Source organism: Marmota marmota, unplaced genomic scaffold (assembly GCF_001458135.2).
Source record: "Marmota marmota marmota unplaced genomic scaffold, marMar, whole genome shotgun sequence".
Classification (NCBI taxonomy): Eukaryota; Metazoa; Chordata; class Mammalia; order Rodentia; family Sciuridae; genus Marmota; species Marmota marmota.
In genome coordinates, this window is record NW_026000068.1 from 25506704 (window position 1) to 25578792 (window position 72089).

Below are 72089 nucleotides of genomic sequence, written 5' to 3' on the forward strand. Positions count from 1 at the left end.
AAAACATTCACTTCTTTGGCCATGTCTAAGTAACAGTTTATTTTACAAGTTATGATTATATCAATTTTAAAAATCTCAATATCTACCACAGGGGAAAACTGCAGCCATTTTTTTCCTACAGTTAATGGCTAACTTATTTGACCTCACTTTTGCATTTTATGATCCTTTCCAATTTCCAGGAATTCAGAGGCTCCTTCTGATTCCAGAATAGAGAGCAATGGCATTTATTCCCATGTGGCACCGGTTTTTCGCTTAGGTGGTGGCGACATTTTACTAAAGTAAAAAGAACAAAAGTCTCATAGATTCACCTAAGCTTTAAGCTGGAAAAAAAAAATGAGACAGTTAATAGATATATAGACAATGTGATATAATCAAAAGAAATAATCATTGTTAATGAAATATGAATATTTATTATAAACTGACCTCCACAAAATTTGTTAGATGTACATCTTTTTTGGGGGGTATACCTATCACTAGGAATTCTCTCACCAGTGGGTTTTAATAATCACTGAAGGTCACTCACCCATTTCCCTTCTCATTCCTTAGACAGCAGGAAAAACGTCCAGTACTCTGACTGGGGTACACTCTAGGGCTGTGCCTTCATTTACAACACGTGACTGGAATACCTGTTTTTCACTGCCCCGGGGAGATCTAATGCAATATTCTCCCGCAAACACGCAGTCTCTTTCTAACCACTCTCTTTAACCTTTTCGGGCTGGATTTGAAAGGAGTTCGTCTGCAAGCTGCATCTGACAGCCCGACAGACAGACTCTATCTAGACTTCCCTCAGCTCTCAGATTCTTCTCTTGAATCCTCAGAAATGGCCCCTTTATTTTGAAAATGAGTTTAAAATAAAACTTTCGGTAGCTAGTCCAGCGGCTGAGAGGGCAGCTCTGCTGCAGATGGGGTGGCCTTAGCATCTGAGCGCGCTGCCCTAGTCTCTCCCTGTCCCTCTTCGGTGGAAAAGGGGGCGGAGAAGAGAGAGAAGAAGGGGCGGAGGTCACCCGCGCCTTCCATCCTGCCCTGGCTTCCAGCATCGCTAGGTGCTCGGGATCAGAGGGGCTGAGCGCAGCCAGCAAATCTCCGGCGAGAGGATCCACCGCGCAGAAGGTACGAGCGGCGGGACTCAAGTGGGTGCTGGAGCAGGAGCGCCGCGCTGTGCTCTTGGAACCTGCGGCGGCGGTGGCTGTGAGAGGCTGAACTCACCATGGTGCACCGAGCTAAGCGCTCTGGGGCTCCCGCGATAGCCCTGCTGGCCGCCCAGAATACCGAGGTAACCATCTTTCCCACGCATCTGCCTCTGGATGTTCAATACGCCTGGGTTTAACCCACCCTCTCCCTGAGATGCAGGAGATAGATGCAGGCGGCTGCGCTGGAAGGCGCCTTAGGCTGCTCTTGGCAACAAGTTTGGACCAGATTCCCCAAACTGCGGAGACTAAGAAAGAAGGGTATTCGGACTGACCGGTCCGATTGTGAGCTGGGCGGATGGGGACTAGGTAGAAGGGGTCTCAGAGGCGGGAAATAGGGAACGGGGAAGATCCCCTTCTCTCCCTGTGGTTCCTTGCGGGCGACAGTTCTTATCCTTACCCGGGCTGGCTCAGAAGTTTGGTAAGCTTTTGGCGCCCCCCAGGGTAGAAGGGAAAACAATCTTCTGGCGTTTGAGCAACTGCAGAAAGTTTCAGCAACTTGGTAGGTTTAGAGAAGATGTTGCAAGCAAAAGCCTAGGGGCTGCGGGGTTAGTGACCGGCGAAAGTAGAACTGTGAGTAAGATCTAGAGGAGGCAGCCGCCCTCTGGGTAGCCCAGCCGTCTCCACTGGGGCTGTTTCGGTCCCAGGAAAGGCTGGCCTCCTAATTCCCAGCCTCCCGGAAAGCAACTTGGGAAACGCCGATGGAATCAACTCCAGGCAGGGTGGTTGTGGTAGTGTGTATCTAGTGTTTGTGACTCAGGACTCAACCCCTTGGGGAAAGAGCAACAAAGAAATAATTCGCATTGGATGTTGCTCCTCTGAAGCTGTAACTTAACAGCAGTTAGGCAGCTATGCCCAGAGCAAACACGGACCTTCCCTTTCATCATCAGGAACCAGGATTTCTGCACAGGTGGTAACTAGATCAGAAAAACCTTCCCAGAGATTCACCGCTCAGACTTCCAAGAGTCAATGCGTGTGTAGTTTGGTGTTATGTGCTTTAGGTTTTAGAAACATTGAGAAGCGCTCCATTTAACATGAGCTTGTTGGTCTCCCTCCCAAACTTTAGAGAAGATTGATATGTCTGCCTGACAAACAAGGTGGTTCACCTAGGTGATAACCTGCAGTTTGGGGACAAAGTCCTTCAGAGAAAGGAGCAGGAATTTAAAAATGATTTATTTATATAGATTGTTATGCTTTAAAAAAATTATTGGCTTTAAATCTACTCTTGTTAGTATTTTGCACACCTTTAAAATTTTAAGGTATTAGTGAAGCACCAGGAGGATATTTAACCAAGAGCTCTCAATTTTGGCGTTATTATTATTATTTTTTTTAATCTTGAAAAGAAAAAAGAAACAGATGGATGCTACTTTCAGTATGATGCAATCTTGCTTATGATAGGCCAGACAAATCCAATCCCACCACAGGGTGCTGGGATACTTTGGTTTTAAGGGTCACATGATCAGCAATTTGGTATTTATAATCTCTCTCTCTTATGCTACAGATGTCTGGACTGCAAACCTGCACAGTTTTGAGAGAGAGATGACTTGAGGAGCCAGCTGTTATCTCCACAACAATGTCCATGAACAATTCAAAACAACCAGTGTCTCCTGCAGCTGGGCTCCTTTCAAATACAACCTGCCAGACAGAAAACCGGCTTTCAGTGTTTTTTTCAATAATCTTCATGACAGTGGGAATCTTGTCAAACAGCCTTGCCATTGCCATTCTCATGAAGGCATATCAGAGGTTTAGACAGAAGTCCAAGGCATCATTTCTGCTTTTGGCTAGTGGCCTGGTAATCACAGACTTCTTTGGTCATCTCATCAATGGAACTATAGCAGTATTTGTATATGCATCTGATAAAGACTGGATCCGCTTTGATCAATCAAATGTTCTTTGCAGTGTTTTTGGTATCTCCATGGTATTCTCTGGTTTGTGCCCACTTTTTCTAGGCAGTGTGATGGCGATTGAGAGGTGTATCGGAGTCACCAAACCAATATTTCATTCTACAAAAATTACATCCAAACATGTGAAAATGATGTTGAGTGGCGTGTGCTTGTTCGCTGTTTTTATAGCTTTGCTGCCTATTCTTGGGCATCGAGACTATAAAATTCAAGCATCAAGGACTTGGTGTTTCTACAATACTGAACACATCGAAGACTGGGAAGATAGATTTTATCTTCTACTTTTTTCTTTTCTGGGGCTCTTGGCCCTTGGTGTTTCCTTCTTGTGCAATGCCATTACAGGAATTACACTTTTAAGAGTTAAATTTAAAAGTCAACAGCACAGACAAGGCAGGTCTCATCATTTTGAAATGGTCATCCAGCTCCTGGCTATAATGTGTGTCTCCTGTATTTGCTGGAGTCCATTTCTGGTAAGACCCTCAAGTTTTGAAAGTTTGTGTTTTCCTTGTTTGATATAAAGTTTGTTGTCTTTATTAAAGTTGCTAGTCTGGAACTTCAACCTTTTAAATGCCAGCATTTCCTTGTACTCAAAACTGATTTCATCACTCAAGCTCTGGCTTAGAATTAAGCTATCATTTACATACTTGGTTCTATTTTCATAGGCTTTGATTTCAAAGAAATGTGTTGCTAAACAATTCTAACCATGGTGTTACCTGTTTAAATGCAGTACAGTAGAAGTAAAGTAGTTTTACAGAAGTAATGAATTTTTTAATACTTATTTTTTAGTTTTAGGTGGACACAATATCTTTATTTTACATTTATGTGGTGCTGAGAATCAAACTCAGTGCCTCATGCATGCTAGGTGAGCACTCTACCACTGAACCACAACCCCATCCCCCATAAGTAATGTATTTTTAATATACTAAAATATGATTACTTTCTAAAAAATGACCAACTATAATACAACATTGGATCAGAATCCAGTAAGTTTTGACAGAAAGTAATCCAGGCTTTTAATTTGCACACAAAGCCTAGCAGCTACTGAATTCTTTTACACATGTAATGACTATGTCTCAATTTGTAAAATATGGTGATTTCAGATGGTTAATTATTCGGGTGAACCCTGTGGATGATTGAAGTGTAGAAATCATTAGTGCATTAATCCTGGAAACAATGGTGATAGCCTGGGAAAAGTATGATTGACAGGAGAACCAGAGACTCTTCCCTTTTTTAAAATTTTCTTTCTTTCTTTAAAATAGCCAGCAGATATAAATTTATATCTGTGTGTGTGTGTGTGTGTATGTATATATATATATATATATATATATATATATATATATATATATATATATATGAACGATAGCTTGGTATTTTAATTTGGAAATGAAGGATAATGTTAGGGATTAGAAACAAACACAAATCATTCATGTGACATTCTAGATAGAAGAAAAAGAAAACCAAAACAACATTTATGAAAAATAATATAAATTTAACTCCTTCCAACATTTGACTTTATGATGGAAAGAGTGACAGCATGCCATGAAAGAAAAAAAAAATCCTTCTGTAGGGAGCAAGTGACAGCAAAGATTGTTTTCATTACTTTCTCTGCAAAAATTAAGAAGTGGACTGGCATCCAGAGTTAATAATACAGGTTAGAAAAAGGTGTAAGTGAGGCAAAAGGAGAGGTGAGACTGAAGTTAGGGATTAGCAATTTATGCTTATGGTACAGTTGTTTGATTGATCTATGTTTATAGCATAGTTGTTTGAACTGAATAACAAAGATCAGTTTTAACAACATTTGGAACCACGTCAATGGTCCTTTTTGGGGATCTTAATTTATGCTGCTTGACTAACAGAATTTCATGAGGGGAATGATTCTTCTTCATTTTCTAAATTAAATCTTGAAATAAAGTATCTTTTAAAAATAATAAGGGAGTCTGAGTGAATTAAAATTGATTTTTGGGTTGTGAAGAGAATATGAAGACAGAAAGGAAGTGTTTAAAAATATTACAGAAACTTTCAAAACAGTCATAACTTTGGAGGAAACCTTAAAGCAATGAGGTGGTGCAGTAAATGAGACAGTCTGGATAATGGGAGTTACCATTTGTTTTGTATTATTTGTTCTGAGCATCTTAAAAATTCTGTTTAGTTCTGGCTTTTGACTTTGAGAAATAGGAGTGATCGACTTAAGAAAGTAAAATTTTATTCTCTTGCCTTGAATATGTTGAATTTATTCTTTTCTCTAATTTCCTTTCCTGATATTTTGGTTTCCTTCATTGTTGGAATAGACATTATGATTTAATTTATATTTTGGGTGTATTTTCTAATGGAAACAATTTCATTTTCATGAAACATTTTCTGAGCTCTGCTGTCTGTTTGACTGAGTTATTGATACATCTATGACACCATTGTCAATACTTATAAAATGCTTTTAAGTGTGAAATTATTTCTGTGGTAGATGTGTAATAGGTATACCACAGGTACTCCTTAATGAATTGGTATTTTGAATTGTCTCAAGGATCCTTTGCATTCTTTGCTCCTTTCATGAAGACAGGTCTTCATGGTAATTTCTGAATAAGAAATTTGTAAGTTTGGTGATCTGAACACAAGTGCCTTAAGGATTCAGTAAAGGTCATCAGGCAGGTGTAAATGTGACTCTTGGGAGAGACTCAGGCTTGAAAAAGCCAGATTACCCAAACACTGATACCTCAGTTGAAGCATTTTTCTTTTTCCTCAAATGTCTAGGGGGATTTGCACAGGTGTTAATGATGGAGCCACCCATCATGCCCAGTTTGTGTTTTAAATGCTTCTTACTTTTTAAAGCACGTGTAAAAACCAAGCTTTTAGATTCCCATAGATTACTCTAATAGGTGACAACTTTCCAGCCAATGAGCTACTTTGCAGCATGTGTCTTTTCTCTATGTTTGATCAGTTTGAGTGATTGGATTTGTGACTTGAATGAACATTTGAATGCATTATTTTACCTGTGTTCACTGTCATATTCAAGCCTCACTCTGAAATAAAGTTACATATACTAAAAGGAGGAAGTGAGAAAGGTGCAGATATTTGTGTCTGTGCTTGACAGGATATAGTGTATCAAAAGTTAATAAATGGTGGCATAATTTCTAAAATTGCTTAGACTTATATTGAATATTAGTTTTACAGATTGAATTTTATATAACCAATACAAGGATAAAATGATTGTGATGTTTATTTGAATTCTTTTTATAATAGGCTTTAATATTTTTGAGTAGTTTTGGTTTGTAGAAAAATGAGTGGGTGCACTGTTAACCTATAATCCCCCTCTCTGCATGCAGTGACCCTTATTGTTAACATTGTGCATTGGTGGGGCACACTTAATACAAACTGATAAGCTAATGCTGATACATTATTATTACCTAAAGTCTGTTGTTTATCTTAAAGTTCTCTGTGTTGTACATTCTGTGGGTTTTGACAAATGTCTAATGACATCTGTCCACCATTGTAGTACCATACAGAATAGTTCCACTGTCCTATAAACTCTCTACAAACATTTCAGAAAAATTTCATGAAGATGAAATTATTTCCACTTGAAAATATACTCAAAATATGAATTAAAACCCTAAACTCAGGAAATTAGAAACAATGTACTGTTTTTTCCCCCAATGGGGAAAATGTGATTTTCTTCCCCCTAAAGGAATTGAGGTTTAGAAATGTTGTATAAACATTGCATTTTCTTAAAACATAACTTATTATTGACTTTTAAAAATTTACAATGTCTGGGTTTCATAATTGTAAACATGCTTAACACATATAAATTCATTTAATTACAGTCCTAATTGAAAAATGCAAGAAACTACAATAGCCGTTTAACTTACAGTGTCAGGTAGAAACAAATTAACTCAAAACTTTTTGAGAGTCAAAAGCAATTTTAAAATTATCTTGTGTGGTTCACAGGCAAATTATTTTTTCTTGGTAAATGATCTTAAAGATGTTTTTTTAAAGTATTTCTTTTAGCTGTAGATGGACACAATACCTTTATTTTATTTATTTGTTTTTATGTGGTGCTGAGAATGGAACCCAATACCTCACGTGTGCTAGGCAAGTGCTCTACCACTGAGCCACAACGGCATTTTAAAGACATTCTTTTGATGTTTCTGTTTTATGGGGGAATATTTACCAGCATCTTCAAGGAACATTTTCTTAATATTCTTTGTTTCTGTCTTTATACATGTAATGGTTCTTTTAAATACTATGTTTCTAGAACACATAACACTAAAAGCGATTTATTATTATTGCTATGTGTATTTCAACAATTTAGCAGAGCATTAAATACTTGTTGACTGATTGACGTAACTTAAGTTGTATTAATGTCAAGAGATTGGAAATGATTGACCAGAATATGGATTCTGAGTTTTGTTGGTAGGAGTTAAGCAAATACTGAAACCAATGATAATTTTTAATGTTTCCTAAATCAGCAACTGTAGACCTGTGAACTGTTAAACTTCAGCTATCTTTTAGTAGAAGGCCAGTTGTTTGTTTTATCATCTCTTAAGGGATACAGGATCATTTTGAATAGGGGGAAACTATAAAGTCTATAAAGAGCAAAATGATTTCTTTTGTAGTTTACTTTACCCAAATGTTCTCTTGCACATGTAGATTTTGACTTTGATTTTTGGAAGGTGGTTACTTTATGCTAATATTTTCTAGTCAGTGTAGTTAACCATCATTTGGTTGTGAGGGTGATTATCAAAAACAGATCAAAGAACTGAATTGTTAATTGAACTTTGACTGAAATTAACGTACTGGCATCATAATGACCTGTTCTTAGAGCCCTAATGGCAAATGATGGGAGCAATGTGACATTGTAGGACATTTGCCTGTTAAATGAAGATTGTTCTCTTTGAAAGATGACTCTTATCATTATATTTAAAAATAACATAATGGGAATCTGTGTGTGTGTTTGTGCACTTAACACCAAAAGGGTGGTGAATGGATGTCCATCCCTATGTTTTAAGTGAAAAGAAAAGATGCAAAATGTATAAATATGTATGTGTATAAACGTGTATATGTATATATATAACTAGTATACATATAACTATTATGTACACATATTGTATGTACTTATGCATATACATAAAAGTGTACATTTTATATGTTTCTATGCACAATTGCTAAATTATTTTCCAAGTTAAAAAATTATTTAGCTAATCAATATTGGATCTGATTTATACCACTTAAGAGGGTTTCTAATGTATTGTACCCTAATTAAAACAAAGTGGACTCTTTTATAAATGGGATCGTGTTGGTTTATTCTCACTTTGGGGTGGGCATGGAGTAAGGGGCATGAAGACAATGATAGTAGCTAGCAGAGGAGTGGTTCTGGGAGATGTGGGAGTCCCCCCACCCCAGTCTTGGTGGTCTCTTGCTTGAAACCTTTTCTTCCCGGCATTCCTGTGGCTTCTGTCTTTCTCTTTTCTGGTAACTCAGATATTTCCTCCTCTACTTAGGCTATTTTAGAAAGGAATCTTTCTCTTCTCCTCTCTCCCTTACCTTTGCTTTATTTCCCTCATAGCACTTGTCATTATCTGATCACAAAGTATGGATCTCTTGGTTCATCTGGGGGTTTGACTTTTTCCCTGGCACACAAGCTCCCTGAAGGAGGAGACCTTGTTGATTGCTACATCTCTAGTTCCTAGAGCAATGCCACGCACATACATGGTATCCATAAATATTTGCTAAATGGATTTCATGGGAAGGAGGTTTTGTTCGGCGACTACACTTGTTTCTACTTTGAATTCACTTCATGGCTGAGATCGGGATTTGATTATTAGGCCCCAGGAATATTTTTAATGCTTCTAATTTGTGACCAGGCTTGGGAAAGTCTCTGTTTGGGGGTTCCCTAAGGGTGTCGACAGGAGGTAGAGTCCGTCCAGGAGAATCTCCTGCACTATAAAGTTTAAATCTGGAGCTAGAATTTAGGACTTTTATGAGCATCTAGAGAAATTTCACAAACTAGTGAATTAGTTTTGGTATTTTACTTTTATGACATTACTACAATTTGTTGATGTGTCATTTTCTCTCTTGGTCTCAGTGTACTTGGTGACAAGGTTCTATGTTGTGTTTTAGTTTCTAAAGATAGTGAGTCATTAATCAGTGTTTGTTGAATGAGTAAACTAATAAACCAAGAATTGAATGCAAAGGAAAATATTAGGCAATAGAAATTTAGGTTAATTTTGCCCCATTGTCTTTAGCACTGACTTTTTCTCTACAGCCACACAATTTTTTTTTCATGATATATTTATTTTTTATTGGTGTTTCATCTTTGAGGGAGTCATGTCATGGGACAAGAGGAGTAAATTATTTTGAATAAAGACTTCCAGATGTTGCATGTTCATTGTTATAAAATGAAATCTCTGCACTCAGTGTTGAAATTGGTCTGAAAAATGGCCTTGCTAACGTCATGTCTTTAGCAGCTGATTGAATGATATATATAGCTCCATTCCTAATGTTATGCAGACTAGAAGATGAGGTAGGTTTGATGTTCACTAATGATTAATTCCCAGAAAAATGTGGGAGATCTTTTTAGCGGATCTTGTGGTACCCCACCCAGATTCCCCTTTTAGGGGAGTGTTGGAAAAATTTCCTTCAGCTAATGGTGGCTGCCTTGCTCAAGGTTTTATCCCTGTCTCTGTGGTCATTCTGTGTGTGAATGGTGACAGGTGACTGTGAAGATACGAGGTGCCCCTCACCTCATTTGGAACATTTCTAAAGAGCTATTCATCTTCAGAGCTTGCTGAGGCTTCAGAGCTTGGAGGGTTTCTTGCACCTGCTGGGCACCTCTGCTTCTGTTCAATTCTACTACCCTCACTGTCTCCCACTCTCCAGAAAGATTCCTGCATGCTGAGCTCTGTCTCGGTCTATTTCCTGAAGAGTCCACCTTAGGACAATGATTCAGAAGTTCATTTGTCCATGCCTTATCTAGGTATAAGGTACATAACACATAGGCTTGAGGTTTGATTAGATAAATACATTGAGCTATGTATATTGAAATTGAACTCATTTGAAGAGAATATCATCTTCCTCCATGGAAATATGTGGTGTAAAATTGACCCATTGAAGGTCAATCAATTGGAAAAAGATGCGGCCAGGTTGAGAAATGACATGAAAATCTGTTGCTTAAAATGAGCATGGTGGTCTGAAATGCTTTGTTATTTTAAGGTCATTTATTCTTGGCAAAACATGACTTCCTGTTTTTAAGGAGAAAAACTAATAAAAATGCCCAAAGATGTCATAAAGATGGAGATGGCACTTACAAAACATTAGTTGAATGATTTAAGAGTAAGCAAATCAGAAACATGTGGATTCGGTTTATACCCTCATGGGTATAAAATCTTCTAGAGTAATGTGTATGGGGCTTTATAGTAAGACCCAGCACATTTAAAAAAACAATTTAAGATGTGGATGCTTTCCAAATCTCTGAGGGTTGCCAGTCTTAATAATATTTGTTCAGACTGATACTTATAGGAAGTATATAAAATTTATTCAATTTATATATGTTGGGAGAGGTTCTTATAGCCACACCAATCAATTTGACCTGATACATCAATGATATTTATGTGTATTGAGGGAGAACTTCATCCAATAGGAGAAATTTGTCTTTGGTCTTTGTAAATATACCTTTCAAAGTTTGTGTAAACTTGTCATTCTGTCTCCCGGTCCTGGGTGTAAGGGTGTTAATGCCACAGAGGAATGGATACAGTTGTGGTTTATGCAGCCAGGGATGTGGTTTTCCTCACTCCTCAGCTCTTGAATCCCCAAATAAAATTCAGACTGTGGAATGCTGAACCAGAGTGTGGTTGTGGTGGGATGGTGAAGGAGACAGAGACAATTGGTTTATATAAAAGCAATTATTTTAGCTTTTTGTGCACTGTCTCAAATCAAGCCTTACCTTGAGAATAATGTTAGCTGAGTACAGGCTGAGAACTTGAATCTCAGCTTTATTGCATCTTAGCTGTGACCCTGAGATTACTTTAAGCTAATTTTGGACATCTGTGAACTGAGTCTAATGGTAGTACTTACTCAGGGTACTATCGTATTAAGTGGTTTGATCTCCCTAAAATCTCTTTACAAAATGATTGGCACGTAGTAAATGCACAACAAAATCTAAAAACACTCAATCCAATTCTATTATTGCTGCCTACCATCTTGATTAAAAATAATCATTTGCTTTTAGTTCATTTGTTTTCTATTTTCTCCTCCATTAAGAAGGGCTGGTTGTAGTTAGGAAGAAAGGGAAGAAGCTCATAGTTTCAGACAACTTTCTTGGACACTTCCACTTGAAGTTTCAGATCATTACTCCTGATTTCATTATCTCATCAGAAGTAAAGATGTGGGCTGCTAATCTTTTGAATCTTGTTCTATTAAAACATTTAAGTGATTTATAATTGTAATTCTATAACTTATAAGGTCTTAATTTTCAAGTGATTAGAATCAAACCAAAATTAGCAAAAATTGTTGAGACTATTAGTATTAAAGCACTATACATGGAGTTGTGAGTGGTACCACATAGTGAAAGATAAAGTTCTGTTTTCAAAGAGCTCATAACTTATGTGAAGTAAAAGCTGAAGAATTAGCTCTTGAGAGACAACAGAGTGTAGTGGCTTGGAGTCCAGTCTCCATTCCTGTTTCTTTCACTTCATGGCCATATGGATGGAACTACAATGTGCTTATATTTCCTCATATGTAAAATAGGTACAGTAATAGCATCTACTGTATACGTTTGGTGTGAGGATTAAATAGATTAGTATATTAAAATAGTGTCTGACTTATACTAAGTACCATATTGTTCAGTTATTATACTATTGTTTCTCTTACTATTAAATGATAATGCTGCCAGTTAATAATTTTGCCAGTTTTAAAATTACTAGTGAATGAATAATGCGTGTTACAGAAGGAAGCTGTCACTTCTAAATTGGTCATTCACAAGTAATTATTAACTGAACTGATAAACACTGGGCACCTCCTGTGCATCAGGTACTCTTCTAGATACTAGAATAACAATCACTGTGAGTTAACTGTTCATAATATTTATTGCCTTAAGCAACAATACTTGTAAAAAGTTGAATTGTAAAATACATAGCAAGCTGCCAATTAAATAAAAACAAATCTTCCAAACCCCACTATCTGGACCACTATTACCATTCTAATAAGGAAAATGTATTATTTTAATTCTTTGATGAAAGAGTGATTAAACATTTTTCTTTTATGTTAATTGAGCATTATCTCCTTTCTTTTGTGAATGTGTGGGAATTTATATTTTCCTACGTGATTTACAAGAACTCTAGACAGCAAAGAACAGATCATTCTGATGTATTAAAATAATTATAAAATCACTTGTAAAAGCAATTGCCTTTCACTTTAATGCTTTTGTTTATAAGTAGGAAATTATCCAATAATTTCTTTTGTGGGTGCTGCCTTTTGTCTAAGGTTTAAGAAATGTGTTTTCTTTTTTTTTCCAGAATAAGATTATGTATCAGTATTCATTTCTTTTGTTCCTCTGGTTCTTTGCCTTCATTTTTATTTATGGTTTATTGGTCATGGTTTAATTTGCAAATATCTAATCTATTTATCATTTTGAATAGTTAGCCAGTTGCACTCAAATTATTTATTAAAGGATCTTCCTGCAATTGTTTTAAACTCCAATGCTTATTACATATGGAATTCTTATACCTGCTTAGATCTTTATGGACTCTTTGTCCCATCCTATTTTTATATCTTTATAGCTTTATATTTATATATCTTTCTATACAATTCTTATCCTCTTCACATTTTATTAAGACTTGTGCTAAATTTATTATTCCTTTTGTCAATCATGATCTATCTTACCATCAAAGTCATGAGTTGAATAAAAATTGGTAAATTTCTTCATATTACTGCTTTGCATCAGTTATATTCTAAAGTTTTAAAGATTTTGATTTTATTGTATATTAAATCTTATTGTTTTTATATATTATAAAAGTAAGAAAACACTAATCTTATTACATTTTTTATTGTGACAAAATTCACATAGCATAAATTTTGCCATTTTAACGTATTTAGTGCAATTCAGTAACATTTAGGACACTCATGATGCTATGCAACCATCACTACTATCTGGTACAGAACGTTTCTCTTACCAAAAAGGAACCCTGTTTCTATGGAACAATCAGTTCTCATTCCTCACTCCTTGAAGTTCCTTGAAACTGCTAACCTCATCTCTATCTCGATTTGCCAATTCTGGATATTTCATATAGTTGGAATCTTTCATGTCTGGCTTCTTCACTTAGCTTAATATTTTCAAAATTTATGTTGTAGCATGTATCAGTACGTCATTCCTTTTTGTGATTAAATGATATTAATTTATCACATTTTAAAAAACCATTTGTTAGTTCATGGACATTTAGGTTGTTTCCACCCTTTGACTATTGAGTACAAAGTTTTGTTTGAGCACCACTTTTCAGTTCTTTTGGGTATGTAGCTAGGAGTAGAATTTCTGGGTCATGTAATAATTCTATGTTTATTTACTTTTTAAAGGAACTGCTAAACTGTTTTCCACAGGGGCAACACCATATTACATTTCTGGCAGGAATGTATGAGAGTCCTGATTACTCCAGATTTTTGCCAACACTTGTTATTTACATTTATTTTTTTAATAACTGTTCTAGTGGATGTCAAATAGTAAATACTTGTAGCTTTGATTTACATTTCCTTACTGACTAATGATGTTGAGTATCTTTTCATGCAGTTGTTAGCCATATATATATATATATATATGTACAAATATATATATATATGTACAAATATATATATATATATATATTTGTAGATGGACACAATACCATTTTTATCATTTAAAAAAATTTTTTATGTGGTGCTGAGGATTGAACCCAGTACCTCACATGTGCCAGGTGAGTGCTCTACCACTGAGCCACAATCCCAGCGCTCTCTCTCTCTCTCTCTCTCTCTCTCTCTCTCTCTATATATATATATATATATATATATATACACACACACACACATTTGTGGTTTTTTGAGAGTCATTTTTGTGTTTAAAAGTTTTATTCATTTCTAATTTTCTTTTTTAAATTTAATCTTCTACTTTCAACACTACATTTATACCCATTTTAAAAGTTAAAGTAAAAACTATTCTTTTTTAAAACAATTAATTTATTTTAATTAGGTATATATGACAGCATAATGAATTTTGATTCATTGTACACAATTGCAGCACAACTTTTCATTTCTCTGGTTGTACATGATGTAGCGTTGCACCATATGTGCAGTCATACATGTACCTACAGTAATGATGTCCATCTCATTCCACCATCCTTCCTGCCCACATGAACCCTCCCTTCCCTCTCTTTCCTTTGCCCAATCAAAGTTCCTCCATATTTCCCATGCTTCCCCTCTCCCCATTATTGATCAGCATCCACTTATCAGAGAGAACATTCAGGATTTGTTTTTTGGGGGGATTGGCTTACTTCGCTTAGCGTGATATTCTCCATCTCCACCCATTTACCTGTAAATGCCATGATTTTATTTTCTTATAATGCTGAGTAATATGCCATTGTGTATGTTTACCACGTTTCCTTATCCATTCATTTATTGAAGGGCATCTAGGTTGCTTCCACAGTTTAGCTATTGTGAATTGAGCTACAATGAACATTGATGTGTCTGCGTTACCATAGTATGCTGATTTTAAGTCCTTTGGGTATAGACTGAGGAGTGGGATAGCTGGGTCAAATGGTGGTTCCATTTAAAGTTTTCTAAGCAGTATGGAGATTCCTCAGAAAATTATTCTTTTTTATGTACTAGAAAAATTTAAGAAATGTAAACATAGCTGACATATGATGATTTGCCATTACTTCAGCATGTTTTTCTTGATAAGAGTTTTAGGTTTATTTTTAGTCTGGCTATTTTTTCATTTAAGTTTTAAATTTTATTTATAAAAAAATCTTTTAATTATAGGTAAATTCTCAAAACAAAAATTTACCACTTAATTTATACGCTCTGAAAAAATATGATTGTATTATAGTAAAGTATAATAGCTTCTTTTACATTTCTTGGTAATTCTTTATTATTTTGTAGTCAATCACTGTTGATTCTATTTTCTTTTGAGAGTAACTCCTGTTTTCCTATTTCTTCGTTGAATATTATTGAATTATATCTCACACATTGTAAGAATGACTGTATTCTGTTATATTTCTCTAAAGAGTATTTTCTGTTTGACATGAAATTAATTTGACCAATCTCAAATTGTAAACTTTATTTTGGAAAGCAGCTCAAGTTTCAGTTAAATTCTTTCATTTCTACATATGTTGCGTGGAGTCTGCCCCTTATATGTGTGGTTCGAGGGTCAGCCCAAGATTTGGTGAGATTTTATGTATAACATTGGAGTTTTCTCTTTGTTCTTCTCTTGTTTCCAGAATTCTGTCATCTGGTTCTTCAGGCTACAAATACTGTGGGTTTTGTATCTGGCTTGTAGTTACTTTGCATGGCACAGACAGGGGTGTGCTAGAAGCTGTAGAATGGGAAACTTATCTTTTTCCTATATATCATATCTCTTCCAGAACTTGACTGTTTTTTGTTGCTCTCCAATGTCTTCATGTAGTGATAGTGTTTTTCTTTTCATTCCCAGAACTTACAGTTGTTATTTGAGTGGAGGTTGGTTCCAGAGGAACTTTTTGGCAATACTATAAAGGAACATCTTACTTGTATTTAGATTCATATTGTTATTTTTTTTCTATTTTCTACACATATTTCCAGCATTTTCAGAAGTTCCATGATGATGTAGCTGTGTTCTTCTTACTAATTTTTGCATATGCAGAGTAGTTTCTGTCACATAATGAGATTTTAATAAAATTTGTTAAACATTGAATGGTTTCTTAACCACGATATAAACATTGAACAATTCTGTGGAAATTGATTGACATTTTGTTCTACTGGCTTTGTTATTTCTGTAATTTCCTTTTGATTTTATTTCTCCCATTCTAATGTTTATGATTTTGGTTGATTTCTAGATCTGCTTGGTATAAAGAGAGACTTTTAATGTGAAGAATAAGACTGGCTTTAAAAATTATGTTTGAAAATGTATTTCCCTTGGTTAATAGTTTTGCTGATTATTGAATTTTTACATCAAATAGTTTTTTATTAAAGACTGTCAACATTATTCTTCTTTGTTTTGCTCATGTAGCTCTATAATGAAGCTTGAAATCATTCTAATTCTTTTCCTTTCTTAAAGGTTGCTAGTAGGATTATTCTTGAAATTTATTTTACTGTGGGAATATTCTTGAAACTTTTTGCTTATACTCAGGGTACTCTTTTAAACTGACTCAATTTTTATTTTTAACCTCAGAGCAATTTTCTTTCTTCATTTTTTTTTCTGTTTGTGCTTCTGCCTACTTTATTATTTCCTTATGAAATGCTTATTACAAGAATATCAGAGTTCCTTGATTTGTTATTCATAAGACTTATCTTTCCATGCATCACATCTGTCTTTTTTATTCTTTTCTACAAAAGTTCTACAACATTTATCTAGAGAAATCTGGTATTGTTTTTATTGCAATTTTTGCATTTTGCAATTGAGTGAGAGTTGTTTTCCTCTTGTGTGTGGATGGAAAGTTCGTGGTTTTGCTGTAAGTGTTACTGCAGTCCAGAGTTACCTGGTGCATTGCCCTCCCTCTGATTCATCATGGCCCTCGCTCTGGTGGGGAGTAGCTATGTCTCCTTTTATTGAGCCAAGTACAGCATGGAAATGAGTCACTGTCCCCCAGAGAGTATGCCAGCTTCTACTCTACATTTCAGAGAACTTCATGGGTTCACATATTCCCCTATTCTCTTTTTTTGATCCCTTCATAACTCTTTCCTTTCTTTGACAAAATTGGCAACATATATGGTGCTTCTTATTTGGTCATTGCAATGGGAATTTGGGCAGGAACATAGCACAATGTGAAGTTCAATCATCTTCTTAAACCAAAAGGTCATTGTTACTTTAAAACATATCTCTGATAATATTCAATCCAAACTATAAAAATTGACTTTAATATTAATTTAGAATTTAATCATTTCCATTTCAGTCTGTAAGATACTGAAATGAATGATATCATCAATTCTTTTTATTGAGTTGACTTTCACATTTGTACCGGTAAGATGTTTTGGTATTTTCAGTAAAGATTAATTCCATTCTTCCTAAATGAATTAAACAATCATCAGATCAGAACAGAACCAATAGAGATTTTCTTTCCTTTTCTTTACTCTCAGTACCTCTTGGTTTCCTCCAGAATTCTGACAAAAAAGAAAGAAAGAAAAAAAACTTGATGTGTAGTGTAATTTTTCTATGTGCGTTCTGTTGTCTATATCCTGACAGTTGCTTAAGTTTACTAATTTACAAAGTGTGAAGTTGAATAAAGAGGGTCAGTAGCTGAAAGAGCATGGATGAATTCTCACTTTAGAAAGCAAGTTGATTCTGCCTAGTCCCAGGAATTGGATGTTGATTTCAGTGGTCCTCAACCCCTATTACTGGTTTGTCCCTCTTTCAATCCTACCCTAGTTTTGGTTTGGAGTTGCTCAAGATCCGAGCACTAGGAAGAAATGTCTGAGAATTTCCCTCCAATCTAGCATATCTTCTGGGTCTGCTTAAATTAGAAACGGACCTTTTTGGAAAAGCTGGATTAGAATTACACATAGAAAGAATGAACTGTGTGAATGTCTTCTTACTCCTCATTTCCTATTGTCAAGCTTATTTCCAATTTGTAGCATAAGACAACAAATGACATCTCATGCTTGGGTTCATTTGCAGTGAACAGAATTAGATTTGAGAACATTTCAATCTTTATATAATTCTATAATGATATATGTCATGACTGACAATTTCCATATTTTTCCCTTATGCTATATCTGAATCAGAACAGTAGATGACATACCAAATAATTTTAAACTGTCTGCAGTCTTCCAGGTTTTGAAGCTATTAAAGAATGTGCGGTGCTTCTTTCCTCCACTGAAAGTCCAAAGACAGCTAAGGCAGACTCTTTCTTATTTCATGAAAATATAAAGGATTGCTGCCGCCAGTCAAGAAAAAAAAATACTGAATAGTTCTAACTGCATGGCATTTAGAGAAAATCTCTGCCTTTTCTTGCTTCTCTCTAAACTCACATGAGGCTGATGTATGGATGAAGGATGTAGAGGCCAGTTTGCTCAAAATATCCCTGGATGGTGGAAGTGACAGCAGTCTGTCTAAGAGTAATTTCTACTGTGTGCTGTTGACCTTCTCCCAATTGCCAACTTCAGATTTGTCTGCATAAGTCACATGATCATAATACAAAGGCCAGTCTGATTATTTAGGTAGTTTTAGACTGATGTGGATTTCCATATGGTCAATTTAAGAAGCCATTGAATGTGTGGCTGTAAAGATACTGAATAACCTGTTTTACCTATATCAATACCCTTGTGTCAAATGCCTCCCTTGGATATGAATTGACATTAATATATAAATATGCTTTAGTGTTAGTTAAATGTACCACCTTTCTCTTGACTTCTTCGTTTGTTTTACTTGCTTGCCAAAACTCAAATTAAAATCAATCAGCTTCAACCGAGAGATTATTTATCTGCTCAAAAGTATAAAGAGACAAGCGGCAGTCCATTAGAAATCATGCTTCACAGTGATTTCTGAATGGTGTTCTTTTTGTGCTTTCAGATTCCCACAAGGTAACCCAAGCAGTCCTGAGGAATTTCTTTGTTATCCTCTAACCCCCACCTGAAGGTCAAAGAACTCTCCCTATGTTTCAGCCAAAAGGGTGAATTTTTCTCCTTTGGAAGTACCTTCACTTTTCCTGTCCACTGAAGGGCACTGGGGTCTGTGGGAAATAATCAGGAGCCTTCTTTGTGGACTTTAGGCCTGGAGATGAATTTATATGAAGAGCAGATTAACATGGGGTCACGACTTGAAGTACAGGTGATTGATTGCATATTACTAACTAGTGCCTTTATAGTTAAAATCAGAGCACTCATATGCAAAAGTTAGGTTACTAAACATTTTTTCATTCAAAATTACTTAAAGAAAATCCAGTCTTTCATAAATAAAATGCCATAATTGCATGGCTTAACATGAAGTGTGTTCAAACATTTATGCGGCTGATGGCTAAAAATTACCTCTTCAGGATGAATATTTCCTGTAGCACATCATACTGGTAAATCTATATTTTTCAATTAGAGGAATTACAATTCTGAAATTATTGATTTGTCTTTATTTAAATTTGTAATACTGTCCATGAAACCTGCTCTAATTATTTTATCTTGCATTTTTCTGTCTTTCTGTGAATGGAATATAGCATCTAATTCTATTCGTAGAGTTTGTGCTGTTTGTTTTGTGACTGTCTCATCTTGCGAGTGAATAGGGAGCTCCTCAGTGACAGAGCCAGTGTCATGTGTTTCTGCTCTGTTTCTTGTGGTGCCTGGTACGATGCTTGGAAAAGCTCAAGGAAAATGCAGCTTATCCTTTAGAATCCTTTAGTCACAAATGAAATTAGTGAACAAAACAGCAGTCTTATGGCTGCGATTATTCAATGCTCATGAATGTCACAAAAGGATTTTATTCTTAAAATTTTATTGTCTGATTAAAAAAGGTATAAAATTTTTAAAATATAAACATAAAACTGTAATCATGATGATCATTTTAAATTTAAGGTTCTTCCTTAGTTTTGTGTTGTCGTCTTAGAAATAATAATTAATTAAATTAATTATTTAATAATTAGATTAATTAACTTAATTAATTAGAAATAATAGTTAATTTAAGAAACCCACCTATATGTCTACCACTGAGTGGCAAACAGGAGGACTCAGTGTGCTATACAGATTCTAATCCAGTGCATCTGCGTGACGTTTTTCCTTGTGTATGCCCTCAGACATGGAAACCATTTCTGACTATGTGTGTTCAGAGGGTTCACCCAAAGGACATAGTCATGTAACACTTGTTTGCATTTGGTATCTAATCAGCTACACAGCATTATTAGCCATATATTACATCTCAGCTTTTAGATAAAGTTAAAATGTCCTCATATGTAAGCCAAGTTTCTTCAGACATGCAGAAAATGCAAAAATATCAAGTTGACTGTGATTTGTGAAGATAATAAATAGGATTATTTTTGTACTCTCTTGTGATGCTGATAGAGGCCTGTTGAGGGTAATCTTTGAAAACATTTGCTGAAAAGTCTGCCTTCAATGATTTTTTTAAAAATAATTTTTCCTTCTCTTCTCCCTTCTAGAGCTTTGGCAATTCCTTTTGTCTCCCTGTCTTCTCCTGTCTCTAACCTTAACTTGTTCTAATTTATGTGGGTAAATTTAAAAACTTCCATATAAAAAAATTATTAGGCAACTAAGTTACCTCACATTAAGTATTAAAATTAATCTGAATTTTGTGCAGAGATTTTTAAATTTTTTAAAATTTTTTTATTTTATTAGTTTTTATTTGTTCTTTGTAGTTATACATGACAGTAGAATCCATTTTGATAAAATTATACAAGCATAGATTACATCTTATTCTAATTAGGACCCCAGTCTTATGGATCTAATAGATGATGGTGGGATTTACTTAGGTATTTTATATATATTTATACATATAAAATACAAAATATATTTTATATATATTATATATAATATATATATATATATATATTATATATAATATATATATATATATAAATATATATAAAATACACACACACACACACACACCAAGGAAATTTATGTAAAATTCATTCCACTATCTTTCCTATTCCTATCTCTCCTGCTTCCCTTCATTTCCCTTTGTCTAATCTACTGAACTTCTTTTCTTTACCCTCCCCCGCTTTAATGTGATTTAGCTTCTCCAGATCAGCAAAAACATTGACCTTTGTTTTTTTTGGGATTGACTTATTTCCCTTACCATGATAGTCTCCAGATCAATGCATTTACTGGAAAATATCATAAAGTTATTCTCCTTTATGGCTGAGTAATATTCCATTGTGTATACATATGACAATTTCTTTATCCATTGATCTACTGAAGGAGAACTGGGTTGGCTCCATAGCATAGCTACTTTGAATTGTGCTGCTATAAACATTGATGTGGCTGTATCATTGTAGCATGCTGATTTTAAATCCTTTGGATATATACTGAGGAGTGGGATTACTGGGTGAAATGGTGGTTCCATTTCTATTTTTTTCTTTTTGAGGAATCTCAATACTCCTTTCCAGAATGGTTGCACCAATTTGCAGTCCTGCCGAGAATGTATGAGTGTACCCTTTTCTCCACTTTTTGAAAAAAATCCTTTGAGAAGAAGAGTTTTTACTTTTCTTTTCTGTCACTGACAGGTTAAAACCCCCTCTAGAGGAGAGAAATCATTGCTAAGTGGGTTTTTTTGTATCTTTATTTTTTACTTTTTTATTTTATTTTTATTTTTACGTGGTGCTGAGAAATAACCCAGTGCCTCACGAATGCTAGGCGAGTGGGCTACCACTTGAGCCACATCCCCAGCCCCATTGCTAAGTGTTTTGAGGGGATCAGTCAGGCGTTGATTAAAACCAGAGGGTGCCAAAAGTGGTCAGTTTCAAAATTTAGATTACAGCAAAGCAGACTTTTCTTACTAAGCAACTTTTTTATTATCCCGAGTGTCTTGCAAAATCTGATGTTCTTGCTAGCAGAGCACTACAGTTTGCAATTGTACCCAGGCATATTTGTGGCTGGAAGATATCAGAGTCCTTGATTTTTATAAAAGAGAGCCAAAGATAAGACCATAGTGAGAATTGAATTTAGAAAATAACTAAAACACACACATAAATGTAACATGTTTAGAAATAGCCATTTATTTGTTCAATAAAAAATTTCTTAGTGTGTTCCATGTGTCAGACAGTGTTCTAGGTGCTGAGATTGTGGTGCTTCACAAGAAGGCAATATCCCGTCTCTCATAGGGGTTACATTCTTCTGCAGATGGGAGTTGTAGAGGACTAGGGACAGTTTGGAGAGGATAGATAATAAGTAACTGAACATAATAACAGGATTTGAAGAGCTGTAAGTGCTGTTACTGAGGGTGGGGATGGGGCTCTTTTAGACTGGATGTTCAGGGACAGTCTCATGATGAGCTTACCTCTGTATTGTCAAAAAAAAAAAAAAAAAAAAAGCCATGGGNCTTACCTCTGTATTGTCCAAAAAAAAAAAAAAAAAACAGCCATGGGACAATATTGGGGCAGGGTGGTTGGGCAGAGGGAAGAGCCAGCACAAAAACCCAAGGGGAGGAGTGAACTTTTTGTAACAAGGGACAAAGCAAAGCTCATTAACTGGAGCAGGGAGAGCACAGGTAAAGGTGGGAGGATTTGAAGATACAGAGGAAGGTAGGGGTCACACTGTGTAGGACCTTGCAAGCGATGGTGAATTTGGATTAAAATTTTGTTGGAAGCCTTTGGAGAGTTTCTTAATGAGGACGGATATGATCTGACTCATGATTTTAAAATATCACTTTATTGAGTAGAGACTGAATTATAACAAAGCAGATAGGGCAGAAAGGTTTTCCTGGAAATTTCATTTAATGCATGAGTAATAAAGAAATTACTTTTCTAGCACTTCTATTGGGAAGTAAGGCAAGTAACACATCACTATTAAATAAAGATTAGCTTGTGAATAAAAAGGGAAGATTTTCAAAATAATTTCCCTTAAGGCTTAAAATACAATTAGACTTTGTGGCAAAATATGAAAAGAAATATATTATTTTACTTAGTTCATAATCTCAGCTTAGCTTCTCTTTTGGTTAGAAAAGGTCATATTTATGAACATTCACTTAAGAGTATGTAGTTATTGATTTGTATTTTTATTTTGTTTGAGAAGAAGTGATTTGGCTCTATTACTCTTTATTATTGTTATTTTGATTTTGGTTTTTTACAGCCTCAGTACACAAAATATTAGGTAACTCTATGTTTTAGTTTTGGACAGTACTCTGTTTTTTGACCTTAGAGAAATCAGCTTTAGATGGACCATGAACTGGGAGGTTAGATAACCCTTGTATGGGATTTGATCAAAGCTGGACTGTGGAATGAAAAACATTGTGTGTGTTGGGGTCAGGGGGTCATATACAGCTCAGTGGTAGAGCCCTTGTCTAGCATGTGTGAGGCCCTGGTTGGATCCCTGGCACCAGAAACAATAACAACAACAAACAAACAAAGCCCTCTAGGTTTTCACTTTAGATTTTAATGCCATAGTTCTGCCACTTAAACTGTGTAAACCACGAATAAGACACATTATTTATTTTGCAGAATTTTTCTACAAGGCCTTCCTTCAAATATTTTGCAATTTAAGTCCCAGGGAGAAGTGTATCTTTCCACCGAGATAAAGAAAGATGGTTCCACCACAATTAACCTCAGAAAATTCTTATTTGAGAGGAAGTTGTGCTTTCTGAGCAAGGTACTTAACTATTCTCTAGCTTCTGTTACTAGGAAGAAAGAATCAGTATTCCTTCCTTGACTTGGAAATCTTTGGTTTTGCATTTACCTACCAAATATTTATGCAGCACCTAGTGTATACAAAGATGTCTGATTTATGTTGTTCATGTTGCTGAACATCTTCATCAGTGGTGACTCCACAAGATGACTATACTAAAACCATCTCTATGAGAGTAGAAGGCCAATGTCTTTAGTCTATACTTTAACCACTGCTTCTAATTAGGGGAGTTTCTATTGTATTATGCAAAAATTTCTCACCACCTGAGCCTGAACATACAAGCCACATGTCTTTGGGCAAATTATTAAAGATCTATGTGAACTTTACTCTTAACTTCTGTAAAATATATGTAATAACTGATGATGACATTAACATATAACATATAATCAGGTAACATGAGTTTTCACAAAAGATGTGGAAGGATCCAATAGAAGGTGCTGTAGATGATTATTATTGTTCTTACCATGATTCCATTCGTCCCTCTAATAAAACTCAGTTTTAACTTAAAAAATATGCATTGAATAGCTGTGATGGGAATTTGCATATATGGTACTTATATATTAATATAACTAAAATGGATCCTAGCCTCAATGGAATTTTTAGTTTATCTGGGGAGGTATGGACAGAACTAGCTCTGTTACAAAAGAATCTGAATAAGTGCCCATGATCTTCCAAAGGGGCATCTTTGCTGTGAAACTTCATCTTATGTGGTCTATGCCAAGTTCTTGACCAAAGCTGTGAATCTGGGTTCATTGTGGTCTCTGGTGGTCTTTGAGTTTAGTGGAGTGAGTTCTTACCTACCAATTATGACACTGGATTCTCTTCAGAAATGCAATTCTTGTCTTTTGATTCAATTATTGACTTATAAGCTTTTTTTCTTTTCTTCCTTGTGTTCAATTACCTCATCTTTTTCTCACACTTATTTCTTTTCCAAAAACTTGTAGTAAATACCAGAACAGGTTTATGCCACCTCCTTTCTTTTCATGATGTGCTTCTTAATATGACTGTGTTTAATAAGGTCAGTTCTTCTCTAAGAAGCCAAACAGACACCATCATTACCTTTTGCGATTCTGAATTTTTTCAGTTAGAGGGGTTTTGAATCTCATAGCTGTCACTGGTTAACCCAACCAGAGAAATTTAAAAGTTAGTTCAACCCTTTCTTATTAAATAATTTACCTGAATGTAAAACCTCACTTCTCTTGTTATTTCTGGGAAATCCTATTCTTTTAGGTGAGATCATTTTTGTGGTATTATTCAAGACCTCTCAAGAATGCGATTCTTCCATGTAACTACAGAGGAAGGGCTTGGCTTTCTGGTATTGCAAATAATACCATAAAACTTGATAGTTTTATGGAAAAAATAACAGAATTAATATACTGGAAAGTATTGGAATTGGAGCTGTAGTTTTGCAATCATGCAAGCAAGAAATTTTTAGGCATTTGCTGACAATCTCCTGAGGACAGTAAGACAGTTTTTGGTGGTCATTTCAGATCTATTGCAGGGATTACTTAGACCTTTCCTACTGATATTAGTGAATGGTTAGTGAAATTTGGTGATGATTGCCTTCAATTTGGAATTAATAGATCATAAAGGATGTACAGATGTATCTACATTGGATGTATCTACATTGCCTATCTTGAATGTGTTCATAAAATAAAAAGATGTGTTGTGTTAAGCTTTGCTCGTGTTTATTTATGTACCACTCTGATGTGCTGTCATTGTTATCTTTTCCTTAACTCTTGGGGTGTGAGAATCAAGTTCTATGAGGGATTTTTAGCCTTGTCTTTCCATACTTCGAAGGCAGGCAATGACAAGATCTTCCAGCATTCACTTTCTGAGTTTATACAGGTAGAAGCAATCTGAGGTACACTTTTTACCCTGTGCCCTCAGGCAGGCAGGGTAGGATGGCCATCCTACTATTCAGGTTCTGTCCATGTTGTCTAGTTTTCCTCTCTTTATTTCCATTCTTCAGCTTTGTAGGCACTGTCGTCTCCCTTCTATGCCAGCTGTCTTTTCTGTCTGCAATCTCTTAAGTGAGTTGTCGTACCTTCCTGATGTAACTGTGCTCTTCTCTTCCCTGACTGTAAGAGAAATAATTCATTGAGAGAAACCATCCATAGAGAAAATGGAAGGCTAGTGTTTGTCCTTCTGAGCTATTTCAAGGAGAGAAACATAATAATCAACTTACAACTATGAGATTCAAGCCTCTTGTATATCCCTGTTTGACCAAACTGATGGCCTGCCCTGCCTGTGTCATTCTGATTGATTGGTACCAATGTTCCATATTATTTAAATATGACCATGGATATGATATATTATTTTAATATATGTCCACTATGTAAAATTTGAAAAATACATGTTAAAATCTAATTTCTTTAAAAATATTAAGTATTATGTTAATTTCTTGATTAAATAAGCATCTAGAAAATTTGTGTATGATATATATGTTTCTTAATTTTTATTTTTTAGTTGTACTTGGACACAATACCTTTGCTTATTTATTTATTTATTTTTATGTGGGGTTGAGGATTGAACCCAGGGCCTTGCATGTGCAAGGTGAGTGCTCTACCGCTGAGCCACAACCCCAGCCACTTGTGTATTATATTTTGAATGGTATTTTTATATTCTATTGTTATATAAATATCTATGTATAATTGTATATTCTTTATGCTACAGAGGATAATTAAATATCTTATATATACATAAAGATATATATATATATAGAGAGAGATAGATATAGATATAGATCTATAGATATATATACTATAGATATACAAATATTCCTATAGAGGAATATAAATATCTCTATAAAGTGGTATATTGTTGGCATTTTTGGCATAGAGAAGTGTTTTTGATTTTTTAAGTTAGACATCATAGTTTGGATGTTGAGTGCCCTCTAATCCTTTGGAGGCTGGATCTTCAGGATGGTGCTGTTGGGAGGTGATGGGACCTTTTGATGGGAAGTTAATAGGAGTCTTAGGTCATTGGGGGTAACCCCTTGGAAGGTAGTTCTCTTAGGACTCCTTGGCTTCCTCAAGAGGATTATTATAAAAGTCTGGTTTTGGCCCCACCCTCTCTCTGTGCTTCTGGTTGGAGATGTAATCACTTGTTTGCTCCCACATGTGCAGTTGCTATTGCCAGCTACCATGTGTCTGAGGTAATGAGAAAAGGGGTGGCTGCTAAGTCTGCACTATGCTGTTTGGATTTTCAGTCTTCAAATCTGTGAACTATATAAACCTTTCCTTTTAATAAAGTCACTTCCTTGGGTATTTTATTGTAGTACATAAAGCTGACTATTATAGTCAGATTATTCATCAACTTGCCAAACTCTCATTGATTGTAAATATTTAATGACTCATCATTTTTCTAAGTAACAAAAGTTCTTTTTTTCCCCTAATTTTTATGTCTCATTTTTTTCCCCTATAGCATTGGCAGGAAATTATATCACCATGTTAAGTAGTGGTAGTAGTTGTGGCATACTTGTCATGTCCCAGGTTTTAAAATTCATCTATTAAGTGCAACAACTGTTGTAGATTTTTGATATATAAATTTCACTAACTTCCCTCATTTTAAGCCCCTCATAAGTACTATATTGATACTCAACTGCTTTGCAACAAATTTCCACAAATTCAGCATCATGAAGCAGCACCCAGTTTGTTCTCTCACAGTTCTGTAGGCCAGCTGTCTGGATTGACAAGGGCCTCACAATTAAGGTGAGAGCTGAATTGGGCTCTTACATTAAGGTCTTGGGGGGGAAATCCTTTTGAAAGCTCATTCAGGCCTTTGGCAAAACCCAGTGCCTTATCTTGTGGCTGTGAGTCTGAGGTCCCCATTTCCTGACTTGCAGTCAGCTGGGGGCTACAGTCTGCTCCCGGGGCAGTCTGCATTCCTTCCCACGTGGCTCCTCTGTGGATCAACCAGAAAGTATGCACTGAATCCTTGTTATACCAGGAATCTCTCTGGTCTTGTGTGACCAGCTGGAGAAAGTTCTCTGCTTTTAATTGTGCTCACATGATTAGACTTAGCCCACCTTGATAATGTCACTCTCTACAGTGCCAGGTAGTGTAACAATCATGGAGTCTTATCCTATTCACAGGTTCAGAGGATTAGGTTGGGATATTTTGGAAATTCTCTCTACTACAAGTGCATTCCCAACCTCTGTTAAGTACTGTTTGTTTTTTCTCTATATTCTATTACACTTTTCTCAAAGTATATGCTATGGTCGGAATCTTAATGCACCCTAAAGGCCCATGTGTTACAGGCTTGGTCACCAGGGTGTGGTGCTATTAGGAGGTGCTAGAACCTTTGGCAGGTGGACTTCGTGGAAGGAAGCTAGGTCAGGAAGCTGGAAGGGGATGTGGGGACCCCAGCCCCCCTCTCTTTGCTTCCTGGCTGTCACCAGGTGAACAGTTTCCCTTTCTGTGCACTTCCATGATGTTCAGTGCCATCAGAGGTCCAAGAGCTATGGAGCCAATGATCCTGGACTGAAACCTCTGCAACCACGAGCCAAAATAAACCTTTCTTTCTTATAACTTGACTATTTCAGGTATATTGTCACAATGATTGAAAGTTAACACACACACATAGACATTTATTAGAAGGACTGTATTTGACATTGGGAGCCAGATTATCCTGGCTAACTTATTGACCTTGGGTAAGTTAATTATCTTCCTTTTGTCTCTTTTTCCTTATCATTGAAATGGGAATATTAGTGATACTTAGCTGCAGAAAATAGGTAGTAATTATGCAGTACATTTTAGCTATTATAATAATTACTGAAATATCTTTATCTTGTAATCTTTATTGTCTTAACTACATTGTAAAATTTTTATCTTAATCATCTTGATATGTTAATGGCTACGTACTATTCTATTATGTAGGTAGGTATACTATAATTTTTGGAGGGGAGTACCGGGATTGAACTCAGGAGCACTAGACCACTGAGCCACATTCCCAGCCCTATTTTGTATTTTATTTAGAGACAGGGGCTCACTGAGTTGCTTATCACCTTGTGTTTGCAGAGGCTGGCTTTGAACTCATGATCCTTCTGCCTCACCCTCCCAAGCTGCTGGGATCATTGGCATGCATCACTGTTTTTACAAATTTCTGATTGTTGGAAGTTGCTTCTATTTCTCATTTTGTAAACAACACTAAAATAAACATCCTTTGAAGTTTTGCACACTACTTAATCTGTAAATAAACTCATGGACATGGAATTGATAGCTCAAGGGGAATTAACCTTTAAACCGTGTGATGTATTTTGTTAAACTGCCTTACAGAAAGATTAAATTAATTTGCACATCCTCTTCCCTTTCCCCTGGAAATGTTACTTATTTCTTAAAACACTTTTTATAAATTATAGAGAAATATCTTCAGAGAATGAGTCCCAGGTAGTTAGCATCTGAAGACAATAAACAACGAGAAGAAATGGTCTAATTCAAATTTCCTGGGAAAGTGGTCAGAAATCAAAAATCTAAGTTGGAGACTTAGGTTTTTTTGGGAAAGGAGAATGTGAAAAACATGTATGATACCTTTGGACTAACAATACTTTTCCACAAACCACAGACTTCAGGCAAGGCAGCAGGAGATCTAATCCATGTTAGGAACTATGAAATTTTAGGTAAGACAAAATGCTTCATAAAAGATGGTTAGACAGAAATTTGGCAATCAATATTTTTTATCCAGAGAGAATACCAATCTAATAACTGTATAGTGTGTTGTGAAATTCCTATTTATTTAAAAGTTGGACTTGTAATTTTTAAAAAGAAATGGGGAGCTTCATTTAAAAGCTTACATGGCATTAATACAGCAAGTTTTCACATAGTAGTAAAATTGATTTTTTTAGACAATGATTGATGACTTCTTTGTCTTGACTATAACTTCAGCTAATAAAAAGATTTACTATAATTTTTTATTATAATCATTATGCAAATATATTAGTAAGTGACAGCCTTCCTGAGTTCTCAGTGAAGTAATGATTATTGAGATATAAAAATGTCACTGTGATTGTATCCATAAAATCATATTAAAAAGTGACGTGCTTATGCTAAGTTTTTAAGGTGCCAACTTACCATTTCTATAACATAGCCTGTTATTAAAAAAAAAAAAAGGGAAAAAAGACCCCTTAAGAAAAAAAAATCCTATAATTCCTTAGATTTATCTCTTCTTGTATTTTAACATGATAACATCAGGAACTTGGTGAATGTTGGTTACTATTTTTTTGTAATAATGATGAACCATTGAATCAAGGTGGAACAGTTTTGCATGTTACAGAGGTTTATGCCAGATAATGTCTAGATACCCACTACATGCCCAGAACAGTGTCAAAGACATGGATGGGGACGCAAGCAGGACGGGTGGCTGGAACAGCTGTCAGGACGCAGGGAGCATGGCTCTGACACGGCCGCTGTGCATGGGCAAGTGGAGGCAGTGGACTGCACCAGGTCATTTTATATGTCCAGATCCTTCCCAGTGGACAGATGAGGAATTAGGTATCCCACCTAATAATGAAGACTCAAAGTGTAGACTCAACTCTTTACAAGGGCAAGGTGAGAATTTCAAGAAATCACGAACTTCATAGAGTACATTAAAAGTTGTAAATTAAGGTGATTTGGAAAAATAAAACAAAACAAAACAAAATAAATAAAGTGAATTGGCCAAGAACAAAACAAAACAAACAAGAGTCATGATTTGTGGCTACCATGGACACTAAAATGTCTTCCCATTCATTCATTTGTTCCTTTGGCATTTTTTTTCCTTTCTTTTTGGTATTTATACAGTGCCAATTCTAAATCAAATATAGAGTATGTGCACTTTGTTTCCAGTATCCACAAGACAAAATCTTTTTTCTTGATGGAGTTAATGATATAATGAAACCATAGGATATGAATCTCAAACAGCTGAAGAATGAATAATAATAAGGCAATGAGAGGAGAATCATGTGGTCTTTAGTTATTGCAATAAATTGTTTCAAATAGGAAATGGATTTGGAGTTGGGTGGCTAGTATAGTAAGGCCATGAGATAGGATGTGTCTTCAAAATGCTGAAAATTACATGGGAGAGGGACAATCTGATCAAGGATTTAAGTGTGTAGGTTGTTATTCTAGAGACAAGTAGGACATATATTAATTTATAACTAAGGAAGGTGAATTTCAGTTTGCTACTTAGGTAAAGTTTAAAATGTTACTTTATAGCTCCAGAAAAAATTAATCTGGAAAGTAAAAAACAAATGCAAAAATAAAAACTTACAAATGAAAACAAAACTCAAGATTGTTTTATCTTGTGACCAAACTGATTGACTCAAGTACCATGATAAAATGGAATTATTTATAATTAATTGTCTGAATAATTAGCATGGGCTATTTTTTTTAATTGACCAGAAATTTATATTATTTTCACCCTGAGCAATACCTGTATCATCCTTTAAATAGGCATTGGATATAATCCTGGCCCAGCCCTTCCTAGCGCCACATTCTGTTCTCTCATTCGTCTGTAAAGATACTATGACTCAGCCATGAAGTTTCTGGAAGACTTTGCATTTGGTCTGTAGCCTTAGGTTACCTGTTTTCTTTCTTCCTTTCTCCTTTTTTCCCCCTGGGGTACAGGCTTGCTGTGATACCCAGGCTAGTCTTGAATTCCTGAGCTCAGGTGATCCTCCTGCTTTGCCTCCCCAGTGCTTGGATTCCATCTGCTGTGCCACTGAGCAGGTTTAGATTGGCTTTTTTTAAAAGGCTGATTTTCTCTAAAATTTATGGATATCTTTTATTTTTAAAGGGATACCCATTTCATTAAAAGTTCCCATTAAATGATGAATTATTGTAGTAGAGCTTAGAAAATGCTTTGGGAAATCTTTCCAAACTGTTGTAATAATAAACCAACTGGGCCAGTTGGAAATTTCTCTTTGGAAAAACATGTGTTTCAGGACAGAAGACTTACTGAAATGCTTACTGGTTTAATCTACTTTTACTATAAAGAGAGTGTTGCAAGTAGTCACATAAAGTAGTCTTTTGCTGAAACCAAGCACTTTCGATAGTATGACTTCCAATTAATTGTTTTCTTTTCAATTCACAGGTGAAATGCTAAAAATTATTTTGGTTTTCATATTTTAGACAAACATTTCTTGATTAAAAGGAAGGCATCTATCACTGCCAATATTTAGAATATAAACAATATTGTTTTATTACAACTGTAGGTTTAATGAAGACAATCATAGCTGAAAAGAGACAGAATTTATAACATTATTAAAATCATAAAATAAAATGCTTCAAATCCCTTTTTTAACAAGTCAGGTTATACCTACAAACATAAATATTTTCATGTACATGTTTTTTTTCTTGTAGGACCTCAAATTTTTCTTATTGATTTTTTAAAAAATTCATCATTACTAAATGATGAAATAAGGGTAAATTAGAATAATGCATAAATTTGGATTAAAAATAATTAAAAAAACAATCTATTTAGATCCAAATAGACATCTAAAGACCAATCTAAAGGATGAAAGGCAGGAGACTACGAAAGTGAAAATCATGCCATTCATCATGGAGTAAATATGAAGAAGAAGAAAAAAAAAGATGCAGAATGTTGTTGTATTTTATCAATTTAAACCTGTTAGTTCATATTTTTAAAAATTACCTTTTCATTTTAGGACAGCTAGCTCTTGTCTGCCCTTTCATAGTTTGGGTATCTATGCTTCTGACTGACACCTCAGTTATATGGTACTCAACTCATCTGATTTACTTGTCAGTTATGTCTGTGGTTATGGCAACAAGAGATCTGGAGCAAAATATTTATTAGAATTGATTCTTGATTAAAAAAAAGATACTAGTGAATGTGTATTAATGGAAATACTTGGTAAGACAATGATAGAATCAGCTAGAAATACAACTAGACATAGAAAGAAATAGAAATATAGAGTTCAAAATAAGATCTACTAGTGCCAAGGAGGCCAATACATGAATCTATATCCACCCACTTCCACTATTCAAATCCTGACTCTACCACATTTTAGTTGGGTGACCTTCATGAGTTAACCTCTTCATGTATTGGCTGAAATAGCTTCAAGTAGGGATATTACTTCTCTCATAGTTAGTAGCAGGATTAAATGAGGGAATACATCTAAATATAGTAAGTACTATGCAACATAGGTCTCAGTTAATGTTAGTTATTATTCTTTTATTAATCATTTCTTGTTCATAAATATAACATGTTATCACTGGTCTCATTAATGGGAATGATGTAGAAGAAGATAAGAGTCTTTGAAGCCAGATGGACTTAGGTTTGAATTTTACCTCTGCCATTTTCCAGCAGTGTAAACTTGTTCAAATTTCCAGCTCTGCAATTTGTTTTTTATGGACTGTATCAGAGAAATAGTAACAATCCCTGGGGATTTTATGAGAATGAAATGGGTTAAAATATATAAAGTATTGCCTATATGAATTTTTCTTCACTTTTTCCTCTTCCTTGAAGATGCACTTGGGTAAAATTTTTCCTGCTGTTCAGTCTGCATATAATTTCCTCAGCTGATGTGAAGGAGGGAAGATATCATAAAATGCTATGATTTTGGATTATCTCATTGCAAAGGGAGTAATTTCACTACAATGTGTCCTTTTTTCCCATTTCTTAGCAACTCTGAAAGGCTTTAGATGGAAATGTACTATTATTTGGATCATCATTTAATTCTTTGTGAAAAAGTCAAGCAGAAAAAAAAAGAATTTTTAAAAATGTGTGAATTTTTTATTACTGATGTGTACTTCGGGGATGGACAATATTTCACAGCTATTCTAGATTTTTGACACAAGAAATATTATATAACTTTGTCCTTTTTTCCTCTTGAAATATTTCTCTCTGATTTATTTCTGAATCATTCACCATTTGCAAAATATTGTCTTAATATGATGGACATTCAATAAGTGGGAAAGGACTAAAATATTATTATCTTCTTGTTATGGTCTGGATATGAGGTGTCCCCCAAAAGCTCATGTGTGAGACAATGCAAGAAGTTCCATAGGAGAGATGATTGGATTATGAGAGTCTTAGCTCACTCAGTGAATTAATCTCGATGGGATTAACTGAGTGGGTAACTAGAGGCAGGTGGTGTGTGACTGGAGGAAGTGGTTAATTTGGGGCTTAGCTATGGGTAAATATTTTGTATCTGGAGCTGGAGTCTCTTCCTCTCTCTCTGCTTCCTGATGTGAGCTGCTTCCCTCTGCATACTGTCCTGCCATGAGGTTCAGCTTCACCTCAAATTCAAGGAATGGAGCCAGCCTCCTATGAATTAAGACCTCTGAAATTGTGAGCCCTCAAAAAAACTATTCCTCCTCTACAAGTGTGCTGGTTGGGTCTTTAAGTCACAGCACTCAAAAAGCTAAAACACTTCTATAATCAGCAATGTAGAAATTCATGTAATTTAGGCATGGTTAAAGTTGGTATATGGAACTCATAAGAGTAGTGGGTTTTTTGTTTGTTTATTTTGTTGTTGTTTTTGAAGGCTTTTGTAGCTGCTGCTTTCTTGTTGGTGTCTTCTCAGAGACTTCATTCATTCAATTCATTTAGTAGATATTGACTGCCCTACTGTATGCCAGATGCTAGGAATCAGCGAAGAGTTGATCAATCTAAAAGGCATGCTTTTAACAAGATTATATTTTAGTGTTAGGTAAAGCAAATAAACACTATATAGCTAGCAAAATATATAATTTGTTAGGTAGAACTTATCTAAGTATTAGTCTCTACATCACTAGCATCTTGCAAAAGATCTGGACATAGCAGACACTCAAAAACTACCTGCTTCTAGATTGATATACTTTTATGAATACTCAAAGGAACAGAAGCACAATTATTGAATTTACCATTGCTTTCCTGAATCTAGTCAACGGACCCAGATGTAAAATAGCTTCCAGAGTAAAATTTTAGTTTACATGGGCTCTGTTATCTGAGTAAAGTGATCTGTTCGATTGATTAATTTTGAACTTAACAGATGATATAATTGTATTATGTGGCCCAAGTAGATAGATATTTGATTTTATTATGTTTTATTCCTTGAAATTTGACAATGCACCTAAACTCTCCTTCCTATACATTTTTTACTTCATTGTTTCTCTCTTGTCTTAGTATTGAGTGTGTTAGAGGTATCAGATTAATTAATTGTTTTCTTATAGACTATGCAAACACTTGGTCCTGTCCATTTTCTCAGTTCGAATTGTAATCATTGATAAAGATGAACAATTGTAACTTTCCAAAATCTGTAGAAGATATTTTTAAAAATAATATATATTTCTCTAGTTCTATGTCCTCTCGTTCTCTTGGGAACTAGATGAAAGGCTAAGTATTGATGAGAGTCTGGATAACTGTCTGGAATGCAAGATTGGGTGGGCCAGTCAGAAAAGAATGCTTTCCAGGCATGTGAAGTGACTGTCATCCAGGTCCAGGGAAAATGACTATGTTGGCCCAGTTTGGAGACATTCCTCAGCCTGACCTCATCTCCCACATATCTCCTGCCAGTTTTATCAGAGTTACGTTTTCCGCGATTCTTTGGCGCCTTCAGTATCACATCACATGTGCATGAATATGCATATATAATCCATACAATTTCTGATACAATTTCTGATAAAATAGTGTATTTCCACAAATTACTTGGGGGAAAAAAGCACAACTTGTAAAAACAATGTATGGTCTATCCAAAATATTAGTAAACTAGACACAAACCAAAGGAGAAAATAAAAATCCTCTGTGCTTCTACTGCCTAGGGTTAACCAATGAAAACACTGATGTATATACCCCAGTCTATTTCCCATGCAGAAAACAACAGTTGTTTTTTCAAAATTGAGATGACACAATTAATGCAACTGGAGTGACTTGCTTTTTAAAAAAAGTTAAAGCTGAGGGGTTGGGGTTGTGACTTAGCAGTAGAGCACTCGCCTAGCATGTGTGGGGCTCTGGGTTTGAGCCTTAGCACCACATAAAAATAAAATAAAGATATTATGTCCAACTAAACTAAAACAAAATATTAAAAATATTTTAAAATGTTAAAACTGAATCACAAACAGAAGTACCTACATAAATTTTCATAATGTAAAATTATCATGGTTTATCTATTTTTTTCAGACTTAGTTTATCCAGAATTACCAATGATGCTATTATAAATAAAATACTAATGACATCTATTTTACAGAAATATTTCACCTACAGCTTTGTGGGTAGCTAAACAATAATTCCTTCTCCCAAGGCTTTGGGGCAACCCTTCTTCATGACTGGGGCTGGTGGTCAAGGAAGGACAGAGTGATTATGAGTGCTTGGGCACTGCGCTGGTATTCTGGAAAGAAGACTAGGCTCTGGGTTCCTTCAGAAAATTCAGTGTCTTTTCATAGTTGATGAACATAGGAGTATTTTCAGAGAAGAAAGGAAAAATCGGAGAAGTGCATGCCATATAACTGAGATGCTTTAAATTTGCACATCTCTAAAGCAAGGTCAACTGTTCCACACAATTGTTCTGAGTATATTTGCTCCCATATACACAGAGTAGGTACCCAGGAACATACCTATTCATTAATAGAAAATGCATACATTTAATACTGTGAGTCAAGAGAAATATTTATTCATTCATCCTAATACTCTCCCTACCCAATTTTAGCAAACAGATTATAAATTCTATAGTTTCTGCTTTGTTTACCATTTTTATCTTCAATTCCTTGCACACTGTCTGGCACATAGCAGATAATCAATAAGTATTTGTTGAGTGAACAAAACAATATAAAGTGAAAATATTTGAGTCCAAATGCCAGTCAAGTCTTGGTGTTATTTTCTTCTTAGAGTAATTGGTCCCATATAGGTAGGTATATTTTTAAAATCCTAAGGCATAATTTAAGGGAACAATAATACAACAATGATAGGAGAGTCTATATTTGACCCAGGTACTGTTGTGCAGAAAATACTCTTTTAATTTTATTTAGCTACTGAATATTTAGGTCTGCATTTTGATGCATTATTTCCTGGGAAAAGACTGTTGCCCAAGTGATCTGCATGGACAGCAATATCTTGCTTCTTTCAAGTGCCAACAAACCACACTGGAATCCTTCAGTAATACATTAAAACTTTCAGAAACACTTAATGCTTCAAAATATTAGACCCTTGTGACAGATGGTCAGAGGTTTCTCTGATGATGAATCATTGTGCTTCAAAAAATAAATGCAAAGAATAAAAAATAACATAAGTAAATTCAACCAATATTTACTGGGTACATTTTAGATATCAGCCTTGTACTGGATATTAGAAATATGAAGAAAAACAAAAGATGATCATAGATATACAGGTAAATGCATAATTATTATGCATTGTTTTAAAGTGTATAACTGGACAGAGTGCAGTGGGAGTACAGAGGAGGGCAGCAACTGCTCATTCATCTTGGTGAAGATTGGGAAAAATGCATGGGTTTTATAGGGGGTTTAGAGACAGGAGTTTGTCAGAGAAACTTTGTCAGAAAAATTTTGGCAGAGAAAGTGGGATAGGAGTTCAGAATAAAGGGTGTTACATAAGCCATTGCTCAAAGAACATGGTGTATCTCTGAAAGTGAGATATTGGCCAGTGGTTGGAACATAAGATATTTGCAGGGGAGATAAGATTATAGAGGTAAACTTACAGATGTACCATCACAGTGCCAGTTGAAGAGTTTGCACTATGTCATACAGGCCATGGAAGTTTTGATAAGTGATATTTATTCTTTAAGCATTGATCTCAGCCTTGCAAATAAAGATGCTTCTTTTTGACATTGGTCTTGATTTTCTTTTCATTTGGGATTTTTAGGTTTTGTGATATCATGTTTGAATCTTTGTGGCATGATGACCCAGTACCATTTAATTTCAGTTTCATCTCCTGTTTATTTTTTTAATTATTTTTTATAGCTGAGTTGTTTTTGAAGCCCTCTTTGTTTGTTCTGTAACCGTTTGGCTGTTAAAGCTGGACTCCGTGATTTGCTTTATTCTAATAGTAGCTGGGACCATTTATGGAACTGATTCTACAAAATGATCTCCTTATAATCACAGTGATCAGAAAATGGAGATAGGAGACAAAATAAGAATTGTTATGATTAAGTCACAATATAGTAGTATAGAGATAAGCTCATTTCTACAAAGTCCTTAGAAAATTCCATTGTTTACTTTTGAGAATGTTTTAGCCTATTTATGGTAGGGATAAGAGATTCAGAAAAGAGAAAATGGTATTATCATTGTAGTTACCAAGCTGAAAACTCTAAAAGTAGCATTACAGAATAATATTATATACTATGTACAAATTAATATCAAATGTTCTGCATGCATTTTTTAAAAAAATCTGTTAGCTTATCTATGATTTATGTACTTAAATATAATTTAGTTTTTATTGAAATGCAAAATGTGTACTGGCTTTGATAATATTATCTGCAGAAGTCTAAGAAGGGTGGTTTCTGATGTCAACATCTGTTCTCCCTGAGTCATTCTAGTCATGCACATCTGACTTACTTTTAGAAATTACTGTTGTTGTAGTTCTGATGTCAATTTGAATTCAAAGGATTCAAATGTCTGTATCATTGATTATATCTTTAATTTTTGTCAGTATTTTGCAGCGTAACATCACTTTATGGAAGTGGAATGAAGGTCATATAGCACAGCTAAGTTAAGTTAAAAATAACAGGACTGAAAAAAAAATGCCTGCAATCAATTGATTTCTCTGTTTTTCTTGTATTATAGGTAACAATGGCCAACATTGGCATAAATGGAAATAATTCTCTGGAGACCTGTGAAACAACGCTCTTTGCTCTCCGAATGGCAACATGGAATCAAATCTTAGATCCCTGGGTATATATTCTTCTCCGGAAGGCTGTCCTTAAGAATCTCTTCAAGCTTGCCAGACGCTGCTGTGGAGTGCATGTCATCAGCTTACATATTTGGGAGCTTAGCTCTATTAAAAATTCCTTAAAGGTTGCTGCTATTTCTGAGTCACCAGTTGCAGAAAAAAAACAGCAAGCACCGAGTTTAGTGGGACAGTAAGTCAGTGTAGGACTAGAACGCGATTAAGAAAATTTTTGGCAATATATCAGTTAATTAGATAAATATACATAGCCTAACTGGAAAGTTCAGACCTCAGCAGGTAGTTGGTGATAACTTTCTTTGGATTCAGCTTTTGAAATTTGTCAAAGTAGTATATGATTGCACATTTTCACTTGTTTTTGTCAACTGGAGTTAGAATGAAATAATGCTTATGGGAGTCAAATAGAAAAAAAAATTTGAGCTTATCTGTGTGATTGATGCTTTTAAAATAAATAAATGTGTTGAGGCCTAATGTATTTTTACTTGGCCTATCTTCTAGGGAACACCTTAATACTACCTGCATGGTGGATTGGCTATTTTAGGATCACTGTTTGTAGCTATTCTTCATAGACAAAGCTCATTGAACTACAAGACCCCTGTATTTTTGTCTGGTCTGTTTTAGTAGTCATTATGTAGCCTCAATCAATATATGCATGACCATGGCACCTGGGATTCAACTGTGGCTTATAACAAAAACCTACTATATAGGTCAGTTCTGGCTCATAGGTCAGTTCTGGCTCATAGGTTGTCTGCTCTTGTGAGCTTATTTATAATGGGCCCATTCATATCATATTTGACAAATATGATTACTTTCATCTATTATTATGAAGGTCAATTGTTTGAAGGCTTTTTGGCAAGTATAGATTTAAAATTTTTAAATAATCGTTTTCTTTGAAAAATTTAGTATGCTGATACATGTTCATATTTAGAGATACAGAGGCTTTAACTTAGCACAGATATAGGCAACTTGCATGATAGAAGTTCCTAAAAAGCTCTACCATGAATAATGCAAACAACTTACACCCCAATGATTTGAGCAAAGAACATGGGCAAAAGGTGCTTTGCTGTGTGCCATTATTTCTGTTTCAGAGAATAAAAGAAACACAGTCAACACATAATATTCAAAGATTATCTACATCTAGTGTGTTTCTGCCTTACATGCATGTATGTACACAAAAATACTCACCACAGACAATGGAAAATCCTCTTTTGACAACAGGTCCATTGAATGTGTAAGATAGCATCTTCTAAAGCTTGTGCTATAGTGTTGAAGGGGAAGAATGGAAATCAGCCAGGCATTTTGGCATCATTTTAATAGCTAACCAGAAATCAAAGGTAATAATCTCCCCCAAATTTCCAGTAATAAATCAGACCTTTTTTTCCCTTGTTTTTGTGATTCATTCCAAATAATTTAGTACCCATTCAGAATGTCTTAGGTCCATCAGAGAATAGGGTGTAGTTCTGCTTTATAATAGGGAAATGTATTTCTAAAAAAACTTCTTTCTTTCATTAAATTGGGTCCATTTAAAAATTAATTTTCTCTGTGAAACTGTTTTCAGACTCTAGGTAATTCTGTTAATTCAGCTAGACTTAAATGATTATGTTCATAAATTTCTGGTTTTTATTGTTAATTTCCATTGGAAGTCATTGTTAACTTTGTGGATTTTGGCAAATTGTCATGGGTAAATTAAAAGAAATTAAGAAAGTTTCCTCATTGAAGATTTGAAGGCAATATTTTTTCTGCAAATCTAAAGCAGATCACAACATGCTGGCACATGATATTCTTATTTTAAGACCAGTAAATTATTAATCTTGCAAATTTATTCTCATATGTAGAGCACATAATATATGCTAGATTAATACTTGTCAAGTTGAATTATAGACAAAAATTTCTTAATGCAAATTGGACATGGAATTGCAAAGTTTTTGCACATTTTAGTTTAAAATGACAGTTACATATTGATTATTATGGTATATGTATATATACATTATGTATGTGTGTGTATGTTTGTATATACAACACGTGTTTAAAAGGAAGCTATTTGTGATTGCTATTACATTGCATAAATGTGTTTCAAGAGCACTTTAAGCCAAGACAAACTTTCAAAGCAGATATTTATTTTCTATAACTACTTAAGAATATTGGTGTCCTGTGAAATGAGGCACAAGGGACCAGATCTCTACCTACCTTCCCTTGTCATTTTGGATAAAAAACCTGCAGCAAATATTTGCATGTATTTCAACTGGGATAAGACACTGAGAAGAAACTCATTCAGAATCTCCAGGCCTCTTCTCCCAGAGTCTTTAAAATGTAATGGAAAAATTGTTGCTGTATTGCCACGATGTGGTCCTAGCCCTATGCATCTGAACTGAGATCTGTGATATGACCAGTGCTTTGGGGAGTGACAATGGAGTCACTCTGCATATCTGGAAAGATTACTTGTATCATGTGAGCATCGTTTTAGGGCAATATAATTGATTTTGAGATGATGTTAAACACATGATACAGACATCAAAACTGGAAAAAAAATAAGTAAAAGAATATGTGTTTGCATGATTTAGGCTTTTCTTCCAAAGAAAGCAAACAAACACAAGAGTGGGAAGAGCTGATTTCAGAATTTGTTTCTTTTGATATATATATTTTGCACATAGTTTGGCAGTTTGCTGTATAATAAATAATAGAGGGTAGCATTCACCAATAACTTTCATTCATGTTCCAAGTGAAAGTATATTTGTTCTGATTTCCAGAAATAAATAGTACAAATAGTTTCAACAGGTTCATTCATTTGAGTGTTGTAAGCTCTGTTTTAAAGTTTGTAATGAGACCTTCAGGGTAACTGAAATAATTTCCCTTTGCATTAGGTAAAGTAGTAATCATGCAACTTCACATACTGTTTGAGCTTATGATTTCTGAAAAATTATATTATTCTAGGCAAAAGCTAAACTTGTCAGACTTTTTTAGAGTCTTTGTGAATTTGTTTAAATTACTGCCCTTATAGAAAGAGTTATGAGAGAGATTTCCCTCTACCACAAGGAGAGCTCTCAAGAGAACCCATCCATATCCTAATATTGGACGTCCGCCTCTGGAACTGTAAGAAATAAATTTTTGTGGTTTAAGCCAAAAAAATGCATATGGGTTTTTATGATTATTAATACAAAGAGAATGCTGACTCCTGGTATCCAAAACATCAAATGTTTTACTGAAGGTTTCAATTAAGTGATAAAAACATGCCCTTTGAATTTTTTTTTTTCTAGAGATGGAAAGTTGCTTAAAATGATTTGTATAACTAAAGTGGAAAATTCCTAAATGTCTACACACACACATACACACACACACACACACACACACATATGGGGCGGGGGAGATAAATCTGTGGTATATAATAGTCTTGTATGCTCATTTTAAGACTTAGAAATAAGACAAATTCACTTTAGTTTTATGCGTAATTTGAATTTACAACCTTAATATGAACATTTATTAAATACAGAGTGAGCCTTTTGTGAAAACTGCTTTAGCTTTTCCTGTGCACCACCATTGCTCCAATTAATTAACTATCTAGGGTCAGAATATCAAGGTTGGGCATGTATATTTTCTTGCTCCCTCATCTGGGTATCAGAAGACTTTGCCACCCAGTAAATAATGTTGAACTTCCACTCATTACTGACATGTTTTAATAGTAGATGAAATGTGTTTTTCTTTGTTATGTGAATAAGTGTATTTTGTGCTCTTCATATTTGCTGGTTTGCACAAGAGACTAAATCGTGATGTGTATGTGTTGTTGCTTGCATTGGTATATAACCCATGTAATTTTAGTGCTTCGACTGGCTTGAAACTTAAATGACTTTATAATAAATGTGGAGAACCTATATCCAGAGTGGTTATTTTGAAGATGGTCGTATAAAACTTTCAACTTTTGAGCCTGAATGCCCATTTTTACCTGCTATTAGATGGGAAGAGTTTTGACTTGGTTTCCAGTGTTACTGTCTGTTATTCCTTCTCTGTCCACTCCTCTGCAACATCTAAGTTTCTTTAACCTGAGTCTTACCATAGTTTCATAATTTAGATGGGATTGTTTCTAAAATCTGGTGGCCTAGGTATACAAAGTAGGATAAGCCTACATAGGTCTAGGATAGCAAGCAACCCCCAAATCTTAGTGACGCAAACTCAGAAATGATTGTAGGTCAACTGTGCTTCCTGTCCACTCTAAAGGGGGATTCCTGTCACTATAATCACTTCAAAGAACTCAAGAGACTGAATATCCACCATGATATGTTGCTGTTTATGCTAGAGGGGAAACAACAGAACACGATGAATCATACACAGTCTGTTAGAGCGTCTACTCAAAAGAAATACACATTTACTCACACATTTCTGGCCAAAACAAGACTTCAGCTGGGTTGATACACCAGGAGGAAGACTGAAAATAGTTGATAGACAGCAGTAATTATTTCAACATTCAATAAAAAAATGTTTTAGTTCTTGCCTTCCTACTGATATTTAAACATGAACCATATTTTTTAAATTACTTTTTTATTCAGGAACATAATGTAATAAAACATTTAGTGTTCACTATTTATAAATACTGAGAAGTATGCTATTGTAATCTATAAAGATAGGGTTGAATACGTGCTACTTACAATGAATAATTTTTTATTTCAGATACACAGAATAGTAAGGGAAAAACTCACTTTTTAAAATAATGCAGACAACAAGACAAACACTGCCCATTTGCAGCTATGTCTGAAATGATTGCTTTTCTAATAAGTGAGAATGAAGTAAATGTAATTTTGCCTTTGCACTTTTAATTTCTCCATGATAGAATATGTTTGTCTTGACATAACTCAGGAGACTGAACTCTGTAAAACTTTCAGAATATTCAAAGTAGTGTAATAGCACTGAAACAAGATCAAACTACATTTCTCCTTTTTTTCTCCAAAGGGAAGAATCCCTTCATTTTGAACTCAAACCTAGCAGTACATAAAGTAAATAAGAAACTTGGCTAAAATTAAATCTTAGCAATCTTGAGATGTAAATTCATTTATAACAAATGTTTTGTTCTAAGATACTTACAGGGATTTATTGCAGAAAATTTCTGGCAGAGCTATATTTCTGCCCTGAACAAGTATTAACTGAACATGATAAGATAAAAATGTGATTTGTAATTATGAGAAAGTAATTTGGAAGTCAGTATGTTATTATTAAAAATCTCAAATTTGCAGGCATATATCTTCAGTTAACAATCTAGATAGGTTTTTAAATATAATGAAAATTTCACTTTTGGTTAGTGATCTATTTATAATAGAGCAGAGGCAAAATTCTTGAAATCTAAAGAAATTATATCTTGGATTTGAGGCAATTTGACTCTGTATGTTAAGAATATTAACCCTTTTCACATTCAAATTTGCACTTTGAAAACAACCTTAGTGTTTCATGTTTAATTTCACTTGAATTATTCTCAGTGTTTGATTTATGAAACCCCAAATTGAAATTCATCCTACTGTTGAAGTGTTAACTTTTCCATTTTAAATAAAGTAGTTCTACACCAGTAGACACTTAACATAATTTAACTTTTTAAAAAGTGAGATTATAATATACATACTTTTTTTTAGGCAATGTTTTTGTTTTGATAGTCCATGTACATACAAAAAATTCTTTTAAATATCTAGATAGTATTATGTAATATGAATGTGCCACAAGTTAAAAAATGATTTTTCTTATTGATGGAGACTTGCTTTTATTTCCATTTATTTCCCTTTCACCTAATGCTATTTCAGTGCGTATTTCTTTGTATCCTATTATTGTGGCTTGAGAACTTTTACTGTATTAAGACAGACTCATTTGCAGTATTAATACACACTGCTAAAATGGGCAATGTGAATGACCATACTCTTTTTTTAAAAAATGCTTAATTTCTGAGATTACTACTATGTATTAAGGCAGCCTTTTACATTCACAAATCTAATCAGCAAAATAAATAATATTCAAATCATATTTTATGTTACTTTTGTTTCCCTTTGCAATAATGAAGTTAAACATATTCTTACATTTGTTAATCATTGCTTTTCTATGAATTTCCTGTTCCTGACCTTTGTCCATACTAATCTATTAATATTTTTCTTATTGATTTGACTCTGTATGTTAAGAATATTAACCCTTTTCACATATGTTACAAATACTTTTCTCCTAGGTTGCCATTTTATTTTTCATTGAGGGTGTCTTTCACCATAATAGACTTAGTGATCTTTTATGGATTATTGATTTATTTCTTGTTTGGAAATATTTCTGTCCTCAAAGATTATAAACATACTCTTCCTTTTATTTTTTATCCTTAAATTTTCTAATTTTAATGGAATTTATGTTTTTGTGTCAGGTAAGCTAGGGGTCTAAGCCCCCACCCCACCAAATGTGTAGCCAATAAATGCCTCCCCTGTTTTAGTAATATTCTTGAAGTCTTTTCTGGGGTGGATTTCCATCAGGTTTTTTGATATATTGACTTTCATGGCCTCTATTATTAACTTAGATTGGGAAACACTAGTTTAGACCATAAAATAATAAAATGACCCTTGTTTTAGTAATTTTACAATGACACTAAAGACCTATCACAAGTTTTTCTAGTAAAGAAGATAATTTTCTGTAATACTAGTTTCTCTACTCACCAGATGTCTGTTGTGACCAACAGTATACAGTCTGTAGATAGTTAAGTGGGTTAGTTAAAAATTTATTAGTTTTCCAGGGCTGCCATAACTAAGTGCCACAGACTCTGTGGTTTAAAAAACATTTTTTTTTTTTTTTTTTTTTTACAATTATAGAGGCCAGACATCTGGGGCTAGGGGTGATTTCTTCTGAGGCCTGTCTCCTTGTCTTGTAGATGGCCATTTTCTTTCTTTGTTTTCATATGCTCTTTCCTCCATGTGTGTCTACGCTTCAATCAGCTTTCGTGAGGCAGCAGGGCTCAGGACTAGGGCTCATTCTAGTGAACTTATTTAACCTTACCTACTTCTGTGAAGACTCAGTAAGACAAATTTGTCAGTAGACAAATTCTGAGGAATTGAAGATTTTGACTTTAAGGTATGAATTTTGGAGGGACATAATTTAGTCTGTAACAAGTATAGACAATGATGTCTATAAATCTATAACAACTGGCCCACACATGTATTAATCCTATTAACTGAGTTCTCAAACATGAGCATGCATCCCATTCACATGTAGTATTTATTTCATCAAAGTGTTGAGCCTCACTTCAGTGACTGATTCAGTAGGTCTGGGATGTGACTAGAGAATCTTCATTTGCAATAGAGTCCCTAAAGGTCTCAAGCAATGCTAGACCTGGGAACCACAGGTCTAATCAACGAGGCTAACCAGCTACTTGTTATGACATGAAACAAAGAGCCATGATGCATTTTAATAATGCAAAATAGGACCATTTTTTTAGTACTAGACATTTCATTCCTACCCTAATTTTTCCCCCAACTTCAAATAATTTAGATGTGGAAAAATGTATGCAAAGAGGGGTTAAAATAACATGGGGTGATATGTATGGACAATTAAAATTTATGGAGAAACAAAGTCAACATAAATGAACCAAGATTTAGTTGGTCTCAAATCTCTTACTAGTTTCAAAAGGATTTTTCTCAAAATGTATTCAGGCAAAATCACCATACCAATCTCTGGGAATATTACTTACATTTTCTCACTCTAACCAAATCTTTTCTTTTTTTTTTTCAAGAAAGAGTTGAAGGCCTATTTGGATCAATTTTACATTTTTCTCCCTACACTTCCAATGTTTATAATTTTCTTTGATCCTGCTATTTTCCTGTCTTGTCTGATTCCAGTTGGTGTTACGGTAATTTCCTACTCTAGTAAAATGAATCTTTAATCAGTCTGGCTTCTCAGAGGGGTACTGGGTATTTCTTTTCCCAATAAAATACAATGTTCATTCTTTTCTTCTGGGACAAGTACATTATTTTAATGGGTTTTAGTAGAAATAATTAAAATGACAGTTGAAAATAAATGGACCAAAATAAAATTAAAACACTTGGACACAAAATCCTATTCTAAAGGCACTAAAAATCAAGGTCTTTTATGCAAGTCCAAATGAATGGTATTTATAAGGTAAAAGAAAAGAAAGTTAAAAGAAAAAAGAAAGAGAATAAAAGCTATAGAAACTCAAGTCCAAGTTGTGCTTTTGCAAGGCACAGTCCCACCAGGAATGTTTCTGTCTTCTGGAGAATATGTCATTGGTCACCGTGAGTCTTACACAGGATACCAAATGCAAACACAGATAAATGTTCTATGTAGTCATTTCTTCAAATGTATTTTTCTGAAATCTCAGCATCAATATACTCATTTGTAAAACTTGAACTATTAGAAGAGCTGAAACTATCAAACAGTTTTCTAAAAATTGAGACATTCGTCACCACTTTGAGTTTGATTTTATAGATTAGTGATTTTCTCACAGATATTCAGAATAGTGTGCAAAATAGAAAGCTCAAAATTATCCAGAGAATTATAGAAACTAAAGTTAGAAGTAATTTTATTTATTTTATTTCTTAATTTAGGTTAGGTAGATATTAAAATTGTCCTTTAGTAATGTTTTTGGTGAAGACTTATGAAATAATTACATTTCTCTTGATGTAGAATTCTCCAGAAGATCTAGCTATAGATTCTGAATCTTTCTGACTCGTGGCATACATCTCTCATCTCTTATTAATACACTAATTAGAAACATAATGATCAGGAAGGATTTTCCAAGAAGACCCCTTTTTACCAGAGTCTTGAGGCAAGAATTTGTGTGGTGACTGTACTTTTGTTCAATAATATATAGTCCAACTGTAGAATCAAATGGCTTTGGTCTCCGTGTCTTCTGAATTGCTGCCAGCCCCTTCTCTGTTCCTGTGGAGATGAGTGGTTTAGTCTTTTACTGATTTAAGCCCAGTATGGCTTGCGTACAACTAAAATAGAAATATATTGTGGACCAGCTTGCCTTTATAAAAAGAACTCATGATGGGTTGTGATTCAAATCAGAATTAAGAGATTATAATAGATGGTTACCATCCCCTGAAATTCAACATTCCTGTTTGCATTATGAGTAAAATTTTGCAAGTAGGGAAGAATGACATTAACTTTTAAAATATTGACACCATCTGAGATATAGTCTGTGATTAGAACTCCACTGCCTAAAGATCAAAAAAAAAAAAAAAGACAGAAATCAGTTTTTATTCTGATGTTTAAGAGGTGGAAGATGGTTGTTGAGCCCCAACATCTAAGCTTCTAAAGTTTGTTCCTCATTACATTAGCCACTGAAGCTCAAGTAGCCTTTGTGGGCTTTTTTCCTACCGCTTTGTTCTCCAAAGGGTACCACTTTGACCCTATACGTTATTTGAAATTTTCTTTGTGGAAATTATGGCTATTTTAATTCCTTGATTTCAAATCACATTTATTCTGCTGCCTCCAGGATCCAAACTACTTAGCATGATGAGCAAAATTCTTTTTTTTTTTTATATCGTGTCTCTTGTAGATCCTTTCTGGAGATTCTAGGTAGCCTATAAACTGTATTCTGTGCTCTGATATTCCTGAGTCCCTTTTATCATCAGAGGTGTTTACCAATAGCTATGCTTGTACCCTGAGACTAAATGGAGTTGACCATATGCCTTTTCATCAATTTGTGATGAAGCTTATCAGTTGTCTAATTTGATCTCTACTGTGTTATGACAATTCCATTGTATTACCATGTCTTTTCAAATAGAAAAAAAAAAACTATATTTGGAGAAGCTATTTGCTTAAATGTACAGGGAGAAGATTAAAAGACCAGCCTATATTGCTCTCCTGGAGAAAAATTAAATACAGTAAAAAATTAAATACAGTAAATAAAGTGCCTTTTGAATTCCCTAATTTATGGAGTTGAATGTCGGAATTATTATTAAGAATTCTATTTGTCTGATGTTACTTAAAAGTGATTAAGGATTCTATATTATATATATATATGTTATATATATATTATTATATGTTATTATATATAATATATATCTCCAAAATACTCTGCCAATTTTGTTTTTTTTTCAGAAATATGCTTATCAACCTTTAATTGGCATTATAAGTATGTTTAATAAATGAAAAAAGAATGAATGTACTGTTTTAGTTAGTTTTTTTTTTTTGACATTTTTTACTAAAAGACCTAACAAGAACAATTTTAGAGGAGAAAAAGTTTATTTTGCCTCATGGTTTCAGAGGTCTCAGTCCATAGACAGTCAACTCCATTGTTCCAGGCCTGAGGTGAGGCAGAACATCTTGATGGAAATGTGTGGAGGACAAAAGCAGCTGAGTACTTGGCACCAGGAGAGAGAGAGAGAGAGAGAGAGAGAGAAAGAGAGAGAGAGAGAGAGAGAGAGAGAGAGAGAGCATGAGAGGCCCCAATGACCTATCTCCTCCAGTCATAACCTTCCTGACAATAGTCACCACCCAATTAATGCCTATCAATGGATTACACACTGATTAGGTTAAGGCTCTCATAACCCAATCATTTTACCTTTAAAACATCTTGTGTTTTCTCACACACGAGCTTTTTGGAGGGTTCCTAATATCTAAACCATAACATGTACATTTAAAAATATTCATTTTTCTCTTTATAATTGGCTTCAAGAAGGTTTTGAGCAATAATGTCATTTGGCATTAAATTGATGCTTGTGTACATTTGTACCAACTCTAAGAGGGTAGCTGGGAAAGGAGAATATGTGTGTAAAGGGAAGAGGGTGGGAATTTATTTCTTGAGTATACTCTATTTATTGGTGCACATTTCTAATTCTCCCAAGAAGATCCTGAGACTCTTACTAGTAGCACTGTTTTACAATAAAACTGTGGTACAGAAAAATATCTTGTAGGTTTCTAAAAGACTTTGTGCATATATCACCTCATAAATTTACTATTGAAAAGTAATGTGGTAGAAAATTAGGTTAGCCTAACAAAATCAAACCCAAAAATGTCCAAAGCAAAAGCAAACAAACTCAGAGCAAAACAAAATAAACAAAAATGTTTAGGCCAATTGCACTGATAAATTGTTAGTAGGCAAGACAAGAGAATCTAAGACAGCCAAGTCTCTCCAGTGACATCTGAACTTCATTTGCGTCCTAGGAATGTTGAATGACTTTGGAAATTACTGGACTGTGTCATACAAATGATGCTAAAAGTTTGCAAATTCAGTTTTACAAACTGCACTACTTTCTTATCTAGAGATAAATCATAAAGAATTGATTAGTTCGGCACTTGGGGAAGGAAGGAGAAGACTCAGTTACAGGAATCACTCAGTTCTAAATCTTTGGAAACTTTTTTGTGCACTTGGAAGGGCTATGGGGCAGCATTATATTCTCTTCAATTTTGATATTTTGGGCTTTCAGGATTCCTGTATTAATATGCTGACTTCCTTGAAACTGTAATACAGGAAAGGATAACTGTTAATTGATACTGTTTAAACAAAGTTTTCTTTGATGAATAACTGTTAACTGATACTGTTTACATGAAGTTTTCTTTGGTTGAATACATTTGAGAAACTCATTCAAAATCTATTTGAGGGCATGTCAAAACCTACAACAGGATTAAAAAATAGACCTGTTTAATGTCTTGAAAAATATATTAGCTAGGGTAAAAGCTTTTTGCTTGACATACTCACTAGAATTCCTTAACAGCATTTTGTGAAACACTGTTGATGATAAGAAGCAGAACAGAGTTTAATTCTGTTGGCTATAATTTATGACTTTTTTCGGAGTACTCCTACACCTTAGTTTCAATTAATAAGGAAAGTTCTATAGCAGAAAGCCATAAAATAATATAAATTCCAAATGTTATCAGTGCAACTATGCATTCTTGGTCTTTGCTACAGTAACTCTAGATAGCTTACTGATTTCTTAACATTCACATAGATCATAAAGGAGTATAACTAGGAAAGATTAAAAGAAGTCCATTAGAAGACTAGATGAAAAAACACATTTTTGCTTTGTTTTCCATATTTACTTGCTTTTTCCTTAAGAAATATACATTTCTTATTTTCATGTTCCAAAAAAAGTGCTTTACATGATTGGATTTTTGAGTATCTGAGATAGTTATCAAGTGAGTGAGAAGGTGTTAAATGGAAACTGAGAAGGAAAATTTTACCATTCTATTACATAGATTTAGGAAATTTCTTCAGGACTACAGAAAGTTTTACTCTAATATCAGATATGCACTGACCATAACCTTTGTTTGCTGTCTGTAATTCTTTCAATTATTTTTGCCACTCCAAATCAAATCCAAACATTGGTCAATAGTGAACGTATGTGTAGTAGCCCACAAAATAAAGAAACCAGGTTCCCAGAGAGAACATGAACTAGATTCGTGTCTGGTTAGCAGGATTCAGTAACAGCAGTTTTGCACTTTAATATTGATATTGTGAATTTGCAAGGATAACCTAGGGTAACCAGTGGAAAGGCCCAGCATAGTTAAAATGTCTTTTACCAATAAGGTAGAAAACAGAGCAAAGAAAAAGAAAAAACTAATAAGGGTGTAGTGTTGCTCTTAGGCTGACTACTTGCCTATTTGATTTCTTTTCATATTGTTTGAGGTTTATTTAAGATATGAATTCTTGGAAATAGCAAAGATTAAGTTTTATGGACTGTCAGATATGTGTGAGAATAATCTAGCCCAGCCAAAACAAATATCTGTCACAATTATAATATCAATTATGGGTGCTGGGGTTGTGGCTCAGTGGTAGCGCACTTACCTAGCATGCGTGAGGCACTGGGTTTGATCCTCAGCACCACATACAAATACATAAAATAAAGGTCCATCAACAATTTAAAAAATTATAAGAATAATATCAATTATGGTGCTTCAAGATTATTGTCAGTGATTTGAAGAAGTAAAATGCCTTGTACACAGTATGAGGTATTTGAAGGATCAAAGTACTGCACCATTTTCCAGAAAGGGGCTGCTGCTCTTTTAACTCTGTTGACTCTTCTTCAAGGGGTTGAAATTAGAAAGAGAAAGAAGTGATGGAAACAATGTCATCACATTCATAGATGAACCCACAGGACTGAAGTTTCAGTTAGAAGTGGTTCATTTTTCTAGTGACTCTTGAAGAGGAAGAAACATGTTCCCTGACAGGAAATCTCCATTAGCCATTAGAGTGGGTATCCCTGAAGCTTAACCTACAATGGCATTTCTCTTTAGAGCTGATACATCCACCAAGAATTTCACATCTTACCTCAGATTGCTATTGCTTCATGCAAGAACCATACAGAAAAGCTTAAAACATAGCCTTAGCTCAAATTTTAAACAACGATTTAAACTAGATTCATTTCTAGTTAGCAGGATTCAATAACAGCACTTTTGCACTTTGATATTGATATTGTGAATTTGCAAGGATAAAATTGCTTTTGCTAAAACATAAGTTAGAGTTCCATGAAATAAAATATTCCGAATCAGGATTTTAGGACTCTGCTCTTACGTGATTCTGCATTATGTTGAGCTTATTACCTTAATATTACCATATGTTCCATAAAAGAAAATGCAAAGTTAATGTTTGGAGAGATATCAGGATACCAGGTGTCTAGGCAAAGATGTTTACATAGGTTTAAAAGAAGATTAAAGATCATCCAATAAACTAAGAGGTATTTTTTCTTTTCCTAGAAAAGATACTGAAAAACTCATTTGTCAAAGAAATGAGTTCACAGAAATCAATTATACCACATAAAACAATGTAATCAACTTTAAAAAAGATACTCATAGTTTTAAGAAAATAAAACACTGACACTTATTGAAAATACTTGAAAAACCAGTGAAGTAAGAGGAGTTGATAAAATAGCAAAAATAAATAAAGAAAAAAAAATGCCAGGGTTGGGAGGTTCCTGGAAAGCTAGGCTGACTGCTCCCAGTGGCTTGACCTTGAGCCCAGTTCCAGTGACCTTGTGTACTCATTAGAAATTCCACCTATCTAATTTCACAGCTTTCCTCTTTGCTCTCTTCTAACTTAGAAGAGAAACAGAAATATTTCCTTGTTCTTTCTCTGTGTTTTCTTTTCCCTTATTCCCTCTGCTTTCACTTTTTCTGAAATGGCTTTTTAAAATCAAAGTTCAATTTTTGGAAAACATATGGCTGGAAGCAAAACAAATGAATTGTGTGACTAAATACATAATTTCTTCTACTCTATGTCTTGCTTATTCTGCAAGTAGAATTCCAAGGTTTACTTTGTTCTTAGAGCCTTACAATTACTTTGTACATCAATTGATTTTATTAAATCCTTAATTTATTAAATAGAGGATTTTTTTTTCTGTGTCCAGGAATTGGCTAACTGAAGCCCATGATGGAAGATCTATTTTTTTTTGAAGATCTTTTGTTAATGATTTTTAATCATCGATCTCTCATCTTTTAAATATTTTGATATGATATTCCTGGAATTAAAATGGTATTTTGGAGTTACTGACTATGTTTATGAGGTATTAAAGAAGTTCTAAAAATACGATAGTTCCCAAAGGCCTACTTTTTATAATCAAGTACATTAATCACAAATAAAATGAACCTAATCTTGTGCATCCCTCTTCAATATCAATTCATCATTATAGAACTCACCAGGTGAAGAATATTGTACAGGGTACTTTGAAATCAATGTGAAAAACTTGAAAGAAAAATGAAGAAACCAATGAGTAGACTCAGAACCAAATCAACTTCAAATATGCTTTTTCTAAGTCTGAAGTGTTGTACACTAAGTGAGAATTAAAGAATTATATTTAAAAGGCAGAATAGGCTAGGCTAGGCATGCACTTGCACTTGGGTTAAACTTGAGCTTTCTTGATGTGCAGAAATGTTTGTGCAATTCTGTTTATGCATTGTGGTTCACAATCTTGAGCCTGCAAAGCCAAAACTGAAGTCATTTCTGATGTGAATTAATGTACATGGTGGATTCCACAGGTCAGTCATATTAAGCACTTTGACTTATTTGCTCCTGAAAGGACAGTTTGGCCTCTCACAGAAGTGATCAGGATACATCCATCAGTGCCCCAAACCAAAGGTAGGAGAAGCAGGGTGCAAATCAGAAAGGGAGGGCACCTTGCTCCCAAACAGTTCTAGGTTTATGTTACTCCAAGTGTTTATGCCCAATTTTATGATTCTTAAGACTCCAGTGAAAGGCAGGAATGAGGAAAGAATAAACGGAGGCCAGGAGAGTTCTTCATTTCTAGAGGTATATATTCTTTGAAATCGAAGCATAAAAGACACCTAGAAAACAGTGAGATGTGATATTATGGTGATGGCTACACTAAGGAGAGACTTCTCAAGAGCCACTTAGTTTCTTACATGAACACATACAGCAGTGAGTGAGAATTATTCTGAAAAACTGTTATAGCATCTATGAAGCATATTATTTGAGGCTTGGTCTGTACAACAATACGGATACATACACATCTATGTATATGTGTGTGTGTGTGTGTGTGTGTGTGTAAAATGAACAAAGAAATGTGTAAAATGTAATAAAGATGTGTTCCTACCAAAATTCATGTTGAAACTTAATCCCCACTTTGGTGGTTTTTAGAAATGGAGAAGTGATATTAGCAAGATGGCTAAAGAGAATTGTCTGTCACTTATCTCCCTTACAAAAAGGGACCACAACAATGAATTAAAAAAAATATATTCCAACTGGAGTGACAGAGGAAGTACACTGGAGAGTAGCAGGAAAGTGGTAAGATTCCTCCGGATTACGAAAACCCAAGAAAGAGCCATAAAGAAGAAAGTGAGTCATCTTGCCTCTCTCATATAGTCTCCCCTGCTTGAATAGGTTCAAAGGCAAGATAGAATTCTCCCCACAGGGAAAAGGTAAGGTGGATACCCCCAGTGGTCCACATTGTTACTGCAGTTGACCTGACAGGAGACTCTTGCAGCCCTCACTTGAGGGCTAAAATACCTATCAACAGTTTGAAGAGTTGCCTGGAGTTCATGTGATTGTATCACCCCAGAGTGGGAGCCCATATACACCACCCACCCGCCCCGATCTAAGCTGCTGTGGCTGATACCATCTTTAAACTGGACCCACAGCCTGAGTCCTGCAGTAATTGCCCTGGGATCTGGTAGCCACAATTTATCTCTGTTCTTGGGACTCCACATTCATTCCACCATGCTCACATGGGTGGTTAAAAAAGCACTACTCTGAATGCCCAGAGGATAAGCCAAGAAGAAAGGCCAAAACCCTTGTTTCCAAACGTCATAGTGACCTATCTTCCAAATAAAAATTAGCCTTTCTCAAAGGGAAGCCAAAATACAACTGGCTGTGCTGCAGCACCCACATGACCCAAGCCCAGCCTGGTGATGGCTCTGCTCCGTTCCCCAGTGAGCCCACTGCATAGCCAGCCAGCTTGTAGCATCTGCATGCCCCTAAGCCAGACCCAACATCAAAAAGAGGTGGGTGGGAGGAGGGAAGAGATAAACAAAGAAAGAGGAAGGGGAGAAGAAAGTGTGCAAGACCTATGGGACATCATTAAGTGAACAAATATAATGTATAATAATCACATTGTGGGAGTTCCTGAGGAAGAAAGGTGGAGAAAGACAGAGAAAACATATTTAACAAAAGAATCGCTGAAAACTTCTCAAAGTCTTGGGAAAGATATCAGCTTTTGGATACATGAAGCTCAAAAAGCCCCAAGGAGACGCCATCCAAAAGTCTTGCCATTATAATCAAGTCTTGCACAATATAATCAAGCTGTCAAAAGTTAAAAACAAAGAAAAATTTTAAAGCAGCTAGAGAAAAATTGTAAGTTACATGTAAGGGAATCACCATTAGACTAACACTAAATATTTTAGTAGAAACCTTGCACACCAAGAGATAATAGGGTAATGTAATGGTTTGTATATGAAGTGCTCCTTCAAAAGCAGGAATCTTGAGATGAAATGATTAGATTTTGAGAGATGTAACTGCATCAGTGGATTAATCCATCAATTGATTAATACTTGAATGTACTACTGGGTGTTAACTGTAGGCAGGTGGGACGTGGTTGAAGGTAGTAGGTCACTGGGGGAATACTCTTGGTGATTATCTTATCCCTGGCTCCTTGCTCTCTTTGTATCTCTACTTTCTGGATGCCTTGAGTTTAACCAAATTTCTCTGCCATGCCTTTCTGCCATGATGTTTGGTCTCACCTCAGACCCACAGAAATGGAATTGGCTAACCATAGGCTGAACTTCTGAAATCATGAGCCCCCAATAAACTTTTCCTGCTGTAGTTTCTCTTGTCAGGTATTTTGGTTACAGCAACAAAAAGCTGACTAACACAAGTGTTGTACTCAGACTGCTGAAAGAAAGAAAATAAAGAAAAATTGCTGTCCAACAATACCATATCCAGCAAACTAATTCTTCAAAAGTAGAGGAGAAATTGCTTGTGAGACAAAAAAAAAAAAAAAAAAACCTGAGGTATTCATCTACACTAGATTGGCCTTACAACAAATACCTGAGGGAATCCTGTATCTACAAATGAAAGAATGATAATTTCTATGGTAAAAATCACACAGAATTGTAAAACTTACTGAGTGCACTAGATACACAGATGAGAAAGAGACAGAAAGAAAATCATATTGCTATGGAAAAATGGCAAACTATAAAGCTCAACAATGAGAGAGGCAGAAAAGAACAAAGTTATACAATCAAACAAAACAAAAACTAAAAACCAAAACAAAACAAAATCTCAAGAGAACAATGAACAAAACGACAAGAGTTGGTTGTTACCTATCAGTAATATCCTTGAATGCAAATGGAACAAATCTCCTAAATAAAAGATATAAATTGTTGAATGAATAAAAAAAAGAAGATTCAACTATATACTACCTATATATGACCTTCACCTCACTGGTGAAGATATATATAGACTAAAAGAAAAAGGAAAAAGATATTTCATGTAAATGGAAACCAGAAAATGACCAGGAGTAGTGTTTTAAATCTCTTTTGCTTTGGTGTGTCCAAAATACCTGACAAGAATAATTTAAGAGTGGGAAAGTTTATTTTGGCTCACAGTATCAGAGTTTCAGTTTATGGCAGGCCAACTTTACTCTGAAAAAGTGCATTTAGTTTTAAAATTTAAATATAATTTACATGGAATAATATATTCACAGATCTTAAGAGTTCAGTTTGATTGTTTTTAACATATGTGTGTACCCACCCATTAAAAAAAGACAGGATATTTCCTCTTCCCAGACAAAGGTTCTGTTATACCCTTGTTTTAGTCAACCACCTTTCTTCCAAGAAGAAATTTCTTCTGATTTCTATTATGACAGATTAATTTTGTCTGTTCTTGAAAGTCATATAAAATAGAATCATGCACATATATTAGAGTGTCTGTTTTTTTAACTCAGCAAAATGTTTTTGAGATTAATTCATGTATCAGCAATTTGTTCTTTTTAATTATTAGTACTCCATTATTTGAACATATAATTCATTTCTCTTTTTTCCTGTTGGTAGACATTTTGGTTATTATAATAAAGTTACCAAGAACATATAAGTACAAATCATTTTGTTTACATATGTTTAGATTTCTATTAGGTAAATAGGAATGGAATTGTGAGGTAATAAAGTAGACACAAGGTTTTCAAAAAGCTTTGGTTACTTATTTATTTATCACTTTAAAAATTTATTTTAACTGATACATAAAAATTATACATTTAATTTATACATTTAAATGTATAAAAGTTATACATTTAATGGGGTAGTATCTAATGTTTTGATACATGTATACCTTGTGTAATGTTTAGACTATCCCTTTCCTCAGACTATACCCAAAGGATTTAAAAAGAGCATACAGGGACACAGCCACATCAATGTTTACAGCAGCACAATTCACAATAGCTAAACTGTGGAGCCAACCTAGATGCCCTTCAGTGGATGAGTGGATTAAAAAAATGTGGCATATATACACAATGGAATTTTACTCTGAAATAAAAGAGAATAAAATCATGGCATTTGCAGGTAGATAGATGGCGCTGGAGAAGATAATGCTAAGTGACGTTAGTCAATCCCAAAAAACCAAATGCTGAATGTTTTCTCTGATGTAAGAGGTTGACTCATAGTGAGGTAGGGAGGGGGAGCATGGGAGGAATAGATGAATTCTAGATAGGGAAGAGGGGAGGGAGGGAAAGGGAGGGGGCAAGGATTAGCAAGGATGATGGACATCATTATCCAAAGTACATGTATGAAGACACAAATTGGGTGTCAAAATACTTTATATACAGATATGTGAAAAATTGTGGTATATATGTGTAATAAGAATTGTATGCATTCCACTGTCATTTATTTTATTTTTTTAATCAATAATAAAAAAAGAACAAGAATCATATGATCCTCACAATACATGCAGAAAAGGCCTTTGACAAAATCCAGCATCAATTTATGTTGAGAACACTTCAGAAGCTAGGGAAAGAGGGAACTTATCTTAATGGACTGAAGGAAAGAGATTGAAGGGAGAGAGAAAGGATGGAACAGGGAGGAAATGCAGCTTGAAATTAAAAAAAAGTTATGCTATGCATGCATGGGAATGTACCACAGTGAATCCACCTCTATATATATCTATGGAGCATCAATTTAAAATATCGTAAATGGTAGATCATCACCCAAGAGGAAGGGCAATGGTAGGAGGGAGGAGGGGAGGAAGAGAGGAAGCAATGGGGACTGAAATGAAGCAAATTATATGCAATGCATGTGTAATCATGTCAAAATGAACTTCACTAATATGCATAATTGTAATGCACAAATAAAACATTTCTAGAAACAGAACTAACCTCTAGGAAGTCCAGACTGAAATACCAGGTTGTCTACTCAACGTTACTATTCATATACCTAGTATTTTAATTACACCCAACACTTGACCTGATATCCCCTCAAGTCCCATGAATGTACTTACCCCGTATTTCATTATCTTAATTAATGTTACCTTTAGTTCTTTAGTTGTTAAGATTAAATTATTCTTGGCTTCATAATCTCTTTTAAGTTCATGAACATATCTTGCTTTTTTTTTTTTCCTTTAGATTGCATGTGATTCTCACCTGATGCCCTGATGTTGGTTTCTCTGTTGCACTTTCAAATGAAAGTAACCATTTTCTCTTTGGAGAAATGGTTTGCTTCTCAGGGGCAGGAATAAAATTAGATGAGTCTCCAGTATCTTATAGTGACAAAACCCAAAAAAATCAAACACTGAAGTCTGGGAGTGTGTCAAAGGAACTCAGCCATGGACTGAAAGAGCTCATGATGATCAAAAATGAAATAATTTGAGCCACAAATAAAAACTGTAATATTGGGTTATAATATAAAGTAAGCATTTATGAACCCAATATGGATATGAATATATGAGTGAATAAATAAATGGGGAGAAGAGATTAATCTTATATAATAACCAAAAAGTACTATATGGATTATAATATACAGACATACTCTCCATTCCATAAGGCTGGACAGTGGAGATAAGAGACTTTACAGTGTATTTATGTTCTTTACTACCTTTACAGTTTTATGGACACAAAAGGGATGAATTTTTTGTATTTTAAAACTTTCCTCATGTGTCAGATGTAAAAATGTGCACTGAATATTCTTTAGCAATGTGGTTTTACTTCATTTTATTTTAATTTACTCAGTTATAGCAGTGATGCACTAATCATTTTTTGCTTGACAAAGACCTATAAACCTGAGATTTTAGCACTCCTTTCTTTTGAAATGATTCTGCATCCTACCTATTTAACAACAACAACAACAACAAAAATAAAAAGCCCACTTATTTATAGAAAAGCTGTAAAATATTTTTACTTTTGTATACTGTCAAGTAATAGCTATAACATTACTATGGTGAACATTTGTGTCAGTCGCAAGTTCATACCCTGAAACCCTAATCACTAACGTGTTGTTCATGGAGATGGGACCTGTGGAACCTAACCAGGGTTAAATGGGATCATGAGGCTGGAGCCCTTGTGATGAGACTAATGTTATGCCAGATTCGTGGGACCCCAATAGACCTCCAGGAGCAGAATCCGATGCAATCACACAAGAGTCTTTGTTGTAAGCTCGAGCCTGGACTCACAACCATTCCCGATGCAGCGGTCCCAGGGAGTGAGTCCCGGTCCTTTGTTCAGTGAGATTTTATAGGTTTTGGGGGGATACTCTATGCGTCACAACATCACACAGCAAATCATTCCATTCCGCAGAAAAATCAAACAACAACTCTTAACATTGATTAGCACATTCAATGGCGGGAACAATTTGGGTAGGGGTGATTAGAGGGGGATTCCTTTGAACTGATTGGTTTAAGCCACGAGGGGTGTATGTGCTAAACTACATGGTTTCCCAACATGTTATCAACCACCATAAACTACTTGGGGGTCATCTGGCATTCCAGGTATTTTCCCTGTCTCATGCTGAGTGGAGGTTGCTAGGGGGGTTGCTATGGGTCCTCACCTAGCCTAACTGAGTCAGGGACACCTGGGCCACAGACCTCTCCTGTTATTTACAGACAAACAACTCAGCAGGGTGGGTATGTACTTAGGAGTGCTCTGTGGGTTTTTCCAAGGACAAGGGTCACGCCCCCTTCCTTAGGACAGGCCTTGAGGTAGAAGCTGCTGTTATTTATTTATTTTTAAAAATGGAGTCACATCAGTTTCTCAACTAGTACCCTTATAAGGAAAGATGAGAGCAGGCTTCTCTTTCTGCTATGTGAGAGTACAACAAAAAGACAGACATCTGCAAACCAGGAACAGACCTTCACCAGACACTAGATCTACTAACACCTCAATATAGGAATTTCAAGCTTCCAGAATTTTGAGAAATAAATACTTGTTGTTTAAGCTACCTGGTCTATGGTAATTTGTTATAGCATCCTGAAGGGACTAACATAAACAGTCAAACAAGTAAGAAATTAGTACAGAGTCTAATATTGTGAAGGAAAGGTGGGCGATTGATTCTAGGGGAAGCAAGTGAAATACAGAATTGAGATAGATTCCTGATTATCAGGCCAAGATCACCACTTGTACTTCAAGTACATGAAAAGTTCAGCTGAAGGTTTTGTTGAGAAAAGAATAATCATCTAGTTTCCTCTCAAATTTCCTATAGTTTATTCCTACAGCATAATCTAAATAAGTGCTTCTATTCAGGAATGAGTTAAGGAAGACCAGACCTAGAAAGAATTGATGACCGACTAGATAGTGAATTGGGTCAGTCAACTTGAGTGAAACAATCATATCTTCTCTCATTATATGTTCAAGTGCAAATATGGATAACTAGTTTCTATACATTTATAGTTTGTTTAAAAAAAAAGGGCAGAAAAATTCTAGACCATTAGGTTAGAAAATACAACTGGAAATCCCTATATTAAATTATGGTGCATGATTTGAAAGCTATCTGGTTTCATCAAACAAAACAAAGAGTTATGTGGATAATTCAAATATCCAAATGGAAATAAAACTTATGATCCTTAGAAAATTTAATAAAAAAAAAATTGGGGGCTGGGATTGTAGCTCAGCGGTAGAGCGCTTGCCTAGCATGGGCGGAACCCGGGTTCGATTCTCAGCACCACATAAAAATAAAGGCATTTTGTTGTGTCCATCTACAAAAAAAGATATTCTCTCTCTCTCTCTCTCTCTCTCTCTCTCTCTCTCTCTCAAAAAAGAAAAAAAAATTGGATGTAAGAGTAGATTCAAAGATTAAAAGTTTTTGTCTGCTCTGTAAATATAAACAAAAATGAATGGTGCTATATTGAAATAGAGGTAAAAACTAGATGACAAAGATACAGATATCTGTTGGTTAAATTTAAGCTACTTTAATATCATTCCTATTTTCCTTAAGAGGAGAAAATCACATAGATTAAATTTCTAAATGATAGTACATTGGACACAATATTTATTTCAGTAATGCCATAAAAGCCTACAGAACTAAAGGTCTGCGTAGGATAGTGGAATATACTTATTAAGAGAAAATTGGAAAGAAAGAAAGAAATCAGACTCTTTTTTTCAGATGACATGAATATGTACATAGAAAAAAACTGCAAAAATTTTTAGGATTTATAGAGGAGTTTAGCAAAGTCACAGGATGCAAGGCTTACACTAAAAAAATCAATCATATTACTGTATACTAGAAATGGACAATTAGATTTTGAAATAAAAAGGAAAATGCCATTTAAAATGGCATTAACAAAAGCAAAACACTTACATGGAAATTTCACAACATATGGATAGATTTGAGTGCTGAAAACTAAAAGATTAATGAAAGGAACTTTAGAAGATGTAAATCATTGGGTAGATACTTAGTGTTTGTGGATTAGAAGACTCAACATTGAGATATCAGTTCTTCCCAGTTAGATCTATAGATTCAATATAATCCATTCAAAATGCTGGGAAGCTATCTCACAGATTTTAAAACTGTATAAGGAATTAAATAATTAGAATAGCAAAACAATTCTGAAGAAGAGCAAAGTTGACGGAGTCACATACAATGATTTTTGAAGTTGGTATAAATCTGTATAATAAAGAAACTGTAAAAATAGACATGTTTATAAAGCCAGCTTCGTAATATGTGTCTTGTGTAGTCACATAGTGTCATCAGAAGCACCCTATGCTTGGTTTAATGCTGTGCTCCCACAATCTTGAAATACTTCAGAAATTTTGAACAAAGAACATTGCATTTTCATTTTACATTGGGCCCTACAAATACTATAGGTTGACTTGCATGTAATAGAACCACACAAATATAGTTAAACTCAGTTTTGACAAAGGTGCAAAGACAAAAACCATGTTGCAACAGTTGGACAAATATATGCAGGAAAATGAGCCTGACACATATGTAACTTTATATGAAAATTAACTTGAAATGGATCATAGACCTAAATGTAAAATACAAAACTAAAATATGCAAAGCAAAGTAGAGGAGAAAATCCCTGTGGATTTATTTATTTATCTTTTGGTAATGAGCTTGGATATAAAAACAGAAACATGATTCAAAAAAGAAAAAAAAATGATAAACTAGACTTTACAAAATAAAATATTTTCTTGATTAAAGGACAATATTAAGAGAATAAAAAGATTAGAGAAAGTAATTGCAAATTATATATCTGATTAAGGACTCTTAAAGCTGATCAAGATAATAAATACCAGCCAGGTGTGGTGGCACACGCCTGTAATCTCAGCGGCTCTGGAGGCTGAGACAGGAGGATCCAAGTTCAAAGCCAGCCTCAGCAATTTAGCAAGGCCCTAAGCAACTTAATGAGACCCTGTCCCTAAAGAAAATACTAAAAAGGGCTGGGGATGTTGCTCATTGGTCCAGTGCCCCTGAGTTCAATCCCTGATATGGAAGAAAGAAAGAAAAAAAGAAAGAAAGAAAGTACCTTAATTTAAAAAATGGTGGTCTATACATGTAGAGTTCATTTTTATTTTCTTCTCATCTTGGAAAAAAAATTATCAGGCAAATATAGCAGTAGAGTTTACATTTGTCCTACTTTGTTTTTTACTTCATTTTTTTGCCACCTCTATCACTTAATACACTATGTAATATTAGTTTTTTCTTTATGAATAAAATGAGTATATTAGTTTGCTAGGGCTACCATGAGAAAACATCGTAGACTGTGTGGCTTAAAAAAAAACAGAAATTTACTCTTTCAAATTCTGGAGTCTAGAAGTCTATATAAAATCAAGATGTCAGCAGGGTTGGTTTCTTCTATGGCCTCTCTCCTTGGTTTGCAGGTGGCTGCCTTCTGCATCATGGTCTTCCCTCTTTGTCCTATATCCATATTTCTTCTTCTTATAAGGATACCAGTCATATTATTTAAGGGACTACATTAATAATTTAATTTTAACTTATTTTTCTCTTTAAAGATCCTCTTTCCAAATGCAGTCCCATTCTAGGGTACTGAGGTAAGAAATTCAACATATGAATTTGGGGGAGGTGAGGACACAGTTCAGACTTAACCATGAATTTATTACGTTTTGAGATGACAGGGCATAATGGTACGATTTTCTCCCATTCAGGTATAGAACATAACATGAGTAACAGAGGCCTTGGTAGGAGATGATGGTAGGAACAGTGCTGTATGTTCATTAAATTCATTTCATTTTGTGCTGAGCAGGGAGAAGTACTATACTTTTCATACTGAAGTTATATAAACTCCTTAGGGGCTAGCTCCTAAAACCTCTTGCATGATTCTATATATTTTTCTTTCCCAGAGATGTGTCTTGAAGGTGGAGGAACGTTTTCAGCTTGGGTCTTTGACTTTATGCAGCAAAGAGATGCCCTCTTTCTACCTGCCTGCCAGCTTGCATTGGACTTTCTCATAAGCAAGGAAAGCACTTCTTTTGGGTTAACCACTGAGATTTGAGGGAGGATTCTGTAGAAGTTGTTCACTGGGATTATACTCAGATTAACTGAAGCTTTTAATGAACAAGTTGCAATGAATGAAATAACTTCAATACATTAGCAGAGGAGGAAATTATTTCAAGCATATAAAACATTCAGATGATTTTATGGATTATTTTAATCCATAATTTAAAAACAGAAGATTTCTATAAAATTAGGCCTTGATATAAATAATGACATTGCAGTAGTGTAGGATCTTATGACATAAGAATGATAGGTACTGTATTTACTCACATTTTAGAAATGAAGAAACTGAAGCATGGGACAGTCTCACACAACCTCATCCTGCTGACCAGGACTGCAGAGGTCTCCCCTGCACACCCCACGTTGTGCTGCCTCCTATTGCCAGCTGACATGGTTTGGCAGTTGGTGAAATCTTAGAGCTGTTGACAAATCAACAACTGCATTCTTGTGGCTATTAAAACTCCCAGGCATCTTTTACAAGAAGAACAGATGATAAAAACTCGAACCCTGTGATGAATCATTTTGCATTAGCCATTCTAGATTCAAATTGCTTTCCAATGATTCATTATGCATGAAGAACGGTGGTATATACTTTGAGTTTCAACACTTAAAATAACTTTCTTCCAGATTCTTTTCCTGCAGATTGCTTCTCTGCTGCTTGCTCAGCATGACTTTGTATCTTTCCTTCACATTCAAAACAAATAGGCATTTTAGAATTACCATACAGAGACTGATCAGCAAAATTTAAGTAATTCCAATGCAGGATGGTGTCCCAGAGATAGGCCAAAAATAAAATTTATAAAGTTCATGTTAAAGTCTTAAATGAGGTTTTTCTAATTCATTTGGATAAAATAACTAACCTGACACAGTTTGGATACAAACAAGACTTAGGAGCAGAGTACTATGCCAACTTTTATTTATTCATCAAATATTTCTCATGTACCCATGCTGTGGTAGCTACTGCTTCTACTACTTGGCATATATTTGTGAAGAAACAAACAAAAAGTCTCCAATCCTTAGGAATAAACTGTGATTGTTTGCCTCAGTGAGTGATCCATTGAAATGCCACTGGAAGAAATTTGAGCACACTGACTACTTTTTCTGCAACGATGCTGAGCATGTGGTGTACATATATGCAATGGGATGTCGTAGGGAACTTTATTTTAGTGTGTTCCATTTAGGCTCTTGGTAACCACCTGTTGCTTTTGAGAAGATAAATCACCTATGAAGCACAAAAGAGAGGGGAAATGTCAAAAATCTTTGCTTCCTTAGAGATAATCAAGGTCTACTGTTCAGAAGGTTGAAGCAGTGGATAGGATGGGTAAATCAACCATTTAAGTCTGGTAGAAGTGGGAGCTCTAGAATGTTCTCTCCAAAACTAAATCTAGAAATAGATGTTTTGGTTTTAAAGATCTGAACTGTATCAAAGGCAGTCTTTTATCAAAGGAAAGACAATAGAATAAGCTTGTGTTTTTTTTTTTTTTTCCAGATGGAAAAAAAAAAATCACTAATACTGGTTTCCCTAGACTCAAAAGAGAGATAGTGGCCTTGGATCAATTACTCAAAGGTCAGATACTAGAGCAAACTGATTTCTGTGGCTCTAGGACATCAGGGCCTTGTATGTATAGGGCTTAAAGCGCTGGACACTAATATTTTAGTGTCCTAGGCCCAACATGTGCTCTCTCAGGATGTGAGGTCATATACTGAGTCACTCTTCTTCCAAGGACCATGCCTGCCCATGCCAGAGCTGAGTCAAAGGAATACTATGAACTTAAAACAGAGGCTAACAGATGGAGAATCAGCGTTCGTCAGTACCCTTGCAGTATATAGGAGCAATGGGAATAAATAGCAGCTGAACAGCAATAGATACCCAGAGAGGAACCATGTACTTGATTGTATGTGTCTCTTGGGTTCTCTGAAAATTCAGAGAGCAGATGAGGAGTGGAGAAGGTGGTGGTGTGTGAAATATAGCTCAGAAAGCTTTTAATGAACACCTGTCAATTTAAGAAAGAAAGTTAAGTGACTTTGTTTTGAAAAAGAGTCAAAGTAAACGAGACATCTAGAATCCAAGAATTGGTTGGCATTTAGATTCGTTAATCTTCTTTTAAAAGTAGGGAGAAATTTACTTTTGTTGAACCAATTCAGGTGCTGGGTGCTGTTTTAAATAATTTTATCTACATCAATGTTTACCAAATTGATGATTTTTGACTGTGATTGCCTATTTTGTTTCATGTTTGCTCTCATTTATTTTAGACACTGGTCCAGGATCTATTTATTCATTCATCTATCAATTTATCCATTTATTTATCTTCTTGTCTATCTACATATCTAGCCCCATATAGGTATTAGTGTGTGTATATCATGTAGAGTAGGTTTCTGTAGTTTGGATCTTTAATGTCCCTCCCGGCCCATGTGTTGAAGACTTAGTCCCTAGCCCATGGGAGGTAGTGTGACCTTCTGGAGGTAAGGCCTAGTGAAAGGAAGCTAGGTCGGTAGGGGGCATGCCCTTGGAGGGGGTATTGGGATCCTGGCCCCTCCTCTCTTTCTTTGCTTTTTGGCTGTCATAAGGTGAGCACTGTCCTCTGCTATGGGCTTCCATGATATACTGTGCCACCATTGGCCCAAGTCAATAGGATCAAATGATCATGCACTGAATCTCTAAAGCTGTGAGCAAACAAAAACAAAAACACCTTTTTCTTTTAATGAGTTGATCATCTCAGATATTTTGTTGCATTGAAAGAAAGTTGATTAATGCATCTATCATGAATGACTAGAATTGTAACTTTCTCTTTGCTTGATAATGAGACTTCTCACAACCCAAAGCTTCCAGAACATGGTCATAGAGAAAGAATATGTGAAAATATTCCTTTAATTAGGGAAATACTTTACTTCTACAATCTTCATTAAATCCTATTACAATCCAGAGAGGTGAATCTTCCAAATAAACTAAAAAATAATTTTGGTGAGTCTGAAATTCTACGACATGTTTTCAACGTCATTGCTTTCAGTTAAGAACTTATGAAAGAGGTGGCATGAAATCTTAATCCTTTTTAAAAGAAAAATTGCCTTCACTAACAAGGTCTTCATGATATGTCCTGTGTCCTTTGACCTCAGCTCACCCTGGTGAACAGTACTGACCTTCTTTCTGTCCCTCAAACAAGCCTTGCTTATTACCTCCAAGGGTTTCTCCCTCTTTATCAGTGTCCTTTATCAAGCTCTATAAGTGATGGTTGGTTCTGTGTTTAAAAAATCAAATCTCCTATTGAAGCCTCCCTTTTTGGAGAGACCTTCTTTGACCACTGTCTTTATCCAATGGGGATGATATAACAGATAACATAGAACAAGTGGCTTATATATAGCACAAATTTATTTCACACAGTTTGGAGCCTGGGAAAATCATGATCAAGGTGCCTCTAGATTCACTCTCTGGTGAAGGCCTGTTTCCTGGTTCATTCTGTGTTCTTACTTGGTTGAGGGATGAGAGAGCTCTCTGGAGTTTCTTCCTGATGACACTAATTCCATTTGTGAGGACTCTATCCTCATGGCCTAATCAACTCCCAAAAGCTCCACTTCCAAATACCATAACAAGAGAGATTATATTTGAGCATATGAATATTAGGAGTGTATAAAATTTATTCTATAGCAATCTCTCTGACCAAGACACTGTATCTAACCCACTCTCATGCCCTTACTGAACAGTAGGTGCTTTATAAATGTTTGTTGATGTAAATGTAAATGGACACTCAAAAAGTTTGTGACTGATATAATTCTAAAGCAAATATAACCAGTGTAAAAAATCTCCATTCTTTTATCACTCAATAACTTTTCTTATTTTTAAATCATTCTGTGTTGGATGGCCTTATCAGAATTGTGTGTGTGAGAGAGAGAGAGAGAGAGAAAGAGAGAGAGAGAGGGAGAGAGAGAGAGAGAGAGAGAGCTAGAGAGAGAGAGAGAGAGAGAGAGAGCTGTAGATCATAAGGGTGATCAGGGATAAAATCAGAGAAAGAAGAAATAGGCTATGGTGAGTTAAAATACATGGGAACTGATTTTCAGTTATATATATTATAAGTACTACATGAATATGTGGGGTTATTATTAACCAGACGCTATGTAGTAGCTTGTTCTACTAACTTATATTCTAAAGCTTTTTCCATCTGTGTGGTTTAGGGTGCTTTTGACCACTGGAAAACCACTCTTAGAATTTTGAGGATGTGTTTATTTAACTTATACGTGCTTCAGAACTAATATTCCAATAAATACCATTCAAATTTTATATTCCATGGAATGGAATATACAGCACTTAGCATATTCTTGTCCTGAAACCTTCTATCAATAGTCTGTATCTCAATGCTCAACTGATGTATACAAGTAGTCCCATTAAAATAGCCTAGATGTCATTTTGTGAATTTATATAAAAAACTATTGGGTATCATGAAATATTAGTACTATGTCTAAATACTTTTGAGATATCAAGTCTTTTACACATATATGAGAAGAAAATGAGCCTCAAAATCTTCCTCTGGAGAGAGATTTTGCTTTACTGAAAATCATGGAAAGGTAATCTAATGGTTTTCATTACAATACCTGCTATCAATAGCTGTGTACATCGTGGTAAGGAACTCTAGTAAGCAAGCAGTTTGCACCTATTATTTCTAATCTTCCTGTGTCCTTGAGTTTTGGTAGAAAATAGAATTCCATTGAAATAGTTCTATGAAAAGACTGTAACAAAGTTAGTGACAGGATTAAGGGGATCAAAAACATTGCTGAGGTTCTTGGAGTTCAGCAACAGTGGCAAACCACTATGACTCAAGAGAGCATGCAGGGATAAGAAAAATGTCACCAAAGTCAGATGAAACCTGGAGCCATAGAGGAAGCTGGGCCTGACAAAAAGTTAAAGTTCTGGTCACATTCACCCACTGCCTGAACTTCCTGGTACAAAAGGGGAGAGTTCAAAAGAGAAATAATCCAGTGTCTCTCTTTCCTGTCTTCTGATTTTCTATTAATGCTTTACAACAGGCCAATAGTGAGATGCTCTAGGGATGCAGTTTATTGGTGTCAGCCTACTGGACATAGTTTAGGGCAGAGAAAGAGGAAAAATGACCAGTCATCTCAAGGGGATAAAAACTATGTGATAAATATGAAAACACTGGGCTAAGAGAAATTAAGGAGCCTGACATACATAGATTATGTATGGTAAGGCCAGGACCTGAACTCATCACTTTATCTTTTCCAAGTTGTCATTTGGATTAACTCTTGCTGATAAAGAATAGGCCTAGACTCTCATGCCATCAACATGGACAAGAGTGGATAGGTTCAATGAGTGACAAAAAGGTTGAACGGAGGGGTGAAGGTAAATTCCAGAAAAGAGATCGGATAACTAAAAAATTTATTCTGAGACAATGTGAGTCTTAAATTAGATCCCTATGATCCTACTATGGCTCACTGATAGAATGGTAAATTGAATTTGTAGGCAATAGAAGAAACTGATGTTGATTAGGCAAAGGTTGAAGGTTTTCTTTAATCAGCAGATCTTAAGATGACCTATGTTTTGGTCTATGATCAGCCTAATCTTACAGTATACCCATTTCCACTATTAGACTTTGAACAACATGAATAACATAAATGTCTTTGTGCCCTCATTGTCTAGTATAGTCCCTGCTACATAGTAGTTGCTCAGTAAATAGTTGTGGAGTGAACGAAGACAAATATATTAAGAGCCAGAAGCACAAGCTTATTGAAAAAAAAATGACTACACTGAAGTCAAGTTTGCAGTTTATTTAATAAAGAACAAGTTTATGAAGTTTAACATTATTTATCTATAAGTTCAGCAAAAAATAGCACCTTCCTCACAGGGCTGTTAAGAATAATAAATAAACAGATACAAAAACACATCTTATATAGTGCCTGGCATTTAATATTAATCATTTAATATTTATCAGCTTTAATAATATATATTTAAAAAATATCTGTTTCTATGATAGTCCTTTGATTAAAAATTGTTAATTTATTTGAAATATGAATATTTGGGAAAAGTAAAGAAATGAGAAAACATTTAGAAGGGAGAGGAAAAATTGTCCTATAGTCATTGGAGAGAATAATTTAGGACTCAGAGAAAATGTGATCTTACACTGCTTAGTGATGGGTCGAACGTGGTGGTCAGGAATTTGTAGCAACAGTAGGCAAAGAAAGTGTGATGCTTCCTTAGTGATGTTCAACTGCTTAGGCACAGGTGTGGAGACAGTGTGCAGTTTGGTTTATTCAATTTGGAGATTTGCCAATCAGATATGATAAGAGAAAGGGGGTAAGGGATTGAGAGAACTTGAATCAAGTGGTAAGAGATTATGACCAGAGAGATGATAATCAGAAATCCCAAGATTTCAGAGTTGATACTGTTTTCTCATGACTTACATCTCAGAGGTGGCTGTGGTATTAACCAAGAGGTGAAATGGTGGAAAAGGCCATTATAGAAATGGAAGATAATATCTGAGAGTCCAGGATGTTGGATAAATTATGTATGTGGACATTAGGATAAAACTATAGACAAAAGTGCTAATATTTCTACTGAATGATGAGAAATGACCCAAGATTTATATGTGATCCCAGGATTGGGATTAAGATGGTATAGTAAGATCTTTTTAGCCAAATAGGAGCTTTTCCAAGAGATACAAAGAGGAAGAAATGCTTGTGTGTGTGTGTGTGTGTGTTTGTGCGTGCGCACGCACACGTGCACACACACACACAATCTTTTCTATATCTATTTAAAAGTGAATTCACACAGATGCCTCCAATTGTAACCTACTACCATATAGGATTTAGTTTACCCTTTCTTCTTTGCAAACTTATGAGGTGTTTTCTCTAACAGTGAGAAACCTGGATCCTACTACCCATACTGTAGGGTTTATTGTATGTGGCTCAATGAATTTACTCAACCTCCCAGCATGTATGTACTTCAGCTCCCCCTTGCACCAGGTGAAAACTTGGCCTGGGATTCCTTGTTGTGCCTCATCTCCTGCTAGACATGCTGGCTAAGGCCATGGGAGGAGTGGAGGAAGCAGATGGGAAGAAGAAAATTCAGGAAGCTTGTCTGGAATACCCAGCCCTTCTTTTCCTTGGAACTGATAGTAGTGCCATCTGCATACTTTTGTCCAGGATAAAAACAAAAACACCAACTCCCCTCCTGACCCCCACCTCCCGCCATTTCATTCAATCCCTGTCCACAATAATTTGATTGCAAAGAAAGAAAATGTTTCCGACTAGGTAGGGAAATACCCGAAGTCTTTCAGGTATTCAGTCTACTCCTTAATTACTTAAATTACTTTTGGTTAAAAATCTTTAATTTATTAACCAGTACTACTGTTGCTGACTGAAACTAAATTTATATTCAGAACTGACTATTAATGAGTGCTTGCCTAACTGAGGTATTAATTTGATTAGATTTGATAACAGGTGGAAAACTCCCAAAGCGACATTGTCTTATGTAAGACAAAAGCTATATTACTTTCTTGTAAAAGAAAACGGGAACTATGCGAACCAGAGCTCATTTGGTGGCAGCTCAGGTTCATGATGCAGTCCTTGGTTCTTTTCTTCCTTCCTCAGTGTCTGCACATGACCCTAACAGCTGGGGGAACTTCCACCATCATGCCACTTCCACAACAGGGAAAGGCATAAGGGAAAATGATGAGCTCTAAGTGGCTGTGATGAGTCTTGTCAAGCAATTTTCCAGAAATTCTCCAAAATGCCTCTGAGGTCCTTTGGCCAGAATTTAGTCATAGGGTTCTCAGAAGCTGTAAGGACTACTGGGCATTATATTCTTTTATCACAGGTGACACTGTGCTCATATCAGAATCTATTCTGAGAAGGAAGGATAATAAAGTTAGGATGGGCATTAGCCAGTTTCTGCCAGCATTGGTCAAGCCAGAGTTGGAGGGCTCTGCAACCCTTTGGAGGACAAGGTATATTCATTCAGTGGGAAGATTCAACAAGGAGAATACTACAACCTCCTAATCTGACTGACAGCTCCATGAAATTCCTGTCTGTTCTTAGTGTCAAGATGAATTCAAATATAAATATACTCTTACTTTCAAGTGATAAATGGTCCTCCATGAACTCTCTGAGAAAGTAGTCTTCTTCCCAGAATACTACTCAGAGTAACAGCCATTAATGTGCTTTGCATTACCTATTAAGTAACAACCTAATATCAAAATCATTGTTACAAATTAATTTTAGCAAGTACTACCCCATTGATTTTTAAATGTTTGGCTTCCTCATTAATGAATCTGATGCGTTACTCTATAGTATTTAGACTCTATATAACAGAACTAATGCAAGTTTTAAATTCCAT

At 35.0% G+C, this 72089-nt stretch overlaps 1 protein-coding gene across 1 annotated transcript; it reads left to right on the forward strand.

The window, feature by feature from the left end:
* The first annotated feature begins 615 nt into the window (after window positions 1–615).
* On the forward strand, window positions 616–42270 carry Ptgfr (prostaglandin F receptor). Its single transcript, XM_015490576.2, has 3 exons — window positions 616–1273; window positions 2689–3558; window positions 38284–42270. The coding sequence occupies exons 2-3, from the start codon at window positions 2761–2763 to the stop codon at window positions 38581–38583; spliced, it is 1098 nt and encodes a 365-aa protein (XP_015346062.1). The 5' UTR covers window positions 616–1273; window positions 2689–2760; the 3' UTR covers window positions 38584–42270.
* The last annotated feature ends 29819 nt before the right edge of the window (window positions 42271–72089 follow it).

Excerpts from the sequence above, each read along its gene's own strand:
- Ptgfr (XM_015490576.2), top strand. The coding sequence starts at position 2,761 with ATGTCCATGAACAATTCAAAACAACCAGTGTCTCCTGCAGCTGGGCTC. Across the intron at positions 3,559-38,283 it reads TTTGCTGGAGTCCATTTCTG|GTAACAATGGCCAACATTGG; the intron begins GTAAGACCCTCA and ends CTTGTATTATAG.